General features: G+C 33.2%; 4 pseudogenes across 3 annotated transcripts; 1 reads left to right on the top strand and 3 right to left on the bottom strand.

Annotated features, from left to right (window-relative positions):
* Positions 1-5,624: 5,624 nt before the first annotated feature.
* On the bottom strand, positions 5,625-8,882 carry LOC143626499 (D-galacturonate reductase-like; annotated as a pseudogene). The gene is made up of 4 exons (XR_013152428.1): positions 8,580-8,882; positions 7,692-7,935; positions 7,312-7,495; positions 5,625-5,911 (listed from the first exon to the last, which is right to left on the bottom strand). The product of XR_013152428.1 is annotated as a D-galacturonate reductase-like (transcript).
* A 12,908-nt stretch (positions 8,883-21,790) lies between these two features.
* Positions 21,791-24,167, bottom strand: LOC143626498 (D-galacturonate reductase-like; annotated as a pseudogene). Its single transcript, XR_013152427.1, has 4 exons — positions 23,851-24,167; positions 22,946-23,210; positions 22,689-22,867; positions 21,791-22,102 (listed from the first exon to the last, which is right to left on the bottom strand). The product of XR_013152427.1 is annotated as a D-galacturonate reductase-like (transcript).
* Positions 24,168-30,102: 5,935 nt separating this feature from the next.
* Positions 30,103-32,294, bottom strand: LOC143626460 (D-galacturonate reductase-like; annotated as a pseudogene). Its single transcript, XR_013152422.1, has 4 exons — positions 31,978-32,294; positions 30,799-31,042; positions 30,542-30,721; positions 30,103-30,389 (listed from the first exon to the last, which is right to left on the bottom strand). The product of XR_013152422.1 is annotated as a D-galacturonate reductase-like (transcript).
* A 2,199-nt stretch (positions 32,295-34,493) lies between these two features.
* LOC143626515 (transmembrane 9 superfamily member 3-like) lies at positions 34,494-37,315 on the top strand (annotated as a pseudogene).
* Positions 37,316-72,089: the final 34,774 nt, after the last annotated feature.

Raw genomic sequence — 72,089 nt, 5'->3', positions numbered from 1 at the left:
ATTCAAAAGCTCAAATATGAAATTAAACTATCTGTAATATGAAATTGAACGCTAAAATCACTTCATATAATCTCGTAATTATCAAGAAATCATCAATCGACCATCGATTTAATCATCGATTTCATCATATAAACAAATTTGGAACGTATTTAAAATTCTGCAAATGGTGTATTTCAGCTCAATTCAATTAAAGTGGTGATGGTGAAGGAGGTGTGCTGATGCCCGCGAGTGGGGGTGGAGACGGATTGAGGGAGAGGGATGGGCAGATGAGTGTACTTGTGATTTTGGGTTTCTGAAATCTACGTTTCAAAGTGTTGCGTACGTAATGTACGATAAAGGATTATTATATTGGATTCTTTATATATACATATTACACACACATGGAATTAAAAAAAGAAAAAGTTGGGGACAAATGCATGTCGCCTTCCCCCAATATCGCCCAAAATGCATGTCACCTGTCCTCAATATCGCCCAAAATCGTTTGGGGGGGCGATGTGGAGGGCTACATTGGGGCGATTTTTCCCTTGTTATCGTCCCCCTACGCTTGACTCAAAGTTAATTTGTAATTTTAAATCACTTAACTTTGTTAGAAGTTTATTATTGTGAAGTAAGTTTATAATGTAAAATTTTTAGGCAACTTATTTCTTAAAATAATATATATAAAATGTTTTATAAGGTTAAAACATCTAATGAAAATTGAGTATTTTTAAAATATTGTTTTTAATAATTGGATCGATTTAGTAAAGAAAAGAAATTTAACTTGTTGCGTTGTGTGTATCTAAAAGACGATTTAACACTTTTGTAACACATGTTCAGTTGTTCACATATCATTTTCTTTTTTCAGTTTTTCCTTCTTTTCCTGATATGATCGATTTGTTGTTTTGTTTTGACAACGCAACACTAAACTCTACATATTTTTATGTAAATATATGATTCATGTTTATAGTTATATATAACTTATTGCAACACAATTCACATCCCAAATTTATTAATCAGACAACAAGTAACACACCATACAATAAAAACATTCAACTCAAACTTGACTCTCAAAGACCGGGCACACATGATGCCCGTCTGGCCATGAACTAGTGGCTTTATATAGATCGATCGATCTAACAGTGTTTGACACAGAAACATCTGCGTCTAAGACCACGACACTTTCCTCTAGGAAACCCTTCGATTTTGCACACGCTACCGCAGTTGGTGTCACTCAAGCACAGCCCCTTAAACTTCTGGCTCTTCCACTGGCATGTCCTCGCTTCAGCCATCATCGGACCACCAATTTCTGTATACAAAATAATATTACATGTTACATATTACGCGTATTCAAATTGCAAATAATATTTGTACACAAAATCAGGAGTTTCATAACTAGCTAGCTAAAGTTATACACATATATAAGAGATAGGCCAATAAGAGTTACTACATAAGCATGCATGCATGCATGTTTTAACATTTACCATTGGCCATTAAACACATGACAACAAGCAACAATGCTGCAAAAAGCTTCATGGAAGACTTCATCTTCACCTAAAGGTCTAGAGAGAGAGAGAGAGAAGTGATGACACAGGACATATATATATGAAGGTGTTTATATAGAGTTGGTTTATAGTGTGAAGGGTGTGCTCATTTTTATTTTCTCATTCTTTACTTTTCTAAAAGGCAAAATGATAGGCCTTCCACTAATGCAAAAGAAAAGGACTAGAACATGCTAGTAATATTCTTCAATGATATAATACTTGATATTTCCTTTAATTTTTTACATGTATTTTCAGCCGTGCAGATCTTAAACAAATAATTTGGATGGGTCGGAAGATCTTAAACAAATAATCTGGATGAGCCGGGATCAATACATATAATTTTATTTTATTTTTTAATTTTTCAGAAATTACGCTACTGAACGGAAAAACTGGTAAGACCACGGCCCGTATAAAGATCCACCCCTGCTTTTCAGTACATCAACCGACACACAAAAAAAAAGAAAAAAAAATTCCAAACGATTTGACTCAAAAATCAAAATAGGTTTTTTAGCTTAGTAAACATTTTTAGGAGTTAATTAAGCATTTACACCTATAATAATTTAATAATTTGGTTTGGTCCGGTCACGCCACCTTTGTAGTGTAATTAAGTTTTAACATGTTTGGAATGTATTTTTTCATTTTGTAACTAGTGTAGATTCTAACACTAATTTCCATTGAAAATTAATACTAAATTACCATGAATTGTTGTATTACCCTATTTTTTTTATTTTTTTTTTGGAACGACCAATTAAGTAACGTCAAGTACTCCGTACGTGGCCCCCAATGGCTAAAGGTAGCCCGAGCCGGCCACGAGTACGAACGGAGGAAGCCCCTAGCGGTCCACCTATTGAGGGATGCCCCGGATAAAACCCGACCCCCACGCCCGCCAAACAGCATGACAGCGAGGAGCCGGTAAAACCAAGTGAGATCAGGGCTCGAACCCTGGCAAGCCAGGGTCATCCTTCATATCTCCCATATAAATTGGTGATAGTGAGTTTTGAACCCCCTACCTCTCACTAGTAAAGCGAGTGCTCTACCATTGAGCCACATCCAATTTATCTTGTATTACCCTATTAATTATTAAAAGTAATATTCTTAAATCTCATTAAATTTCGGCAACATCTCCTAATACGGAATCTCTTCTATCCCTCTTTCTAATTCTTATATTAATGAGCCATCAACAATTTTGATTGATGATCGTATCTGAACAACGTCAAACGACGTGTACGTGTGTGGTTTCTTGGGTCGTTGGGAGGCCGGTGTGGTGACGAATGTATGGTTCGTGTATGAATGACCATCTGAAAATGTCTGGAGAAGTGGGTTCGAGCTAGGCGGTCACTATTGATGATGCATCTTGGAAAATGTTAAGAATGCACCGCAAGCCTTGATTAATTTTATTTACACTATAATTTACACCAATAATTCTTAAACTATGTTACCTAAGTTTGAACCTAAGACCTTCTCTCTAAAAGACATATGTCTCTACCAAGTGAGCTAACCTCATATTAGCATGTGGGCTTAGTTTCCCTAACGTTAAGGTTGGTATGTGTCTCAGAGGAGGTTGTTTCGGCTGGCGGATCAAATGGTAACCTAAGAAGAAGACGGGGAGAGAGATTTAAGATTTTTTTTACGTTTACAACAAAAGGGTAAAATAGTCAGTTTGAAAATTGCCAGTCATGAAAGAAAATTAGCGACAACCCCGACTATAAGTAAAAACCAGATAACTCAAACATACCAGTTTTGAAATTTTATGTGAGAATAAAAAACAAAGAAAAACTATTTGTAACTTACTCTATTTTAATATTCAACTTCATAAAGATAACTAAATTATTGATTATAGTAAATTACTACAAAAATAAGAATTTTAGATTTTAAACTAAAACACAAAGTTGAGTTTATTTACTTAAAACATTGTTAAAAATATGTATTAAAGGCTTATGGAAAGATATGAACATGATCACATGAAGATAGTGCAAAAAGTTAAAAGCACTATGTGGTGTGTATGAATGGGTTTTGCCTGCAACTTTTGATTAGACCACGAGTCCATGTTTAATGTTTCTTTTCTTTTTCTTAAACTATAGTTAAAGGTTACAAATTACATAATTAATGATATATTAAAATTTTCCAACAATATTCATGTTTCATTATCGGATTTTCGCTAGCTTCAACACTTTCAATAATATTACTTTACAAATTTTAAAAATTAAAGAATATAATTACAAATTCTAAAATCAACAACTCGTTTTTATCACATCCTTCTCATAACCTACTTGTAAGATCTGCTACAGGTTAGATCAATATGGGTACATTTGTTTGTTTTTGCATTGCTTATGTAATTTACAAGAATCGGATATATTTATGTCGCCATGCCCCTTACCATTTATAACTATTAATAATAATAGATATAAATAACAATTTTCATTTCAATAAATTATATACATATGCATTGCTATGATATAATCATTTGTTATACAAAATACATTTTTAACAAAAAAGAAAAACACTAAATTCATAGTCTATTAGGTTAATCTTTTCCTAAAATGATGTCATCATGCCTTTTGAATTAAAAATGTTATCTTATATTACTATATCTAAAGACTTTCAGAGATTCATAAAGAACGAGAGTATAGTTGTCATATCAAAATGCAATTTTAATGAAAAAAAAACTTTATTAAGAAAAAGAAGAATAAACAAAGAGAATCCAAATCAATCTTACCAACTACAACTACGATAAATTATAAACAAGAGTTCATCATAACTAGAGAAAGCTAGATAAATTATAAAAATTAGTTCATCATAACTAGAGAAAGCTATAGTTTGATAAAAATATATTCAAAACTCTATAAATGGCTATTTTATGTCATATCACATTATAATATCATATGATAACACATTACTTCGTCTCGCATGACATCATGATATCGTAGCATAGCACATCATAACACAACGATACATGTTGCATGTAATAAGAAGGTTGGTGCACAGTTTGAGATAGCGGCTGCAATTTGAACAAAAACTAGGAAATCAAGAACAAGGTTTCGGCCTAACTCAGAACAGGTGCCTCTATCACAATTCTGGCCCACAAAGAGAGGTAGCCCACAGGTTCAAAAATAAAAACGGAATTTCACAGGTCACATGCATTCTAAAGTTTATGTTCTTATTTTCTTAGATAAAAGCGACGGTATCCCGACAATTTTGAAGAAGAAACTTACAAAAGAGAAAATGTTTAGACAATCTCAGGAGATGAGGACATGCCCTCTAGTATAGTCTACTCTCACTAACAACTATCAAAATGGGCACTAAACAAACATGTGTACAAGTTGTACAACCCGAACCATCTAATGTTAACCAGCTAACCACATATCTAACTAAGCCTCAAAGTGGGCTTTAACTGGCCCAATAGAAAATACAATCATCCATACTCACTTTTAGTCTTTTATTACACATCAAATGATCAAACAAACATCAAACATTTAAACTTATAACACTCAAGTTGATGCATCCTTGATTGACCATCCAATCTTCTTTGACTAATGTTGACTCTGCTTCAACCAAACAGTCAACGGTAACGTGTTGAGTAGTTGACCCATCTTCCTCATAACCCGTAGCATCGCATTAATCCAGACGTACCCAAAGTGCTTTAAATCAGCCCACCGGGCTTAGATATAGATCCAATATTAAAGACCAAGAATTATCCAAAACATACCAGCCTAATAATTTGCTAAGTCCAATAGCAAAATGTATTCGGGCACATTTAACCCGTGTAATATTAATCCAATACTATATTTTGGGCATAGACACACCCCAAAAACATCAACAAAACGTAAATTAATTATTATTGGCCCAGTTCAAGTTACATTAATGAAGTATCAGAGCAAAACCTGCTATAACGGGAATCACCCTTTGTGTTATGGTTCGTTTACATCTCCGACCTGAGGCCGGCGTCCAGTTTAACAAAATATGAGAAAATTGATCCCTCAAAGAAGACGCTCTCGGTTTGGTTACACTGTGATTAGGTGCAATGGGTGGATCTTTGTTCTCGGTTTTATCAAAACACATGTTTCATTAAACGATGCATAGTATGATACGATACAATACATTCAAGCTGATACTCTCTTATTGACGTTTTAGTAGATAACATGCATAGTTTATGATTAAACAATTTACTGAAATGCTAGACCAGCATCAATCTCGGCGATTACATCGTTAGCCTCTTTCACCATCATACCTGTTACAAAAATATGTTTTTGTTGAGGAATTTGGCTTATTTTGTTAAACTCTTCTTCGGTCAATGACCAGTCGAATATGTCTAAGTTTTGCTTCATCCTCTCAGTGTTGAAACTCTTTACTACGAAGCTCACACCTTGCTCATACATCCATCTTAAAGAAATCTGCATGTCTACCAATACAAGATAGTACATATATAAGCTATTCATTTGATTTGGAAAATTTTGTTTACTTAATGGTTCATTTGAGTCTACTCAAATTATACGAGAGCATTCACAAATTATACCATTGGTCAATTTGGGTCTATTAAAATTATAAAATTGGTTACTCCGATAACACTTGCCAGCTTAAAAATGATTAAAATGAGCCAACACCACCCACTAACACTATCTAGCACCATCGCCCTGTCCTTGCGATGCCACCACCACCATTGTCGTCCCCAACATCAGCTATCCACGTCACCACTAGTCTACTACCACCTCCTTATGTCGTCTAGCCGCCAAAAAATTTTAGACGGCTAAGCTATTTTTATGGGAAAATTCCCCAAATAATCAATTTTGACTACCCATTTCCAACTTTAGCCATGCTTTTATGCTTTTGAAAAAAAATTTTCAAACTAGCCATTCTAATCCGTCAGATCCGACGTAAACAACATCCCCTCTGACGGATTAGTGCAACCAATAAGAGTTCGCCACACATGCAAATGTTTCCTTAAGATCCAACTGATTAGGAGAATCTCTGATGGATTCGGGAAACATCCGACGAAAAATTAAACCGTTGGATCCGACAGTTTAGAGTTTGGTCGGATTTTTTGAATGTTATTTATTAATCTTTTTAAGATATAATGTTAAGTGTTTTTTACTTTTGTAATATAACAAAAAAGTACAATAGTAATAAATAACCGTCGGGACTCAAATTAATAAAAAAATGAACCTTTTTTCTCTATTGAAACTACCGGGACTATCGACGGAGGATCCGACGTCTGCAACTTCCGGTGAGAGCAAAGGTTCCCAAAGGTTCTCCTAAAACTATCATCACCACCACCATTGCCTGAAACTGCCACTATCATCGCAGCCATCAAACATGGCTTCAAGATCTTTAATTTTTACACCGAACTACTACACAAGTGGGATATAGATGAAGGATTAAACCGTTAGATCCGACGGTGCAGATCCTGTATCCGTCAGATCTGACGGTTTAATTTTTCGTTAAATGTTTCCCGGATCTGTCGGAGACTCTCCTGGATTCAAAGGAAACACTTGCATACATGGCAAACACTTGTTTACGTCGGATCCATTGGATTGGAATGGATATTTTAATAATTTCTTCAAAAGCATGGCTAATATTGAAAATGGGTGGCCAAAATTGACTATTTGAAGAATTTTCTATATTTTTATACCTTTTTTCTTCTAGAAAGGCGCCACCACCATTGTTAGCACCCGTTTTGCCAAAACATTTGATACATCGTTTAAAACGCCATAACTTTAGTCTAATATACTTTAACATGTCACTAGACTCGACCCATAGTTTTTGCAAGACTTAATTAGTTTGGTATGAAGAGTACCTGAGCTATTGTCTTCCCTCTAGACTTGGCAATGTCTTGAAGGACATCACACTCCATGACACGGTTGTGTCCCCATTTAGCACCTGCTGCGCCTAAAGGGGAGTAGCCCGTGATAAGGATATCATTCTTTATGCAAAACTCATTAAGCTTCTTCTGTTGCCAAAGCGGCCGGGTTCATCTCAACCTTCAACAACCACACGAATCAGTGACCAGATAACATTCGCAAGGTGTTTGGGTCTGCTTTTGGTATGAGGGTGATAAGTTAATAAGTTACACTTTTGTAACTTATTAATTTGTTGAAAAGTTATGAGGAGTTTCCATAAGGAATCCCAAACACTCCATACAAATAGTTATGACTTGAGGATAGAGCGGATGATCACCTGGTTGACGGCTGGGGGAATTTTAGCAAAGGAAAGGATTTCTTCAATTAGTTTCGGAGAGAAATTGCTTACGCCGATAGATTTAGCGAGTCCTAGATTTTGACACTTTTCCATTCCTTCCCATACATCTTTAATATTGATTGCAGCTATGCACTCTTTAGGAATTGGGATTTTCAGCTCATCTTGGTTTATCTTTAGTGGCCAGTGTATTAGATACAAATCTACATACTCTAGTCCTAAATTCCTTTTTAACAAAAACTCCCAAATGTCAATATCTATTTTAATTTGGGCGTTTAGTTCAAAGTCATGAGAAAACTAGAAACATGTAGTAGAAAGTAGGGAAGAGCTCGGTACCATACCAGTACCAGTACTGATCCTGATTTATTTAAAAACTTAGTATCGGTACCACAGACAAAAATTCGGTGAATACTAGTACCGAATCAAACCGTACCGTACAGATCCCGAAAGCTCAAATAGTCGGTACTGACTCGGTACCAGCTACCATTTGCTCATCAGTCATCCCTAATAGAAAGTGGATTATACAAGGAAAAAATAATTATGGTGAGACCCGCGAGAATAATTTCCTTGACGGTGTATGTTTATATATATATAACCTTTTTATGGAGACATAAATTGCACAATTGTGTGGTGAACAATATTTTTAGAACCGGACAGAACACCGAACCAGTCTTCTTATTCTTGTTCTTCTTACCCTTATGGTTTTTAAGAATATGTGTTTAGATGAAGAGAATGTTGTTTCAGTAGTACCACACAAATGATTTTGAAAGATGAAAATAATTCCATTTTAGTAACTTTTAATTTAAAATTAGGTCTTAAAATTAAATAAAAAATAATATCTTGTAGAGGAATATTAGTATGTAGTCTTACTCGAGACTCTTGTTGATGGCTGGTAACACAAGGTGGCCTTCAGTGGAGTCAGCCCACAATTTGGTAGTAATAAAAAGTTCGTCCTGTGACTTTATGAGACCGAGACTCAAAGCTTCCTTGATGGCTTCCCCTCCCGTAGAGCGCAGCCGTGTCAAAGTGGCGGTAACCAACCTTGATGGCTTCAATAACCGCAGTTTTCACATCATCACCGCCCTCGACACTGCTTGCGGTACCCAATCCTATTAGCGGAATGGGTCTCCAGCCTTTGGAAGAGCTGATCGTAGTCACTGGAATGGATACCATCTTTTTGAATACCACTGTTGATTTATATAACTTGTAGTATATAGTTCTTTTCTATGCTATATATATAATAATAGGTAGCAAGATGCACTACTTAATTTATGGAGAATCGTACATGCGTGTAAATATATTAATGGTACGTGACGGATTGGCATGCGTAAGTTTACTAATTTTTCACAAATGAAGACTTATAGGATAAGTAGATAACACTTACGTCAAAACTATTTGTGTATTATTATTATTATTATTTGCCTTTTTATTTCTATTTTTTTTTGTTTTTTCTGGGTATATATAGGTTCTTGGCTTCTTGCTACTTTTTAAAAAGTTATTCTCTTTTGTTTTAAAAAAATAAAAAATACTTACGTCCAAATATATATTACTCATGATAAATTAGTATTTTGAATATTATTAAAAGTTAAACAATTAGTTTTTTTTACCGTAAACAATTAGTTGTTATGGTGTTTCTTCTTCTTCTTCTTTTCTTTTTTATACTTTCTACAAATGATTCCGAAAAATTAATGTATTAATCACGTGATTGTGACAATTTAGAAAAATCGAAAGTGTAAAACAAAAAGAGAGAAACGTCACGTTTCTAACTTTCAATGGATTAGATTGGTTTTTAGTTGACGAAAGATAGAGTTGCAACTTCAGTAAATTAAATTAGCAATTTCTAAATGACCAAATTTCCAATTGTTGATGTTAAACTCCTACTTGCTTCAAGATCTTCATCATGCATAGTGTAACCACCAATTTGTTGATAAATTCTTCTTACTTGGATCTTTTTACATATTTAACGTAAAATGATATTGATAGTACTGAAATTAAAATAACAAGATCGAGAATAAACAAAATTATTATATGTCATAAAATTAGAATAAACAACCAAATCGAATTCCAAACAACAACACAAAGTCTAGGCTTCTTATGCAAAATACAACACAAATATATAAACTAGTTACCATCTTGGCATATTTGCAACTTTTAGTCTTTTACCACCTTACATGCACATGCATGGTGGTAACACTTGATTAATATAAAATTATCATGTTGGTTATATACATAAAAATGCATACATTCTTTTCAAGAAAATACATAAATCTATTTTTATTTTGGGGTTTTAAGTAATATATGAAGCAAAACGGCCTTTAGCGAAATTATATATATATATAGGTATTGGTTTATTTCAGAAGTATTTTTATAGCGAAAAGTGTGAGAAGACATTCTAACCAATTAGAATTTTTCCTTATATTTTTTCTTTAAATAATTAGAAAGGATAGATTGGTAAAATCCGTAATTGCTTTATTTGGTAACTATTTAATGTAGGAAGTTACAAACCAATATTTGTTTATAATATAATTCAAAAACTTCCAGATCATTAATCCATCGAACCCTTCCACGATTCCAGGATTTCAAACATCACCATTGGAAAACAGATCAAGCAGGATTTCAAACATCAAAAGCGCTAATTCAGTTCTAATCTTCATCAAAAGCCAGTTTTGCCTAATTCGATGAGCCCTAATTTTTTAGCATGATGATATCTCGAATCCAACACATTAAAATCAGGTTTCATTCTATTTGTCTTAACCTTTAGGCTTCATTCTGTAGGGGGGTTTAGGCTTTTGTATTTTAGTAGGTGAGAAGGTTATTATGTATGTAGGTTAATTTAACAGTTTAGTTTTAATCCCAAACAAACTGATAGTTTATTTTTGTAACTGTTTTTTTATGAGTTTCATTTACCTATAGTTTCTTTTTGTTTAATATATATAACCGGTGTTTGATATTCTAACCCATATAACTTCGTAATCGCCGCTTTGTGTTCTTTTGAACAAAATTGGATTCTTGATAATAGTAGTATATTGCATATGTGTCCCTATAAAAAGGTATGAAAGTAAAATAGTAAGTGTTTTTAGGTTTATTATACAGATGATTCAGGACATTATAATTCAATTATTGTTTCTTTGTATCTGGTAATGAATCTTCTATATGCAAAAATCCCCACTGAAGAAAAAAGAGTTGGCCACATATGTGGCTTTTGGATTAATCGCATATTCTATCTTTGTTGTGATTCATTTTTTATAACTTGATATAGGCTTCAACTGTTTTTAATATGTTATAAGAGTACATTCTATAGGTGTAGTGTTGTAATATGTTTTTAAAATTGTACTAGATTTAATTGTCGTTTATAATCTGATGTATGTGTACAAGAAGGGCTTTATTTTTATTTTTATTTTTTTTGTAATTTTTTCTTTGTATATATTATGTGAATAACTTTATCGTTAATGAATCATATGCATGTGTGCAATGTATGTGCAAGCATATTTATTTCTTTTGCTTATAACCTATAAACCGTCTGTCTCAACACCATCTTATGTGCAAGCATATTTATTTCTGAACCAGAAACCGTCTGTCTCAACACCAAAAGGAATAAGAAATAAAGGTTGCCGGACTAGTTGTCGCTTGATTGGCCCGGGTGAAAAAGTTGTGGAGAAAGATACCAAAAAGGGTGTAACAAGCATGCGAAAAGTATGCGCACGGCCATGATTCTTGCATATTCAAGAAAAAAAACATGAAATCAGCTCACATGCTGATCGATCTCAGCTTTTTTTTTGTTAACTTTTGTATTCTATAGTTTGTAGTGTAAGTAATTGTGCAGTTTAAGAAACTATGTGTGATATTTTGCAAGCACTATATATTGCAGTGTATGAACATTGAAATTATATTAAAACATGGTGTAAGTAGTTATATATAAATCATTTGTTGTGTAACGGTATGGTGCCTATCAAATTGTTTGCTATGTAAAACAAATGTTTGTTGTTTAGGAAGTAGTGTGAAATGCAGGAAATAGTGCGCAATGCAGTAAACTATTCGATGCATATTAAATTGTTCTGTTACACATAGTTATCGTACTAATTTATGCTATACGAGAACAATTCAAGCATTCACTTGTGAATTTATAGACAAAACTAGCACACAATTATTGTTTTTTTGGATAATTTGAACTTATACTATGTACAATATAACAACAAAGCTAGCTGCTATACAAGATCTTATTATACCAATTTTCTTGAGCTATTAACAGATCTTGGTATGAACAAAGAAATTTCCGACAACCAACCACTTGTACAAACTAACCGTAAAATGGCATACACAATAACTTAAACCAGTTGTACAAACTAGAAACAAATGATATTACACCATAAAGAAGTTCAAACTTTTTCAAATCACATAAACATATCAACACCTGTTAACAATAAAATATGAATAGCATAAAATTAAAATGTGGGGTTATTACTAGTGCATTTAAGTGTTTCATGGTCTTCAGTTTCCATAGGTCTAAACTAACCGTAAAATGGCATACACAATAACTTAACCACTTGGTATAAAATATAAATAGCATAAAATTAAAATGTGGGGTTATTACTTGTGCATTTAAGTGTTTCATGGTCTTCAGTTTCTATAGGTCTAAACTAACCGTAAAATGGCATACACAATAACTTAACCACTTGTACAAGCTAGAAACAAATGATATTACACCATAAATGTTCAAGTTCAAACTTAAATTACTTATAGTGAAACTTAAACAGAACACTATGTCCTAAACGTGAATCAACGCCAATAAACAAACTAGTCATTTTCTGCATATTCCTTCATCAAGCAAAACAATCATCCTGAACTAAGAAGCTCCAAAATATATGACTCTTTAGTGTTTATGTCTGAACTGAGCCTCCATTTTTGTCGGGTCACCTTTGAAAGAAAAATCTGTCATTCATTTCCACAATAAAACGAAAAACAAAGTTTAAAAATAGATTAAACATTAGTACGTGTAACCAATTTTCATATTAAATATATTATTATCAAACAGTATAAACAAATATAGACAACACCTACACGTATCATCATACAACTACACTTTCTATACTTGTTTATAATACCGCTTACATAGAGCATCATATTATTTATAATGTACGGTGTAAGAAATTTTGATATATTTTTTAATGGCCGTGTAGGATATTCCTACATATATACGCGTACAAACCATTACACTAACCAGACAGCTACATATATGCAGCCAATAAATCCCTACAAAATCATTAACTACATATATGAATAGTAACTCCTAAGCAGCCTAAACAAAATATAATTTTGGCTCAAATTAATACCTACACATAATACACAATTTGCAGATAGACCTTACACAACTTACACATACAGAATGTATACTCAAATTAGCACCTACACACTACAATTTGTAGACAAATTCTACACAGCTTACACATAACAGAATGCCAAACTAACACCTACACATCCTGTACAATTTGCAGGCAAACCCTACAAAGCCTACACATAACATAATGTATACTCAAACTGACACCTACACATCCTTACAATTTGCAGATAAACCCTACATAGCCTACACATAATTAATGTATACTCAAGCAAGCACCTTCACACCTTCAAAACCTACACAATTTGTAAATAAACGCTACACAGCGTACGCATAACTGAATCTATAATCGAATTAACATCGACACAATTTGCAGATAAACCCTACACAACCTACACATAACAGAATGTATACTCTAGTTAACACCGACACAACCTACACTAGCATAAAGTATACTCAAATTACACACCTACACATCCTACACATAATGTCATTAAAGCATGTATGATGCCTAAAACCATTCAATATCTGTAAACATCGATACACAAATATAACCACCAACATACCAGTTTTGATTAGTGTTGCATCAGATTTTACATCTACGCACATCTTACCTGTTACACAACATTAACACAATCAAACATCCTCATTTTTCATAGTTTTTTGCCAGGATAATTTTTATATTTATTTATACAACATTCGCAACTTATACCCAAGCTTTAGTTATAGATGAATATAATGTATTAAAAAATAAGCCTTTTTTTTTGTATTATTGTCTTCTGCATCAATATAAACTGGGTTCGACGTGTCATTTTTAAACCTGGAGAAAATTTTCTTCTTCACGATCCTTTTACATTTTCTCTTTATCCAACACAAATAAAAAAGTGATTAGTAATTATAGAAACTAACCGGTTATGTACACTACACTATACTCAACAAACACTAACAATTGGTATAATATTCCACTTACTACATTGTGATGGACCACATTTGCAAGTTTGACCTACAAATTTAAATCACAATCAATTATTAAATTCTTGGTGTCACCGTCATAAAATACACAATAATATGACATTTTTTAGTATTTACACCTAATACTTATCCTATCTGCATATTAAAACACAGATAACACTTCAAAATCTTTTATTAACACTAAACAAGCACAATAAAAAACAATTTGTAAAATGCAATAGAACATGACATCCATAGCAGACATATTTATGTAACTCAAGTTCGATTCATACACCATAATAAAGGTTTAATGTAGCATCAACTAGTTACGCTACAACACATATATTAGTAGCTACACATAACAGACGACACCACCATTAAAGATGCACTAACACATGCATCCCAAGCATAGTCTTCACTACTTTACGCATCTACACAGCCTACACAAAAGTAACTACTCTATATAAACCTGATGATCATCCAACAATACTAACATGCTGCACACATTTACTAATATCTAGACAATCTAAGAAACTGTGTATCCCGTGTCTGAAAACGACTTAATTCTAACTACACAAACGACCAGATGTACTATGACGCAACACAACATTCATAACTACACCATACAACCAGCTGTGCAGCCGATGCATCACAACAAACAACAATTTGGCCTCTAAATAATAGTGCATCGCAATATAACTACATTACTCCACATAATAAATACACAAACATAATCCACATAAACACTAAACAAATGGTGCAAATCCTCACAACAACCAAGTTAACCAGACGATTAGTTTTTCCATAAATTGACTACCCCAACACACGAAACAAAATAATTTGACAAGGAGATGTTGATGTATTCAACTATGAAAACCTAAATCATAATTATTTAAACGAGCTTCCATTAGTAACTTCATAAGCTACATCTAATCATACAAAAAACCAACAACCCATTAACACAACATCAACACCACCTAAAATTACTAAATAAACCTTCAAACCTTGTGTATGGTTCGATCCCACTAGCATATGAGAAACCCACATCGTCTTCAAAACCAAGGCCGTACAATTGATAGAACAACGATTGCTTCTTATACTAAAAGGATTGGAATCACTCGAGTTTAATTGATTCGATTGTGCGTATCAGTTGGATATGAGAAGAGGATTCCACGCCTCAAGTTGTGTGTAGGAGTTAAATTGATTCGATTGTATGTATTAGTTGGACATGGGAAGAAAACTTCGTGCCTCGAGTTGTGCGTAGGAGTTACAGAGTGAAATTAGGGATACATAAGCCGTTCCTTTTTGATAGCTACACAACAATTACAAGTATGTCCTTTCGAGTAATTAGAATCTGGTTAAAACTTCTTAATATTACTAAAATGCCATCTTGTAATATACACCATTGATCTTTGTAATCAATGGCTGAGATTTACTTCTCACACTTCTCGTTATAAGATTACTTCTCGCAAGATCCATCCCCTATATATATATATATGGGATGGATCTTGCGAGAAGTCAAGTTATAACGAGAAGTGCGAGAAATCAATCTGATCCATTGATTAGCATTGTCTATGTGTATCGATGAATTAGATTGGTTAAGGTAAACTAGTAATTATGAAGATATCAATTTACCAAGAATTTAATGAATAAGGGTAATTAGGTCATTGATTTGTGAAGTGTTTAAAGTGAAACTTATGTCATTAATATCATTTATTTGTTATTATTACTAATTAAATGACAGTTACATGTAAATTTTTAATTGTTATTTTTTAATTAATATTATTAATCAAACTAATGTTAAACAAATATAATTTTAATCAAATACCATAATGTCTTCAAATATAATTATTCAAATGCATAAAATATCATGCATTGCCTACATAGATCCATATATTGTGTAGGTGAAGTCACGAATGTTTACGTGAAAATTTTACAATTGTAAGCTATTAATAAGATACGTTATTTATTATATGTACTTTAATGTGAAAAATAAAAAAAATAGTTCATTTTATACTGTGTAGGGTTTATATATGTATTGTGTAGGTGGTACCACGAATGTGTATGTGAAAATTTTATAAGTGTAGGTTATCAGTATTACCCGTTATTTATTTTATGCAGTTTAATATAATTAAGAAATGATTATTTTGTATTGTGTATGTTCATATATATACTGTGTAAGTGATATTTCGAATTTTGTATGTGTAACTTATATCGTGTGTAGGTTCATTTATGTACTATGTAAAGTTCATTTATGTACTGTATAGGTGGTATTTTGAAATGCTTGTGTAATTTTTATCGTATGTAGGTTCATCTATGTACTATGTAGGTTCATAAATGTATCGTGTATGTGGTATTCTAAATTATGAATGTGTAATTTTTATCGTGTGTAGGTTCATTTGTGTACTGTGTATGAGGTATTTCGAATTGTGTATGCATAATTTTTTATCGTGTGTAGGTTCATTTATATACTGTGTAGGTGGTATTTCGAAATGTGTATGCATACTTTAGATAAAAATATTGAAATTAAAAATAAAATGAAATAGATGTATATTTGTTTGTTGATAATTTATAAATAGAACAATATCGATTATGGAAATTTGAATTATGAATATATTATAATAAAACATGGTTAAATTTGAAATTAAAAAAATGGTTGTTTGTTTGTTTGTTTGTTATAAAAAGAAAAAAATAATAAAAACGTAGATTTGTTTGTTGATTTGTGTTGATCTGTTTTTTATCTAATGTAAGAGATGTTAGAACACTATGAGGTTGGATCAAATGCAAATGTGTTAAATGATTTTGGAGAAAAAGAAAAATAAGAATTTTAAAAATTTGTATTATGTTACATTTCATGAGCGCATAAGTTTGATATGTGTTATACTTATTATAAAATGTTGGTTTTCATGTATAGCATACATAAATAATTTCATGTTTTAATTGAGTAACCTATTGCAAATATTTAACAAAAAAAATAAAAATAAATAGTTATTTGAAACACCTACAACATTTCTAGTGTCTAGTTATCATATACACAAATATTTGGAGATTACAACTATACCATTCTATATATATAAAAGATAAAATTAAAAGAAAAATTATAATTGGTTATAATGACTTCTCGCACTTCTCTCCCTAAAAACACTTCTGAAATGAACCAAACCAGATATATATATAGGGGAGATTTCAAATGAGAACCCCTTTGAGTTTTAAGAAATCGAAAGAACTCAGTGTAACTGTAGGTCCCGAAACCGGATCCGACAACGAACGGCTTTGTTCTTGATAAACGCTCGAGACGGGTGCGGTGAAACAAACGACCGAACATAAATAATATAACGATAAAATAAAGGAACGATCTCGTAACCGGTACAAAAGATTCAGAATATTATAACGAACCGATCCCACCCAAGGTGAGCTCCCCTTGGGTGGTTGTTTACACCAACAAAAACACACATACATATGACAACATGTTACATATATATAGCCAAATAAAAACATAATCTAGAAGTTTTCCCCCGTTGAAGCTAAACGCGTGCCCGAAGCTCTCGTCTCATGTCTAGATTTCTCGCCGACATTAATTATTATCTTGACCATGAATATATAACGGGTTTTGAACTTTGATATCACAAGTCACATTTTTAGCCTTACAGTAACGATTTTTTTTACAAATTTTTTTACACATGCGTAATATATGTAAGTTACATACACGTAAAAAAATTACAGAATTTTTTACTCGCCGAGTCAACTTATTACACATGTGTAACGGATATAAAAATTAGTGTAATCACTTACAACTTTATTTTTTTTCCTACTTTGACTTTTTAATCAGATTTAATCTCAACCACACAATCCAATCCATTTAATAAAATGTGTGGCTAAGAATTTAGTTCTTAAGTTCTTAAAACTCAACATGGTTCTCAAAATATCTCTCCCCTATATATATATATATTAAAAACTAACTTTTAACACACTCACTACAAGAAAACGGCGCTAATGCAATCCTAGCAAAAGGTTGCATTAGGCTTTGAAAAAGTTGCATTACGCCTGATGCAACCTTTTATCAAGGGCTGCGTTAGGTGAAGTTGCATTAGAAATAATGCAACTTTTTTTGTTAGATAACGCAACCTTTTCAAAAAGGGTTACATTTACTATTTAAATGCAACCTTTAGGATGCAACTTTATTTACATGCTAATGCAACTTTTGTTACTTTTAAATGCAACTTTTCAAATTACAAAGGCAACCTTTGTTACCTTAAAAATGCAACCCTTTTCATATCAAATGCAACATTTTTTAAAGGAAAATGCAACTTTGTAGCTTATTGTTTGAAGCAATAAAATTTTCATTACACCAACAAAATAATAACATAAATATAATAGATAATCGTATATTTTAATTTAACATATGTCCAATCTCAAAATAGCAACCTAATCAAAATAAGGTTGTCAACAACAATTATAAAAAGTAACGAAAACCTCCTACTTATCTCTAAGATCTTGAAGTACTAGTAAGCAACTTTTCCATAATATTTCGTATCGTAGCCTCAAAGTTTGCTCATTAGTTGTCAAAATCTTTTCACATAGCTTCTAACTCAACTTTTTTTCCCTTTAATGGTCCTCTTCAAGTTCTTTTCGCATTTCTAAGCAATTGTGTTTTTTAAACTTCAACATTCGTTTTAATGATTTCATAAGTTGACCCTAAAGCTCCTTAATGTGCAATACTTCCTCTATGTTACCTACAAAAAAGAATCACTGTGTTAACGCATGATGCTGACAAAATCCATATTAAACATGATTATTGCTTAGTATTTTACACAAGAGAATTACACAAGCAGATTATGAATGAACTCTTTTGCAAGCTGCATAGTTCCATCCATTAATTTGACTCTCAGATGAATAAAACAAAAATAAAAGCATGAAAATGTGAATAGCGTGTGACATCAGGTGTTGTTAATTTGGTAACCCATGACAAAACAAAGTTAGTACGAAAACTTGTGAATAAACAAAATATCATGAAGATGACTTACATGAATTTGAGTCTGGACCATGTCAACTAAAAGTAAAAACTCTTGATATGCATCTGTTAAAACACAAACTTCACAAATATTAATATGAGCATATCAAACAATTAATCATGATCAAGAGCATAAAATAATAATTAACCACAGAAAAATCAATATTCTAGGTGTAAAAACAAAAGGATGTATCACTAACAACGAACAACATCAAACTGGCTAGAGAAGTTTCTTTTGCGTGAGTTATCGGATATAAGAATCAAGTAAGATACAAATAAGTGTTCCCTAATTTACTAATTACATACAATAAATAGTGAAACGTAAGCCAAAAACATAAACTACCAAACAATAAATCCTACAAGTATAACCTTATGTGAAAATAAAATTTAACCAATGTGTTATAGCAAAAAAGACTAAGAAAAACGAAATACAAATCATACCTGTGTGAGCTACAACCAACAGTCAAAATCAAAACAATATGTAGTTCATGAGTGTTGGGGCGACAATGGAAGTGGACCGATTCAAATGTCGGGTAAAACAGGCCGGATAGGCTGGGGAGGGCAGTGACTCAAAACAAGTTCGGGTCTAAACAAATTGCTATCCGCCAACCATTGCATAACTTCTGCATAATTGAGATACATATGGTTATCATCTCTAACAAGCATCACCAAAAACTGGTTATAATATAGTAATATAACCAATGAGTCACCACAGTAGTGATCATAAAGCTAAAAGTTCAATTGTACATACCATTAATTCAATCATATTGTCAAAAACTAAAACTTGTTGCACCTTGAATAAAAAATTTACCAATATCTTTATTGTATGATTTTAAAATTAAGAATTCATCAACACAAATAATATGAACCGGGACATTCATTTGTCTCTCTCAAACAACAATTTAAATTTTAATTCTTCAATGAAGCAAACTTTATAATAGTTGATAAAAAAATCATGATATCATACAAATCAACATAATTAAGGATAACTAGGGTTGTAAAGAAAGAAGAGAAATACAAAAAATCATACAAATTGTACTACTTGTTTACCCATGTACTAGCGATTTAGCAAATAGACTCCACTTCAATTGATTGGAACATAGCCCTTGATGCCTGGGAGGATGGAAAGCGATAAGCAATAGAGAATCAATATAGTTTAAGGTTGAAACAAATATAAATTTGGGGGAGGGAATAGCGGATTTGGAGCGGGAACAGTGGGGGATTATGATTTGGAAAAATTTTCACTTTTACCTTGGAAACTAAAAATATTAATTATTAATGAATAAAAAAAATTAAAGTAATAAAAAATCAAGTATCTATTCAGATAAAATTTGATTATCTATAATAATAGTTATAATAATAATATCTATTTAAGGTTACGTATAGATATTCTATTTTAGTATGGCAATTTAGTTAACTTTTAATTTAATTTATTTTTTTTAATTTAGTTTAACTATTTTTTTATTTTTAACTTTATCTTGTTAAAAAAAAGGTTATCGATGCAAGTGCATATATAGAAATTAATAGTGTGTTCTATTGTCATTTAACTGATTATATAAATTAATAAATTCAAAAGTTAGTAATATGTAATGTATATATTAAAAAGTTTAACATTATGTTATGCAACCTTTTAAATTGAAAGTTGCCTTATGCTTTAAAAATTGTAACCATTCCAACAAAAAGTTGTAATTTTAGTTGAAATTCGCAAACTTTTTAAGAAAAATGTTGCTTTACATAATCTAACGCAACCTTTGTGCTGAATGAAGCTATTTCACAATCAAATGCAACACTTGCAAAAAGGTTGCTACTATAAGGTTGCAATAGCTTCATTTTCTAGTAGTAACTCACATAACTTATTATTCATCAAAACATTGCATATAAACCATGCATTTTTTTACATTTGATAACTACACAGCTGATCACGTCGACTTGTCGTACCAACGTCTGGGACCGACAACTTTCGGGCTTTACTAACGACCGGGCTTTACCTACCTTTTTGTTTAGTTTCGGTACCGTCACAATTATAATCGAAACCGACCGAATTCATATATACTCACCGCGTTTTGTTTTAGTTCCGATACCGCAACAAAAACCGACCGGATGCCGATTCTTTTCTAGTTCCTATTAAATTACAATTTCACAAAGGCTAGTTCATGTGTGTTGTTCGTTTACACACATAAGAAACCGTGTTGGGTTTGGTATAGACTTTTTGGCCCAAGTATTGCAGTTTGTGGATATATGTATCTATAACAAACCACATTAAATTTTAGTGTTCATTTTATTTGCTTTAGGGTGTTTCAGTTTCGTGCGTGTGACAGATCCTAATAAGTGGATATCAGAGCTACGACTCCAATATACACGAGAAACAATCGAGTGCTACGATTGTAATTAGCCTATATATGTGGCAATATTATTGTGAACACGATTTCAACAACTCATGATACCAAAATCTCCTTTTGTCATCACATATCTATGATCACATTCTTCAGAAACCACATTACAGCCATATTGTTTCTTGGTCAACAAAGGTAGGTTGACTGTTGATGGTTTTGTAAACAAGATTCATGTCTAGTTTTCATCTGTACATGTGTTTCATTTGGCAACATACAAATTAAACCAGTTATAGGAATCATTATATGTCAATGAGTGGATCTTGATCTCGGTTTTATCAAAACACATGTTTCTTTAAGCGACACATCATTCATTTACATGCATATTAAATTCTTGATATTAAATTCTTATAAGTTATAATAGTGCGGTTTACACAATAAATGATAACGATATTATGATACAATACAATACATTCAAGCTGATACTCTCTTATTGAAGATTTAAGTAGATAACATGCATAGTTTATGATGAAACAATTTACTGAGATGCCAGACCAGCATCAATCTCGGTGATTACATCGTTAGCCTCTTTCACCATCATACCTGTTAAAACAATATGTTTTTGTTGAGGAATTTGGCTTATTTTGTTCAACTCTTCCGCGGTCAATGACCAGTCAAATATGTCTAAGTTTTGCTTCATCCTCTCGGTGTTGAAACTCTTTACTACGAAGCTCACACCTTGCTCATACATCCATCTTAACGAAATCTGCATGCCAACAAATAAAAGATCAATACATATATAAACTATTTATTCGATTTGGGAAATTTTTCTTTCTTAAAGGCTCATTTGAGTGTACACACATTATAGGAGTCTATTTAGCATGCTCAAATTATACCACTAGTCAATTTGGGTCTATTTAAATTATACAGTTGGTTACTTTTATAAAACTTGCTAACTTAACAAGGATTAACTTGGGCCAATACCTCCAACCAACACTATCTGTCATCATCAAGTGAGCCCTCGTGAAGTTACTACCACCATTGTTGTGAACACCACCCATGTCCAACCATCAGCTATCCCTGCCAATACCGTCGTCAGCGTTGCCACCTTCTTATGTTATATCACTAGCCGTCATATAAAAAAAATAAAACGGACTAACCTATTTTGATACTTCTTTTCCTAGAAACACCCATCAGTTTAAGCCTTTTTTTTTTTTTGCTAGAATACGTTTAGCCAGAACACTTAATACATTTTTTAAAACAACATATTTTCACCCTAGCTAATCTACTTTAACCGTTACCCCACCCAACCCACCGGTTTTGCAAGACTTCGTCTTTGGTATGAAGATTACCTGAGCTATTGTCTTTCCTCTGGACTTGGCAATGTCTTGAAGGACATCACACTCCATGACGCGGTTGTGTCCCCATTTAGAACCAAATGCGCCTAAAGGGGAGTAACCCGTGATAAGGATATCATTCTTTTGCAAAACTCGTTAAGCTTCTTCTGTTGCCAAAGCGGGTTCATCTCCACCTTTAACAAACCACCCGGAAATCAGTGATGATATAATATTAGAAACGTTTATGACTCGAGGAGAGATCGAATGATCACCTGGTTGACGGCCGGGGGAATTTTAGCAAAGGAAAGGATGTCTTCTATTAGTTTCGGATAGAAATTGCTTACACCAATAGATTTGGTGAGTCCAAGACTTTGACATTTCTCCATTTCTTCCCAAACATTTTTGATATTGATTGTAGCTGTGCACTCTTTTGGAATCGGGATGTTCAGTTCATCTTGGTTTATCTTTAGTGGCCAGTGGTTTATCTTTAGTGGCCAGTGTATTAGATACAAATCTACATACTCTAGTCCTAAATTCCTTTTTAACACAAACTCCCAAATGTCAATATCTATTTTAATTTGTGCGTTTATTTTGAAGTCTTGAGAAAACTAGAAACATATAGTCGAAAGCATGGAAGAGCTCGGTACCATACCAGCACCGATCCTGATTTTTTTAAAAACTTGGTACCGGTACCGTAGGCAAAAATTTGGTAATACCAGTGTGCCGAATCAAACCATACAGTTAGTGATACCGTATCGATCCCGAAGCCACAAAAAGTCGGTACTGATTCGGTACCAGTACCATTTGCTTGATGGAAAAATTAATTATGGTGAGACCCGCGAGAATAATTTCCTTGATGATATATGTTTATATAACCTTTTTATGGAGACATAAAATTGCACAATTGTGTGGTGAACAATATTTTTAGAACCGAACCGGTCTTCTTGTTCATGTTACCCCTATGGTTTTTAAGAATACATGTTTAGATGAAGAGAATATTGTTTCAGTAGTACCACACAAATGATTTTGAAAGATGAAAGTAATTCTATTTTAATAACTTTAATTTAAAATTAGGTCTTTTATCAACCCTCATGATCAACTTCCCTGTGACTTGTCCACCACATAAAATTAAATAAAAAAGAAAATCTTGTAGAGGAATATTAGTATGTAGTCTTACTGGAGACTCTTGTGGATGGCTGGTAACACAAGGTGGCCTTCAGTGGAGTCAGCCCACAATTTGGTAGTAATAAAAAGTTCGTCCCGTGACTTTATGAGACCGAGACTCAAAGCTTCCTCGATGGCTTCCCCTAGAGGTTTCTCGGTTCCATAGAGCGCAGCCGTGTCAAAGTGGCGGTAACCAACCTTGATGGCTTCAATAACCGCAGTTTTCACATCATCACCGCCTTCAGTGCTGCCTACGGTACCCAATCCTATTAGCGGAATGGGTCTTCGGCCTTCGGAAGAGCTGATCGTAGTCACTGGAATGGATACCATCTTTTTGAATACTAGTTTATTACTGTTAATGATATAACTTTGTAGTGTATATATATAGTTCTTTTCTCTGTTATATATAACAGATAGGAAGATGCACTGCTTAATATATATTGGTACGTGACGGATTGGCATGCGTAAGGATGTTTACTATCACTTCACAAATGAAGACCAAGATAAGCAGATAGCACTTACGTCAAGACTAGAGGAGTACAAAAAAAAAAAAAAAAAACCCGGTACCGGTTTTTTTATACCCGGGCCCGGGTTTTATATACCCAAACCCGTACCCGACCGACCCTACCCGTAGGGTACAGATAGGGAAGTACCAAAACACGTACTCGAACCAGACCCGATTTGTACCAGGTAATACCCGAAAACCGGAACCGGTTTCATACCCGGAACCGGGTTTTTCCAATACCCGAAACCGGGTTTTTTAGATACCCCATCTATTCCTGAAATTACCTGAAAAATACTCCTAAAAAGTGCAACCCCTTAAAAAAAATCCAAATACCCAAAAAACTCAAAAATAGGGTTTTTTCAATACCCGAAAATAAGGTATTCAAATACCCAGTTTTAGAATGCCCGGTTCTATGTCCGACCCGAACCCGATACATAGGGTATGGTTTTTAGTGGCATTCCCGGACCTGAACCCAATCCGGGTATTTCCAATACCCGGTCATACCCGAACCCGGTTCCATACCCGGAACCGGGTATTTGAAAAACCCGATTTATGCACCTCTAGCCAAAACTATTTGTGTATTTTTTATTTTATTTGTTTATTTATTTATTTTTGCTTTTGGTGTTTTATTTTGTCTTTTTATTTTTATTATTTTTTTGTTTTTTCCTGGGTATATATAGGTTCTTCTACTTTTTCTAAAAAGTTATTCCTTTTGTTAAAAAAAAAGAAAGAAAAAAAACTACATCCAAAGATATATTGCGCATGATAAAGTATATTTTGAATATTACTAAAAGTTAACAATTAGTTGTTTTTTTAACGGTAAACAATTAGTTTTTAGGCTGGCGGCCGGTATACACCCCTTACACTAGAGACGTGAAAGCCTTGTCAGCGCATGAGACCTTCAAACACCGCTCCGGATTCCCTCAAGTCACGCGTGATGGGGTCTGCTTGAGGAGTTAAGTGTGCGTAGACGGGTCACACGAGCTTTTCTTATAATCTCAATCTCTCTCTCTCTCTCTCTCTTTATTTTGTTTTTGTTTATAGTTGGAAGAAGTGGGCACGTGACGGTTGGGTTTGATTTTAAGAGGAAGAAGCTGGTGGAATTTTCTGACAAGTTTTCCGGCGATGAAGAATGTGGGTATGTTGAAAGGGTAGGTTGACGAAGATAGGGTGCGGGTTCAATATAATACATATTTTTTTGTTTTATGTTTTTTTAATTGAATATAATTTATGTTAAAAAATAAATGATTAAAAAGTAAAAAGTATAAATATAAATAATATAAATTTTAAGGGTTGAGTTATTCTATAAAGGTCGACAAAAATGAGAAATGTGAGAAGTTATAATTAATGGACATGCGTCAATTGAGAACCTAAGAGAAATGATATAAAAGTAATGGTTTATATTTTCTCTTTTCACATGTAATTCACATGCCAATTCCTCCATCTTTTTTAAACTTCTATATTTTTTTCATATGATATATTTTTTTACAAAGAAATCAACATAATAACAAGCGTTTTTTTATCTTTAATATGAATATGAATTTGTTATACAGAAATTAAAATATATATATATATTACGTTATTGTGTCTTTTTGTTTGTTATTGTGTTTTTTTTCGTCATTGTGTTTTATTTTTTTTGTTCTTTTTTTGTCATTGTGTCTTTCAAATCATCATTGTGTTTTCTTTTTTAAATAGTAATAACATCGTTGTGTAATGATATGTAAACATGATGATAAAATACAACAAATTATTCAATACATAAAACAAAATGATGAATACATATTAACAATAACCTAAAACATAAAACACAATGGTGCTGAAACGTAAACACAGTAGTGAATACATAAAACACAATGACCTGAAACGTAAAACAAAATGAAAACTACATAATACACAATGACATAAACGTAATGCTCTTTTTCTCATATTAAGTGAATGCCACATGTCAATCACAAATAAAAGACAATGAACGTATTACACAATTACTAAAACAAAATGATAAGTAGAAAGACAAATGATGAGTACAAAGACACAATGACGAACAAACAGACATAGTGACGCAATCTTTGTTTTAATTGTTATAAATATGAAAACCAATTAGAAAACACAACAACCAAAATCTATAGCACAATGCATAGAAAAACCTAATTAAAAAGCATAATGAACAACCAATAACACAATATATAAAAACCCACTATTATTTTTAGTTTTATATAATAATATGATACTCATATTAAAGATAAAAAACGCTTGTTATTGTGGTGATTTTTTTCAATGTTGTATGAAAAAGTTATAAACGTTTTAAAATGATAGAAGATTTGACATGTGCCTTGCATATGGAGTGAGAAATTCAACAAAAAATGTGTTATTACATTTATGCCATTCACATCAATTTTTTCCTTTTAAATTAATCTATGTCTTTCAAATATAAGATCAATTGATTAAATTCTTTCTCACCGTTCTCATTTTTGTTATTATTTATATTTTAATCTTATCCTAAGTTTAAATTCATGCGTTTTTTGAGTTTTATAAATAGTATTAGCTTTATTTGTTTATAAAAATTATAAATGTAAGTTGTATTAAATAAAAAAGAAAAATTAAAAATAGAGAATGAGGAGAATGGTGTATACCACTAGTTGAATGGTGATATTGAATGATAGAGGAAAAACTGACATGGTGCAGAAGTGGCGAATGAGGAGAATGATGTTGACGATGTAAAACCGTTACCCTTAGACCGTCTGTAGTCAGCATTTCCGGCGCCGTTTTGAAGCCAAAACGCCGGGGCACACCGCCCCCAGGCGTTTTGGGCATTTGCGTTATGTACGTAACGTTGGAGATGGAGCGTTTTGTCTCTGTCATGGCTGTTTCTTAAAAAAATCAACTTTTCTAACATCTCTTTCAGATCTGCTGCTAAGCATCCAACCATAAGCCTCTTCTCTTGAAGACTTCACCCAAAGGTTCTTTCGCTTGAAACCACCCCACCGTCGGCACCCAGCCACCGTGGTTCTCCAGTTCGGCGAGGTATGATGGCTTGTGTGTGTGAGGGTGTGAAAAGGAAACAAGGTATGCTGTTTTTATGTGCGTGGGGATGTGAAATGGAAGCAAGTATAACGAGGTATTTAAACTTAGGGTTTTGAGGTTGTTTAGGTAAATAAATGGGTTTTGTATATCCGAACCCACTTAAACGTTTAACGTCTCACTCCCGAGCCGATATTTCTGATAAATTTCTTTCGTAAAAACATTTATAACATTAATTTTAATATAATTGTATATACTTAAATAAATATGATATGTTTGTTTTAATTAAAAAAATAGAAATGTAGAAAAAATGATTGAGTGGTGATTGCTGCAGAGTTATGAGGATGGTTATAACTATATCTTTTTTTTTTGTAAAATGTTGAAATGCTGACTGGAGATCACATGACTTGAAATACCTGAAGGTAGGATATTATGACTACGCATGGTTTTATGGTGTTTCTTTTTCGTTTTTATGTAATTCTACAAATGGTTCCTAAAAATCAATGTATTAATCATGTGATTTTGACAAATTTGAAAAATCAAAAGTATAAAACAAAAGGAGAGAAACAACGTCACGTTTCTAACTTTCAATGGATTAGATTGGTTTTTAGTTGACGAAAGAAAGAGTTGCAAGTCCAATAAATTAAATTAGCAATTTCTAAATAACCAAATTTCCAATTGTTGATGTTAAACTCCTACTTGCTATCTTCATCTTACATCATGTAACCACCAATTTGTTGATAAATTCTTCTTGGTATCTTTCTTGGGTATTGCTATATATTTTAAGTAAAAAAAATATTTATACTACTAAAATTAAATAACAAGATATAGACATAATAAAATTATTATATGCCATAAAGAATAACAACTAAATCGAAGTCCAAACACACCACAAGGCACTACTAGAAAAAATGCTTTTAATGGCACGCATTGCTTGTCATTAAAGGGTGCAGATGACACGCAAATGCGTGTAGTGGATAGCCCAGCAATAAAATGAAAATGACATGCATATGCGTGTCATGTATTATGACAAGCATGTATGACACGTTTTCATTACTCACATTTACGACACCAACATATGACTAGCATTTATACATGTCATCGTATAGTTTTTATAAAAAAATATTTTATTTTTTTACGTAATTAATAATTTTTGCATTAATCACACAAATATAGCAGCAAAATTATCCATTCCATGTCATAATTAGTCAAAATATTGCGTGCCTGCAAAATCAAGGAGGATGATCGACTCATGAATTCATACTTCATCAAATTACGTGCCTGCAAAATCAATTCGCAATCGATTTAGGGTTCGTCTGATTCAGAAATTGACTTCGGTGGGTTGTTTTAGGCATCGCGGTATGAGAGCGTGAGGGATCGATTAAGATGCATACAGATGAAACAAGAGGGGAAGGAAATCAATTTAGGATTGCAGATAAAGCAGCAAACATAACAAAAAGGAAACGAATGCCGGATGAAGATGGAGATAGAGATGGAGCCCTAATTTTATTAACACTCTGGTGTTTAAGAACATATATCTCAAAGATGACACGCAAATAATTTAAGTTTATAATCTCTTATTTATTTTCTTCTTTTATGACACTAAAAGATGACACAAAAAATGCAAGTCGTCGTTTCTTTAATTTTTGAAAAAGATGACATTTTTTATGACACACGCTTTTGCACGTTATAAATCACTACGTGTCATAGTGCGCATGTCATTAAAGCCATTTTTGTAGTAGTGAGGTCTAGGCTTTGTATGCAAAATACAACACAAATATATAAACTAGCATCTTGACAAATTTGGAACTTTTACCACCTTGCATGCACAGGCATGGTGATAACACTTGATTAATATAAAAATTATCAAGTTGCTTATAAAATAAAAATACATACATTCTTGTCAAGAAAATGCATAGATCTATTTTTATTTTGGGCTTTTAAGTAATATGAAGCAAACCTTTAGCGAAATTCCTATTAAATTACAATTTCACAAAGGCTATAGTTCATGTGTGTTCTTCGTTTACACACATAAGAAACCCAAGTGTTGGGTTTGGAGGAGGCTTTTTTGGTCCATTCCTGGCCAGGTTTCTTTCTTTAGTTGAATACCACTGTTGGTTTGGGGGGGGGGGGGGGGGTAGTTTTCATAAATAGAAGCATGCTTTATGTTTCATGTCAACCCGGATGTAACCTCTATATATTCATGCTATTGTAGTTGTAATTTCTCATAAGTGAGGCAGAGTAATAATAAGATTACTCTGGTTGCAGCTTGTGGATGCATGCAAAGTCTAGACCTAATCACGTTACATTCTCGTGTTTGTTTATTTGCTTTCGTGTGTGTGCTGGATCCTAACAAGTGGGTATCAGAGCTACAAGTCCAATATATACGGGAAACAATCGAGAGCTATGATTGTAATTAGCCTATACATGTGGCAACATTACTGTGAACACGATTTCAACAACTCATGATACCATAATCACCTTTTGTCATCACATATATATGATCACATTCATAAGAAACCACATTGCCATTTTGTTTTCTGGTCAACAAAGGTGGTTGACTGTTGATATTTATGTAGAGAAGATTCATGTCCGGTTTTCATCTGTACATGTGTTTCATTTAGCAACATATATGCAAATTAAACTAGTTATAGGAATCATTATATGTCAAGAAAGAAACATTAATCGAAAACAGTTATACAACAAAATAATATGAAACGTACGACACATTCAAATAACCAATGATCTCTTATTGAGTTCTAAGTAGATAGCACGCATAGTTTATAATGAAACGAAACAACCTATTGAAATGCCAAACCAGCATCAATCTCAGCAAGCACATCGTGAGGCTCGTTAAGCATCGTACCAGTTAAATAAACATGTTTCTGCTGAGGAATTTGGCTTATTTTGATCAACTCTTCCTCGGTCAATGACCAGTCGAAGATGTCTAAGTTTTGTTTCATCCTCTCGGTGTTGAAACTCTTTACCACAAAGCTGACACCTTGTTCATACATCCATCTCAGACAAATCTACATGTCAACAATATAAGATCAGTACGTAAACTTATACAATAAAAAGCAAGATCATTGACTTTTAAAATGATTGGTTTCAACTCAAGTCTATTTTGGTCAAAACTGTTGACATGAACCGCACTGGCAACTTAAACTAGAAAGAAGAGAACCTGAGCAACAGTCTTCCCTTTGGACTTTGCAATATCTTGAAGTACATCACATTCCATGACGCGGTTGTGTCCCCACTAAGTGCCAAATGCACCTAAAGGTGAATAAGCCGTAAGAAGGATATCGCTATTTTTGCTGAATTCGTTAAGTTTCTTCTGTTGCCAAAGTGGGTTCATCTCGACCTTCAACCAACACACAGAAATCAGTGACAGTATAATCTTAGGATTGGTTATGACTTGAAAATAGGTGTGATAGTTACCTGGTTGACTACCGGGGGAATTTTAGCAAAGGAAATGATTTCTTCGATTAGTTTCGGATAGAAATTGCTAACGCCGATAGATTTGGTGAGTCCAAGCTTTTGACACTTCTCCATTGCTTCCCAAACTTCTTTGATATTGATAGCAGCTATGCACTCTTTTGTAAGTGGGCTTTTGGGATCATCTTGGTTTAGCTTTAGTGGCCAGTGTATTAGATACAGATCTACATACTCTAGTCCTAATTCCCTATGTTAAATCACACATTTTCAAATGTCAATATCTAGTTTAATTTGTGTATTTGAAGTTCTGAGGAAACTAGAGACATGCCATAAAAATGAATTATATAAAACAACTAATTGAGAATAAACCCATTTATAATCTATAGTATATTTATATAGTTTATAATTTGTTTACCATAAACAACGACGGGCCTAGGAATTTTTTGCATGAGGCGATAGGGGGGGGGGGCTAAACCGTAGTTTTAGGGGGATCGGGATTTTCACATACAAATAACAGTAAAAAATAAAAGTTAAGGTGGGCAGGCGCCCCCTCTCTAAATGCTAAGTCCACCACTGACTATAAATTCACACAATCAAATGGTTTTGTTAAGGTTTGTAACTAATAAACATGTTTAGCAAATCTGTAGGTTTTGTTTATGGACTGACCCAATTATTTATAGAACTTTTAAAAAAAAGTAATTAATGTTATAATTTAAAAGTTAAATAAAAATGCTAGATAGACTATTTCAAACTTGCTTACATCTTTGCTATTGGGTTTATGGCGCTCTCATGCCCAAATTTATTAGTAGAGAGTCGATAAAATTTTTAGCCCAAAAGTGTTTATTCGGCCAAATCTTTTTAAAGGCTAAACATTTTGCGCGCAAACCTAACATGGACCTATAATCGAACCAAACCATGGAACTATAACCGAACCAAACCCATACAAAAAACCGAAATACCAAACTTTGATTTAAATTAGGTTTGAGCCTTAAGCCAATCTAAATCGACCCGTGCACTGCCATAGACTATTTATTATAAACATAAAAGAACACTCCTATTTTTTTATGTCAACCATGTATTGTATCTATGATACCAGTCAAGTTCCCAATAACTTGTCTGCCACAATAATATTAGATAAATTAAATAACATATCTTGTGTAGAGGAATAATATGTAGTCTTACTGGAGACTCTTGTTGATGGCTGGTAACACAAGGTGGCCTTCGGTGGAGTCACACCACAGTTTGGTGGTAATGAAAAGCTCGGCCCGCGACTTAATGAGACCGAGACTCAACACTTCCTTGATGCCTTCTCCAAGAGCTTTCTCGGTTCCATAGAGCGCAGCTGTGTCAAAGTGGCGATAACCAAGCTTGATGGCTTCGATAACCGCAGCCTTCACCTCATCACTGCTTTCGGTGCGAGTTGCCATACCCATTCCTAGTAATGGAATGGGACGTCGGCCATCCGAAGAGGCGATCATTGTCTCTGGAATGGATACCATCTTCAGTTTTAGTCTTTCACTTTTCTTTGAGTAATGCAAAAGAAGTTTTATAAGAAAACTAGATAGAGATGCACTATTTATAGAGAAACATTTGAAGTGACGAAATGGCACGCTTACTTTTTTTAGTCAATAAATCAACGTTAAAGACAACACTAAAGCCAAAACAAATATTGCTCCTAATAAAGTAATATTAAAATTAAACAATTAATTGTACCGGTGTGTATACGATCTGGTCGGATGGGTAATTAACTGACATATACCTGAATGACATTAGGTCGAGTATGAGGCACTATTTGACAACCATGTATTGTATTAACAATACCCGACCAGTTATCATCTCTATTAGTGAAAACTTGAATGATCAATATGCATCACTATTTTTTTAATTTGAAAAAAAAAAGTATGGAAAAAAAAGGTGTAATAGTAATCAGTTAGATATTTTCCTCTCTTATTACTTAATTAGAGGTTGTGAGACTTGAAATTGTCACGTTTAGAAATTTGACAAGTCAATAACAAATCTAAAAGTTGAATTTGAATTCCTCTAAATAAATGTTTAAACTTCGTCTATTGAATTCTTTAACAAAATTTGACTACGTTTTGTTGGGTTATATGATATTATCTCCTCATGTGAAATCAGATTTTAATATACTTTATTACTTGTTCAAATACAAGTTTTCTATTTCTTTGTTTTTCTTGCTTACTAATAATTTATTTTCCAATTCCTCATTTTCTTATATTTCACCAATTACCCAACTGAGACACGTTTCATAGTTTTGGTTGTCTATTTTACCTTTGGCTACGATCATATCCATCCCACAAACTTCAATCCAAATCTAAACCATGTCTCTTTATAGGCTATTAGTCTACTCAAAGTGCTTACTATCTCTTTGATCCTAACACCAATAAAGTATACGTCTCCCGACATATGCACTTTGTTGAAACTCATTTTACTGTCCGCATTCATCCCTCATCTACCCCTACTCCAACACCACCATGGACTCTACCTACTACATTCATGCATGAACAACCCAACATGCCTTCTATCCATTATCCGCACACCAACTCCTCAACTCGACACACTACCTGTAACGATACAGATCTTTAGAGAAGATTAACATGGACCAATTGTACACCATAGGCAAATCCCACATCGGCCCGTGAACAAGAGAGATCATCAATTCATCGGTGAAGCCTTTGAACAACTATAAGCCCAAATCTCAGGAGAAGCCCAATATGCAAAGACAAAACGAATAATTATAATCACAAATAATAAGGATTATAAAAATGACAAGAGAATATATAATTTTAACACATTATGGTCTTTATCAGGGAGCATGGTAGTTTTCAATCAGGATTGCAAAAGTAACAACCTTTACTGTTGACTAAGCATATAACAAAGAACATAAATCCTTGTTTGTTTCTTTCCATATTTATAATATTAAAAGCTAGCAGAACTCAAGTAGTGAAAAAGTGAAATCAAGATTTGCCAGTTGGATGATATTCTAGTGGTTTGGTTTAATAAATGAGAGTCAACTATATTATTATATTTAACTTCTGGTGCACATGCCTTTCTTCCTCAGATTGATCGATCTGCTTGTTCTCCATCAAGGTATATTCACTAATCTTCTTGCATTTCCTTTACAATCATAGTTTTGTGTTTGATTTAGTGACTTCATTAATGTTGGATAAATTAGAACATCATTTAAATACTCCCATGTATGAGTTTTGGAGTTTGGTGGTAAAGTTAGCCACAAAATTTAAAAGGCATCTCATATCTTGTAAGTGAAATAATCATAACCTAATTTCTTTTAATTCATTGTTACTTGGATTAATTTTGATGATAGTTAGGTGTTTAAACTTTAAAGCACAATTACTTCAAGCTCCTGCAATGTTTGTGGTTAGTTTTAATTTTTTTATTTTTTCACCGGCCTTCCGGCTTAGTGGTGGTAGCCGGGTTGCTTCTCCTAGGAGAGGTTACCGGTTCGAGCCTCGATGCCTGCATCCCTCGGAGGGGGTGGTTCAAATAAGTGGGGACGGTTGAATCCCATCACAGGTAGACTCGAAAAAAATGCTGTTAATTTTTTTTTTTTGGTAATAATATTAACTTCGGTTTGTGCCTATATGTAACTTAATTGGTGTTAAAAGTTTGAACCATCCACCAATATTGCTATCACTGTCATTTGAATCTCAAACTATTACATGGAGTGTGTCAACTGTCAAGAACTCATTCTATAAAATATTATCGTTGAATTTTAATCTATGTACATTCTTTTTGCGAATGCTCAGATCTTCATATTCTTTGTTGCCTCGACTAGCAGGGATGGTAGGATTATCAAAAATCCATTTTGTCACTCTTCTGTTAATCTTTCTTGGAAGCAATGTAACTTCATATACATATGATCATCGTTACGGTATTGGAGAGATTGTCCCCATCTACGCCAACAAAGTTGGCCCGTACTCTCCACATTGGTTAGCAACGTTCTCTCGTTAATTCATTAAGTTAACATAGTTGCAATCATATCTGTACAGTTTCTTTAATAAAGATTTTATGTCATTTTCTCCAGGGAAAGATATAATTATTATGATTTCCCCTTTTGTTCTCTGGGTATAGCTTCTTCATAAGTAATGCGCTCGTTGTAACATATTTGTTCTAATATTATTTTCTAATACCAATGTGTTGTATATCTAATAACAGATTCTATAGAAGAGAAGGATAATCTAGGAAAGATGTTGACAGGGGAGAGCCTTGTTTCAACTCCATTCGTGGTCGGCTTCCGTGTGGATAAAGAGCTTGAGTTATTATGCAGGAAAACACTTAACAAATCAGATGTGTCTCTGTTTAGAAGTATGATCAAGAACAATTACCAAATGAAACTGTATTATGACGACTTACCAATTCGTGGTCTCGTTGGAAGGGTTGCAAGGAATTTCACAGATGAAAACAAGAACAAATATTTCCTATACAAGCATTCCAACTTCGAAATTTCATATAACAAAGACCGCGTTATTCGGGCTGTTCTTAAATATGATTCAAATTCAGAGGTAGTAGACGTAACACATGACATGGAACTTGATGTTGATTTCACATACTCCATTAAATGGTGGGAGACAGAACATACATTTGATGAGAGATTGAATAGTTATATAACTTCTTTCATTTTACCATATCACACGCATGCTCATATTCGCTCAATTGCAAATTCATGCTTCACAATATTCGTAGTGATCATTTGCCTAGTCATCTTTTACACGCAATTCCTCCGTAAAGACATATCCAGGTATGCATTCTACTAACATAAACTTCATTGAACTTACATTACATTCATCTAATATCAAACCTCTCTTTAATCGATGAACGTTAAAGATACGCATGTGATGTCGAAGAGGCTGAAGTTAATAATAATCAAGAACATAAGGGATGCAAGAGAATCCGTGGTGACGTGTTTAGATTTCCAAAACATAAGTCTTTGTTTTCTGCAGCTCTTGGTTCTGGCACTTAGCTACTAATACTTTTAGTATTACCCAAAAAATTGATTTTTATGTTATATTTTATGAACACACATCCTATAATATTTATGCAACATTCATTTTGTTCACTTGCAGCATGGTGATCATTCTTATTATGGGTGTCATGGGTGTTTTTAAATCAAATTTGAAGTAGTATCCTTCAAAGCACTTGTCATTGTGTATGCAGTTACACCTCTTATCTCAGGATACACATCAGCTTCTTTCTATCATCAACTAAACGACATCATGGGTATGTGCGGATATTATTCGACACTTGATTTATCAAACTTTGATTCTTATATACCGGTATTTTCTTGGCAGATAAAAAACATATTGCTAACAGGAGGACTATATTTTGGTCCTTTCTTCCTTACATTTAGTCTCAGTATTACTCTTGGCATTTATAACGGAGAAACTGCGACGTTTCCATTAGATACGATTATCACATTATCTCTCGTGTGGATATTTCTAGTATTTCCATTGCTTACTTTAGGAGGGATTATGGGAAAAAACAGTGCATCTGATTATCAAGCTCCATGTAGAACAACCGCGAAATGTCCTAAAAATGTTTCTCAACTGGTTTGGTATAGAGGTATCCTCTCTCAGATGATTGTGGCTGGATTTTTGCCATTTAGTGTCATCAAAATTCAGATATATGACAATCTTTTCACTGTTTTGGGACGCGGAATCTACACGTTTTACAATTCTATGGCCATAATGTTTGTTCTTGCTTTGATCATGACCTCTTTAGTTTCTGTGATGCTGACAAGCTTCCATCTTGCTGTTGAAGATCATGAATGGTTGTGGAGGTGATATAATAATCTTCTATTTATATCTTTCTCTTTTTGTTTTACTATTTGAAGATTTAGTTACACGGTCTATGTGGTATGTTCATATTATGGTTTTGGTCCCAACTTTTCGAAAGCGAGGTCAAACGGTCGTTTTATATAAATATTTTATTTTTGTTTTTTATACAAGGGTATATCAGTCATTTTATAAATTTAACTCAAAATACAAAAAGAGAGTTCTTTTTTTTTTACTATTCTTGGTTTTCTTAGTACGCGGGTAAATAGGTCATTTGATAATATTTAACTCAGAAGCCAAATGGGCATTCATTATAAGGACCAAACGCGTTACTTGTGAGCAAAAGAAGGACCAAACCAATAATTTTTGAAAAGTTGGGATCAAAACTGTAATATGTAAATATCATAGGGACCTTATGTGTAATTAACTATCATTTGGATGTTATTTAGTGATCAAGTTTTATTGTATTAAGATGTTCTGTTTGACACAGGTCGTTTTTCAATGGCGGGTCTACTGGATTGTATGTGTATGGTTACGGTATCTATTACTATTTTTATGAATCGGATATGGATACTTTTGTGCAAGCTTTCTGTTTTTTTGGTTACGTGGCTTGCGTGGGGTATGCAATGTTTCTTGCATTTGGAACTGTGGGCTTCCATGCCTCGGCGCTCTTCGTCCGATATTTGTACACGACTATAAAGTGTGACTAGTGTTCGGCTTAATAAGACTGAGTTATGACTAAGTGAGTTTTAAATTAGTAGTTGTGAATTCAGTTATGAAAATGAAAACAGTGCACATTTATTCATAATGTTTAGTTTACTAATTAGTTGTTACAAGGGAAAACTAGCTTATTTAGAAGGAAAATAAATTATTTTCAGATGAAGGTTGGGTTTGGAACCTTAGTTGGATCAAAATGGGTCAAAGAACATGGATGAGTATTTGGTACCGGGTAACGGTACCCATACTGTACTGATAAATTCGGTATAGTATTTGGTTCCATTTTTTTTAATTCGGTATCTATACCAGATAGAGATGAGCAATTGGTAACAAGTACCGGTACTGTATCGATAGATTCGATACGGTGTTGGTTACCCACTTTTTTTAAATTTCGATACCAATACGGTTTTATATACTTTTGTTTATTCCATAAGGTTTAAAAGGGTTTTGTAGAAGAAACTTAACTTTTTAAGTGATTTAATTTATTTAACCCCTGAAGTTTTATGTTTAATAACTTTAAACACTATAAGTACTAGTTTATTTATTAGTGAATTGATTTTATTGAAGAGCATGAAAATATGATGTTTATGGCTTTATGCATTATTATTGAATATATGTATTTTATAGCAACACAAGGAGATTATTTGATATAATATTTAATGTTAACATTTTTTATAATTAAAAAGAAAGTAGTGTTGACATATTTACTTGATAATTAATAAATCACTAAACGTTTAAAAAAACATGTGATGGGAAGGACATGCGTAATGGATAAAAGTCATTATTTTCTTTACTTTACAATTAATTATTTCTTTAATTTATTAATTAATTAAGTTTTAATATTAATATACGGGGCTCCAAGCCTCCAACCACACAAAAATGATAAAAGCCCCTACTTCTACACATAAAATTGGAAAAAGCCTCTGCGTGACATAAAAATGAACGTTATTGTTGTTTAGCTAATAATTATTTTGATAAAATACAATAATGAAAACCCTATGACGTTTTAGTTATTTTCGAATGCGAAGATTTGATAGTACCAAGAGGTAGAAACTAGACATCCAATATATATATATAGAGGAGAGATATTTTGAGAACCATGTTGAGTTATAAGAACTTAAAATTCAAATTTTTTGCCACACATTTAATTAAATGGATTGTAATATGTAGTTAAGATTAAATCTGACTAAAAAGTTAAAATATGAGAGAGAATAAAGATGTAAGTTATTACACTAACTTTTACGTCCGTTACACATATATAAAAAGTCGACTCGGTGCGTAAAAAATTCTGTAACTTTTTTACGTATATGTAACCTACATATATTACACATGTGTAAAAAAAATTGGAAAAAAAATCGTTACGTTGAGTTCTTTCGAGTTCTTAAAACTCAAAGGGGTTCTTATTTGAAATCTCCCCTAGGGAGAGAATCAAGAGAGAACTCCTTCTTAAAGAGAGAACTAGAGAACTAATAAAGAAATATTTTTAATTTAATTAAAAAAATATTTTTAAATTTTTGTTTTTGCCATTATTCTTATATTTTGTTACCATTCGCTAGAAAAAAATAAAAAATAATAATAAAAAAACTCTTTGTAGTGCACATATGCAATACATCGACTTTTTTTTATTGCATATGTGCACTAGTTGTATTTTTGATATGTGCAATAGTGTTGAATAACATATATGTAATTTTTTGTATTGTATTAGTGCAATAATGTTATATTATATCCATAAATACAAAAAAGTCAATATAGTGCATATGCGCATTAGTGTTATATTACGTATATACGATAGTGTGTTTTGAGTACAATTATTAGTGTTGTATTTGCATATATTCAATAGTGTGTATTGTATAATGCAATTGTGTTGTATTATATGCAATAAAACACTATTGTATATATGTAATACACATTAGTGCACATATGCATTACATCAACGGGTTTTTTTTAAGGAACAATATCATCTTATTAGAAGGAGGAAAGAAAAAAAATCGTAAAAATATTTTTTTTAAAAAGTTAAAATAATTTGTATTAGTTCTCTAGTTCTCTTTTTAAGAGGAGTTCTTTCTAGATCTCACCCCTATATATATACATATATATATATATATAGGATTTGGTTCATTTCAAAAGTGTTTCTTATAGCGAGAAGTGCGAGAAAAGATTATAACCAATCACATGATTTCTTTATTAATTTCTTATTATTTAAATAAAAGGGTATGTTAGTAAAATATAAAATGTTTTGTTTTGTAACTTATACTCATTAATGGTTTAATTAATGTTAAGTTACTAACAAATGATAAGTTATTATTATTATTATTATTATTTATTCCATCTAAAATTTGAACAATTAAAATCCATTTGATTTAAAATCATTTTATTCTAACACATGGCTAATTAATTTTTTTTATTTGACATCTAATGTGATGTGTTTTTTTTTCTTTTTTTTTATTTTAATCAACTAATGTAGTGTAGGCTTATCTTATGTAATGTAGATAAAGTTACGTAATCTAGTGTATGCACACTTTCAAATTTTGTATAGTCATAACTAATGTAGTGTAGACATATCATATATAGTCTTGGAATAACTAATGTAATGTAGGCTTACTTTCAAATGTTGTGTAGTCATAACTAATATTGTGTAGATATATCAAATGTAGTGTAGGCACACTTTCAAGTGTTATATAGTCATAACTAATGTGGTGTAGAAATATCATATGTAGTGTAGGCAAAACTGATGTAGCGTAGGCTCACTTTCAAATGTAGTGTAGCCACATTTTCAAGTGTCGTATAGTCATAACTAATGTAGTGTAAATATATATAGTGTTGTGTAGGCAAAACTAATGTAGTACAGTGTAGGCACACTTTCAAATGTTATGTAGTCATAACTAATGTATTTTGGACATATTTAATGTAGTGTAGGGACACTTTTAAATGCTGTGTTGTCACAACTAATGTCGTGTAGAAATATCTAATGTAGTGTAGGTAAAAATAATGTCGTGTAGTCACTTGAGATAAGTTGGAGTATGTTTTTATGTATCATGTACATGTATTAAACTAGTATTAACCATTTTATGAGCATTAATTATGCTAGAAAAAATAACCGACGAATTCATTAATGTCTAGTTTAATTAGGCCAGCACCATAAAGACATGCATGCCCTTTTTAATTAAAAATATGTCATAAATATGTGTCTTTACTTACGATCATATCATTAATATTGTTGACCATTGATTAAACACAATCAATGGTCTAGATTCATTTCTCGTACTTCTTGCTATAATATCACTTATCGCATGATCCATCCCCTATATATATATATAGCAAGGTTATAATAAAAAGTAGAATTATCCTAAGAAGTGTTTTAAACCATTAGATCAAAATATCCACTCAAGGGCAAGATTGTAAGAATTTACAAAGATTTTGGACTTTGACTACATGTTAAATAATCCCACGTTAATTGCCTCCCAAAAAAAGATACGCGGTGTCCTTTTCGATTTTTGTTTTTCTTAGCTATAGGATTCTGTCAAATCTTTATGACTAATAAATTATTTAATATTACTTCATAAAATATTTTTGTTATGATTTAGTGTGTGATTTTATTCTTAAATTTGTCAATTTATAAATTATTTATTGTTTGTTTGAATATATTTTCAAGCATTCCGGCTTGATCTCTCACATATATGATGCAAACAATTTGGTTTTATTGTTTAAATCTAAATGCAAACATTCTTTGATTATTTTTTTCACTAATAGTTGTTTATAAATTGAAATCTAATGCAAACCGAATCTAATGCAAACCGAAAAAGAGTGGTGCAGGAACACGACGGTGTGCGCCCGGAATATGGCGGAATACGGTGGTGTGGTGTACGGAGGTGGCGGAGCACGCCTGGTATGGCGGAACATAGCGTTTTACCGACGACGGAGGTGGATGGAGGTGACGGTGGAGTGAGGGTGTTCGTCGGCGGAGGCGTGGGTGGTGACGGCGGAGGTGAATGGTGGTGACGGTGGAGTGGGGGTGGTACGACAGCGGTGGTAACGACGGAGGTGAATGAAACGTTGCCAGATTAATATGATATGCTTTAATATATATTTTTTGTAGCTATAACTAATACTAATTATGTTTTAATTATTGGTGTGTTTTTGTTAAGTGTGTTTTTGTTCTTGGTGTTCTTGATGTTGTGTTTTAAATATGGATTAATATTTGATGTTATGTTTTAAAACACACTGTAATACAGATTACGATGTGTTGTTGGTGTAGTAATTTAATTTTGTTTCCATATATAATACAACACACTAGACAATTATGCCTTTTGAGTGTTATAAAACAAATATTAAAATAAAACACACCGTCTAAAAAAACATACTTTCCATCTAGACCATCAAATCTAACGCACCAGATTACTTCTTACACTTTTTAGAAACACTCCATTTCTTATTATAACTCCACCCTATATATATATATATATAGGCTAAGTATAAAATAAAAACTCACTTGAGTTGTGAAAACTCTAGAATCCCATTCTCAACCATTCTCATCTTATTAGGAGGAAAAAAAATCGCAAAATTTTTTTTTTTTTGTGTTTTGATGTTTTGTATTAAATGTTACAACATATATTACATGTAACAAAAAAAAACGATGTTACATAGAGTTTTCGCGGGTTTTCATAACTCAAATGGGTTTTCATTTTAACCTTACCCAGGGTTAGGTTAGAATAAAAACCCACTTAAGTTGTGAAAACTCTAGAAACTCATTCTCAACAACATGTTTTTAATTAAATATTAAATCTTGTGGTCCACAATTAAAGTTAATAAAAAATGTTAAAGTTTTCTTACACTTTCTCTCATCTAAAAACATATATATAAATTACTAAAAAAATGTAAAAAAAAAAAAAGCAAAACATTTTTTTTTAGGTTTTCGATGTTTTGTATTAAATGTAACAACATATATTATGTGTTACAAAAAAAACGATGTTACATAGGGTTTTCACGGGTTTTCTCAACTCAAGAGGGTTTTCAAACTATACTTCTCATATATATATATATAGGAGATAAATCAGATACAAATAAAAAATTTGTACTAAACATACAAACTGAACAAAACCACCACACCACATCTCCATCTTCTTCCTCATTCAACCACCAGACCCCATCTCCATCTTCTTCCTCATCCACCACAAAATTACCGGACTCCAATCACTCCACCGTTAACCTCTGCCACCTTTCCTTCAACCAAGGCTCTGTTGCCTCGCAATTCCCCACGGCAGCACCGGCCTTCTCAATTCCCCACCACGCAACCGCCTCCGCCTAATTCAATTGATCCTTTGGCCACCATGTCTCCGCCACAAACTTCCAACCGTCAAGCGCTTATCAATTTCGTCACCGTCCGCATCCGTCAGATTCTGGCCACTGGACCTCGTCGATAGTCGTTTCTTATTGTCGTCGTTCATTCCTGGGTTACAATTTTGTGAATCAAATTGAATCTTTTACGAGTATTGATAGCTTAATTGAAACCTGCAAATCGAAGTAATACATCAATTGAAGCTAATTGATATTTCCAATTGAAGAAAATTGTCGTGGATATTTGAGGAAGATGAAGAAGCATATTCAATAATTACTCTACCTACAATATAATTATTCTATTTGAAACACGTAGTGTAATTTGAGGAGGAAGAAGCAGATACTACAATTACTCTACTTACGAAATAATTTCTAGTTGAAACTAGTATATTTTGAGGAGGAAGAAGCATATACTACAATTACTCTACTTACAAAATAATTACTCTAGTTGAAATAAGTAGTATAATTTGGTGTAATAGTATAGAGTAATTATCTGTGTTAGTAGTGTAATTACGTTTATGAATAATGTAATTATTAGTACACTATTTTATTTTTTGTCGCATAATTATTCTACTTGAGAACTGTAATTACACTATGTTATTTGTATGTTTAGTATGTTAATTTAATTTATACAATAACCTTCCCATATATATATATATATATATATATATATATATAGGGTTTGGATCAAATACAAACTAAAATACTGTACAAAACATGCGAACTGAAGGTTTCCCAAATTTATGGCGATGGCATTTTTTATAATTAAATAGTTTCATCTCTTTCATCCTCCTGCTTCAAACATATCAAACAATTAAAGCTTTCAAAGCAATCAATCAACTATAGAACACTTAATTGATCATTTGAAATACCAAATCAATCGATCAATTGTAAATACGTAATCAATCAATCAATTAAAGAAATCAATTTTATGAACAAAAGTTCACAACATAGACGAATTGATGCTTGCAAATTGTACTAATCCATCAATTTGAAGTTTGTGAATTGAACTAATTGAACAAATAAAGCTTTTTGCAAATGGAATTGATTGATGATTTAAAACTTTTAACGGAGATATTTTAAAAGAACCAAAAATTCAAAAAACAGAGTATGATATTTTGTTGGGTATTACACTTTAAAGGTTTTCATATGATAACTAGAGTAATTATTTTCCTAAGTAGAGTAATTATATTATTGGATGTTATGATCTAAACATGTAAATAGAGTAATTTTTGTCATAAGTAGAGTAATTATGTAAATGGTATTGTGAGTAAACATAAAATTAGAGTAATTTTCAATTTCGAGTAGTGTAATTTATATTATAAGTAGAGTAATTTTCAATTACAAGTAGAGTAATTTTATTACAAATAGAGTCATTTTCATTTTCAAGTAGCGTAATTATATATTACAAGTAGAATAATAACATCTATAAGTAGAGTAATTTGTGAAACAAGGGGGTTCATAATTTGTTTGATTTCATAATTACTCTAGTTATATAAATAGAGTAATTATCATATCGTCTTCTACATCTGAACATTCTTTAAAAACCCTAAAAGCTTCAATATCTTTAATCGACTGGTTATTGCATTACGTGGGCTCAATTAAACGATCCCAAAACTCAAATTGAAGTGTACGGTAAATGTTTCTAATTCTAAAATCAAAATAATTTGATGAAGATAACGAGCGATTTTGATGGAATTTGGGAAACAATTTGATGAAGCAATTAAATTTGATGAAGACGTCGAACGATGTTTATCTGTGGATCACTGGAGCGTGAAGAATCAAGGTCCTGTTATTTACGATTATGCCATCGCCAAAATTTCAATTTTGTTCAGTTCGCACGTTTAGTACCATTTTTTACTTTGTATGATAACTCCCCCCATATATATATATATAGGGGTTGGATCAAATACAAATGAAATTAACTTGCTAAACGTGAGAATCAAGTAGAGTAATTATTTATACAAGTAGAGTAATTATGTAATTACATCATAGAGTAATTACATAATTGCTCTACTTGTATATATAATTACTCTACTTGATTCTCATGTTTAGCACGCTAATTTCATTTGTACATTAACCCTCCCATATATATATATATATATATATAAAGGTTGATTGGGATATAATTAAGTTAAAAGAGGCCCCTTCCTAAGTGTAAAAGATTGACCATGTGTACAAAAGAAGATATTAAGACGTGTTGTATCAAATTGCAATTCTTACAAGTTTGAGATGTAAAATATCGTCGTATACATGCTTGTTATATTGCCTTATATATAAGTCAAAGTAAATTTTGCTTATGTGAAAGAGTTGTTCTATTAATCCACTAAGCATGCAAGAGAACAAGCGAATGGACTCACATAGCGCGTCATAGTATGCACAAAAGCATGACAAAAATAGAACCGACTCGTACATTGTAATAGATAACACATGAAAGTGGTCCAGTGAAAGGAAAGGCGATGTTAATGTGACCTAAAGAAAAAAAGTGTTAGAATGCAATTCAATTGGCACGGTTAATTATTATGAATGAATGGTTTATATAAGCTAAACTTTAGACCTGCCAACTTTGACCCATTTTAACATGTACTTTCAATATAGTAGCAACAGCAATAATATTGGGAGTTTAGAGCATCAATAGACTATCTTAAAAATACGATTTATAACATTTCCTTTTTAGTTGAAATCTTATTCATACATTGAAAGTTTTAATAATGTGTAACAATTTCTTTTTATTGTATATAATTTTGCACTCCATGTTGTTAAAGCATGCATTCTCCTATAATATTGTGTAAATAAATCGTCACGCCTTTAAAAACTAGAGAGTGATATAACAAACACATGAATCAATTAACTTAAAACATGCAAAACTGTTTATATAAAACCGACAACTAAAATCACAAAATGCCTCAACGAGACATGTAAGAAAACAACTCTAGTTGTTTAACCGAAACTCCATTCTCGTAACGAGGTCATATATCTATAAACTCTTAAAAAAATTCTCAGTGTTTGTTAGTTTACCGGTTTCATAAAAATCATGTAAAATAAATACTCGGTCTATCATTGATCTCAAATTTTCACACAATAGATTCCATCAAAATCATTAAAAATTAGAGAGGGATATAACAAGCGCATAGATTAACTAACTTAAAACATGCATATCTGTTTATATAAAACCGACAACTAAAATCACAAAATGCCTCAACGAGACATGTAAGAAAACAACTCTAGTTGTTTAACCGAAACTCCATTCTCGTAACGAGTTCAAATACCGATAAACTCTTAAAAATTTTTCTCAATGTATGTTATTTTACCGATTTCATAAAAAACCATGTAAAATAAGTATTCGGTCTATCATTAATCTCAAATTTTCACACAATAGATATATTTCATCAAAATCATTACTAAGCAAATTAAGCACATCACAATTCACAAAAGTACCTTGTAAAAACCATCATCGTACCAATCAAGGAAAATTGTACCAACATTAACCAAAACAAGGTCGCACTTGATCGTACCTCTTAATCTCTCATACAAGACCAATTCAAACATAATAAAAGAAACCGAAATCCAATGTTTAATAAACCGTACACACGGCTCACACGCTATATCTTAATTCTTACACGTTAAGACACACACACGCCTACTACACGCACTTCACATCTAATACTATATTAACCCCCACTGTCGGCACTCGCCACCCTCACATTCCTCGTCACTTCTTCTCTTCCACGTGCTGCCACCACCACCGTCACCGTCCTCCACCTCACCATACACAAAAATAATATATATACACTCTTGTGTACTTTACTATGGCTACTCAGCTACCCTTAACACCACCTTGTCGTTGTCCTGCACCCCCACGGTTGATTCCGCAAAGGGGGCGGGTGCTTCGGAACGTGCTCAAAGCGGTTTTTTCGTGCTTCGGTTGTACCGGAAAGCGACAAAGAGCTTCGATGGTGTCTCCGGTTTATAGTTGATTGTGAATTGATGCGGGCGGTTGAGAGATGGTGGTCGGATTATGCCTCTTTAACAGTCATTAAAAGGTTGCCTCTTAATAGCTCTTTAACATCTGAATGGTTAAGAGGTAGCCTTAAGTCTCTTCAGACATTCAGACTTAAGACTGCCTCTTAACCATTCAGATCTTGCGAGCCATTAAGAGGTAACTTTTAATGACTGCTAAGAGGCTACCCTTAGTATTTTTGGTAATTTGGTTCAATATTTCATTGATTGGTTTATTAAATTGTGTTGTATTTGTTGTATTATTGTTTTGTTAGGCTTTTTTTTTTTTGGTGTAATTTTGAACTGTTGTTGACGACGCTAATGTAATATCTAATTCGGGTGTATTATTTTATTTTAATGTAAGCTATTTACAAACAGAATTCAAAAGATTATTTCGAAATTGAATGATATGTTTTTTTTGCTGTTGAGTTGACTTGGTGATACCCGACCAGAAACAGAGGACAATAAGGAAATTAGTTTCCACGTTGAAACTTTCCGTCTAACGGAAAAACGAGTGATGAGCTACTACTTGAGTTCAGCTCATTAAAAGGTTAAATCGAGCTGAGCTTAAATGAGGGCGAGCTCGAACCTCAAATAATTGTTGTTTGATTAACGAGCCTGAGCCTGAGCCAATCCCAACTTCCATTTATCGAGCTCTATGAGACTCCAACTGGCTTATGAGTCTAAGCAGGATATAATTTAATAATTTATATAAGATTTATTGATATTTAGGGTTGAGATATCTACCCACGGGCCGAGTTTAAGTTGTAGTTAAAAAGCTTGAAATAAGCTGAGCTCGAGCTTAACTTAGTTAAATTCGAGCTCAACTTAGTCAAATTTGAGCTCGGCTTAGCTTATTTACACCGCTAGATTTGGTTTTGCTCGACTGCGAGTCTGCGACTACCGGCTTTAACAATATACAAACAGATTATTATGAAATCAGTTGGGTTTGGAAAATAGGCAAGACTATTTTGAGTCAAACGTTCTAGTCAAAGCCCTGATTCTCTTCACACTTGGCATATTTTAAAGAAATCAACTCTTTTTACAGTTGGCATATATTAAAGAAGACAAGTACTAAAATAACTTAATCTTATAACTAAATTTATCATCTGATATTCGATATTGTCTCACGTGTGTAGTGATTTAATATAAGTGTGTAATGTGTAATATTATGTCAATACAACCTTAAAATACATTTGGCATCATGATAAGATTAATTTATAAGTTAAGACTTAAGAGAGATGTTCTCAGTTCACAATAGTTAAAAGTTGTTTTCGAGTTTATTGTTTTCTTTGATTTGGTCATTTTTCCGACCAAAGAATTGGGATCCCTCAAATGTTGTCCGTACAACCCAACAATGCATGTAAAACAAAATGTCGCTAGAACAACTATAGATGGTTTAGACGGCTCCGGATGTTGACTGCGTGATCGGTTCCTACAAAGACGAACAACCGCTAGCTCACCTACAAAGAAAAACAACCGCTAGCTCACCGAAGGAAAGGGGGGGGGGGCTTGATCGGTTCCTACAAAGACGAACAACCGCTAGCTCATCGAAGGAGGGGGGTCTCCTCTGATCAACCTCTGACGTGAGAATAATAATATGTTCTTGGTGGATAATATTTGAGAGAGAATAAGTGTAAAGAGAGTATTAGAGTGCTCAAATCAAGAATGAATAATGCATGGCTGAAGTCATGTAAAATTAGGAATGAATAACACAAGCTCCAGCCTTAAATAATATAGTATAATAAAATGACTTGGGCCGCTGGAGCCCAAGCTTTATTTACTTTTGAGCTTTATTTACTGGAGCTTTTAGATACGTTTTATTTATTTGAGCTATAGCCGGCACGCGAACCCGTAATATCTTTTATTTATATAATTTTCATTCAATATGTTATAAAAATTGTTATTATATATAGAATAAGAATAATAATAATAAACAACAAAGTAATTACCTAACACACAAAAAAGTCGTCGTTCTGAAAAAAAAGTAATATATATTATTGTATATATAAAAACTATAATTAAAATAATAAACTATGAACGAGTTGCACTCAGTTTGAGATAACTACTCACGAGAGTTTTAGTATAAGAGCTCGAAACAATCCGAGCTTGAAGCCTTGAACTTTCGCTTAATCAAGCTTGGACTCGAAAACAAGCCGAAAAATAAGCCGAACTTGAACTTATATATACAATAATACAATATTGTATTATTTTATATATACAATAATATATATTATTTTATTGAAAAAAAAGTAATATATATTATTGTATTATTTTATATATACAATAATACAATATATATTATTGTATATATAAAAACTATAATTAAAATAATAAACTATAAACGAGTTGCACTCGGTTTGAGATTACTCATGAGAGTTTTAGTATAAGAGCTCGAAACAATCCGAGCTTGAAGCCTTGAACTTTCGCTTAATCAAGCTTGGACTCAAAAACAAGCCGAAAAATAAGCCTAACTTGAACTTTCACTTAATCAAGTTTGGACTCGGAAACAAGGCGAGCTAGCTTGAGCTTAATCAATCCTGCATTCGGCCCAGCCTGTTTAGTGTTTACATCAATGGATTTGGTTTTGCCCAACTACCGGTTTGAACAATATACAAACAGATCATAAGATCAATTGAATTTGGAAAATAGACAAGACTTTAGTTATGATTAATTTGTTAACGGCTGAGCTTTCATTTTGAGTCAAATGTTCTAGTCAAAGCCTCTTTTTACCCTTTGGCACGTATTAAAGAAATCAAAGCATAAAGTTGGGTGGTAGGTTAGAAAAGTATAAATTAAATAATATAACTAAAATTATCCATATGATAGTTGATTTTGTCTCACGTGTCTTGTAATAATGTACTGTATCAGATAGTGCATAATATAATTAAATAGAGCGTTCCCTACGCGTTTTGTGCGGACCCACATATTAAAACGCAAATACGTAAACATATCGTAACGAATATCACTTCGGCACAACAAAATAAAAGTTTATCTAACTATCAAAAGAACTTGGTTGGTATTGGTTCGGCTCATTACGGCATTAATGTGGTACCGACACTCGGTATGTGGTTACAATACAAAAAAAATATTCTATTGCGAAAAAACTCCGTTTTCATCAGAACTTACATGACTTGTTGCGTATACAACTTCGTTTTAACGGCATGACATATAAAAATATGAACATGTCGTAACGGCATACTAAAGTTTTTAAAATATCGTATGCCAAAGATTACGAAAGAATCAATAACTTAAATGTATAAGTACTAACAAAAAAACTATATGGGAAAGAAATGACATTTAACGTATATACTAAAACCATGAAAACATTAGGATGCTAAAGTGAAAAATAAAAAAAGTTTAGCAAAAAGAAATGCCATGGATCAAAACAAAAATATTTAAAACTTGAGAGGACTAAATTAAAACAATCTAAAATTCAAGGACTAAGGTGCAAAATTATACTATATATTAAAGGAAACACTGTAGCAGTATGTTTCCTTTAATATATAGTATAATATTATGTTGTTGAGACTAGAAATGAGCAAATTCGGCACTGATACCGGTTGGTATTGATACCAAATCAGTGCCAATTTTTTGAGTTTCGGTATCGGGACCGCGTACCGGTATTTCCCGAATTTTTTACCTTTGGTACTGGTACCGAACTAAAGATTTCAATACCCGTACAAAAAATTTACGTTTTTCAATACCGGGATTTTAAGAACCGGACCGGTTGGTACCAGTGCGATACCGATCTCATCCCTAGTTGAGACAACCCTACAATGCATTTGGGATAATTATAAGGTGTATAAGTTGAGAGATGATCTCAAGTTCATAAGTCACGATGGTTACAACTTGTTTTGGAGTTTTAACTATTGAAAAGATGAGAATCACGATACAATAAGTTACATATTAACTCGTGTGTTTACGAGTAAACTAACACGTTGATGTTGGTGGAAAGACAAAAACATAACTAAAAAAAGATTAGTAACAACAAAATTATTAACTTTTAATTCATATGGAGTTTCATTTGTTTATATAAATGGTCAACACTAATGTTTTCATAACCGGATCCGGACCTTGAACCGGAAGGCCAACCGGTCGAACCGGTCCGACCAGCCGAACAACTTTAGTCAGAACCGGTTCGGACCGGCCGGTTTTCTAAGAGCCGAGCGAACTATATAGAACCGGACCGGTCGGTTGAACGAATCCCGGTCGGACCGGTCGGACCGGCCGGTCCGGTCCAGTCAAAACAACATTGGTCAAGACTCATGATATAGGCATGTGAGCATAGTTTTTTTTATCATTTTAATAAAAACTCCGTTTTTAATATTCTATTGCGAAAAAACTCCGTTTTCATCAGAACTTACATGACTTGTTGCGTATACAACTTCGTTTTAACGGCATGACATATAAAAATATGAACATGTCGTAACGGCATACTAAATTTTTTAAAATATCGTATGCCAAAGATTACGAAAGAATCAATAACTTAAATGTATAAGTACTAACAAAAAAACTATATGGGAAAGAAATGACATTTAACGTATATACTAAAACCATGAAAACATTAGGATGCTAAAGTGAAAAATAAAAAAAGTTTAGCAAAAAGAAATGCCATGGATCAAAACAAAAATATTTAAAACTTGAGAGGACTAAATTAAAACAATCTAAAATTCAAGGACTAAGGTGCAAAATTATACTATATATTAAAGGAAACACTGTAGCAGTATGTTTCCTTTAATATATAGTATAATATTATGTTGTTGAGACTAGAAATGAGCAAATTCGGCACTGATACCGGTTGGTATTGATACCAAATCAGTGCCAATTTTTTGAGTTTCGGTATCGGGACCGCGTACCGGTATTTCCCGAATTTTTTACCTTTGGTACTGGTACCGAACTAAAGATTTCAATACCCGTACAAAAAATTTACGTTTTTCAATACCGGGATTTTAAGAACCGGACCGGTTGGTACCAGTGCGATACCGATCTCATCCCTAGTTGAGACAACCCTACAATGCATTTGGGATAATTATAAGGTGTATAAGTTGAGAGATGATCTCAAGTTCATAAGTCACGATGGTTACAACTTGTTTTGGAGTTTTAACTATTGAAAAGATGAGAATCACGATACAATAAGTTACATATTAACTCGTGTGTTTACGAGTAAACTAACACGTTGATGTTGGTGGAAAGACAAAAACATAACTAAAAAAAGATTAGTAACAACAAAATTATTAACTTTTAATTCATATGGAGTTTCATTTGTTTATATAAATGGTCAACACTAATGTTTTCATAACCGGATCCGGACCTTGAACCGGAAGGCCAACCGGTCGAACCGGTCCGACCAGCCGAACAACTTTAGTCAGAACCGGTTCGGACCGGCCGGTTTTCTAAGAGCCGAGCGAACTATATAGAACCGGACCGGTCGGTTGAACGAATCCCGGTCGGACCGGTCGGACCGGCCGGTCCGGTCCAGTCAAAACAACATTGGTCAAGACTCATGATATAGGCATGTGAGCATAGTTTTTTTTATCATTTTAATAAAAACTCCGTTTTTAATATTCTATTGCGAAAAAACTCCGTTTTCATCAGAACTTACATGACTTGTTGCGTATACAACTTCGTTTTAACGGCATGACATATAAAAATATGAACATGTCGTAACGGCATAGTAAAGTTTTTAAAATATCGTATGCCAAAGATTACGAAAGAATCAATAACTTAAATGTATAAGTACTAACAAAAAAACTATATGGGAAAGAAATGACATTTAACGTATATACTAAAACCATGAAAACATTAGGATGCTAAAGTGAAAAATAAAAAAAGTTTAGCAAAAAGAAATGCCATGGATCAAAACAAAAATATTTAAAACTTGAGAGGACTAAATTAAAACAATCTAAAATTCAAGGACTAAGGTGCAAAATTATACTATATATTAAAGGAAACACTGTAGCAGTATGTTTCCTTTAATATATAGTATAATATTATGTTGTTGAGACTAGAAATGAGCAAATTCGGCACTGATACCGGTTGGTATTGATACCAAATCAGTGCCAATTTTTTGAGTTTCGGTATCGGGACCGCGTACCGGTATTTCCCGAATTTTTTACCTTTGGTACTGGTACCGAACTAAAGATTTCAATACCCGTACAAAAAATTTACGTTTTTCAATACCGGGATTTTAAGAACCGGACCGGTTGGTACCAGTGCGATACCGATCTCATCCCTAGTTGAGACAACCCTACAATGCATTTGGGATAATTATAAGGTGTATAAGTTGAGAGATGATCTCAAGTTCATAAGTCACGATGGTTACAACTTGTTTTGGAGTTTTAACTATTGAAAAGATGAGAATCACGATACAATAAGTTACATATTAACTCGTGTGTTTACGAGTAAACTAACACGTTGATGTTGGTGGAAAGACAAAAACATAACTAAAAAAAGATTAGTAACAACAAAATTATTAACTTTTAATTCATATGGAGTTTCATTTGTTTATATAAATGGTCAACACTAATGTTTTCATAACCGGATCCGGACCTTGAACCGGAAGGCCAACCGGTCGAACCGGTCCGACCAGCCGAACAACTTTAGTCAAAAAACGAAGAGTCAGGTTGAAAAAATGATTTTCCAAAAAAAAAAAAATTTTAATAGAAAACCGGTTCGACGGGCCGGTTTTCCGGTCCGACCGGCCGAACCGGTTCGGACCGGCCGGTTTTCTAAGAGCCGAGCGAACTATATAGAACCGGACCGGTCGGTTGAACGAATCCCGGTCGGACCGGTCGGACCGGCCGGTCCGGTCCAGTCACAACAACATTGGTCAAGACTCATGATATAGGCATGTGAGCATAGTTTTTTTTATCATTTTAATAAAAAAAAGTGCATTGCCTATTTCAACAAATTAAAAAAAAAATTGCCAGCAAACTTCCAAAGTCTAACCACGTTTTTCGGATCCTCCGTACAATTGATCGACCCATTCAAATATATTTCTTCTTTGGACTAATTAACTATTACAATGGCTTGATATCGTATTATATATAATGGGAAAATTATAGTTGCACCTATGTTTATGTGTGGTAGAATATACATTTTTTACTTATTTCAAAATGTTACAATAAAAGTTTGAAGTGTATTTATGCTTATCTATAATGAATCTAACAATAAATAATAAACTAAGTTGTTTCAAATATATTTTAATCTAAAGGAAGAATCTTTAATATCAATTCAAACAACTAAAGATCTTACAATCATTACGAGGGTGATCTTTTGACTGGGATTAATAGGACAGACTGATATATGAGCTTTTATTCCAAGACATACAAACCTAGCATCCCACGGTTTCGTACTCGAAGAATGGAGATGATCAAGTGAGCCAATTACCCACCTATTCCTCTGTATCTCATATGGGTTTTATACTTATAGTAATTGCTTTGATAACCAATACGGGACTAAATGAAGCTATTTTACAAATAATCTCTCATGGCTTTATTGGTGCTACACTTTCTTTCTTGGCAGGAACGAGTTATGATAGAATACGTCTTGCTTATCTCGGCGAAGTGGGCGGAGTAGCTATCCACATACCAAAAATATTTAAGTTGTTCAGTAGCTTTTTAGGAATAATTACCAGTCAAAATATATTTTAATGCCCAAATTGCCATCACTTTTGTAATGGCAACTGAAATAATATCAACTCATATTTATTTATTATCTACGTCACGTCGGATGTTCTATGAATACAAGTTATTTACTACTAATCCAAATTGTCATTAATAAAAGTGTACGTATGATGTTAGTAGGCATTAAACTCGCCATAAAAGGAAATTTGAATTTTGGTATCATGTTGTCTAGCTAGTTAAAATTCTAGGAGGGCAGTATCTTTCTCTTAAAAAAATGCTACTAGTTTAATTTAGGGGAAAAAATAAAAACTTAGGCCTCTTGAGACTAGGGCTCTGAATTCTGGTTCTTTATATAAGTCATAACACTAGAGATTGAGACGTGTAAACTTCTTCAAAATCTTATAATACCAACCCAAAATGTGCATAATCCTACAATCTATAACAAGAACAATAAGTGCAATTTACAAACCTAAACAATATATAGACGAAAATACCTAAATCTCGTTAACACAATAAGATAACTAGAACAACAATAGACTTTCTAAATTGACATGAACTCTGATAGTTTAAATCTCGCAGCTTTAAATAGAAGTTTACAGTTGTGACAAAAATCAATTTTGCTTGAGACGACAATCAATCATTTCATTCATGAGAATAGTCATCACGTTGATGGGTTCTCTAACTAATCATAAGAATGATAACTAAAGTCTTTAAGGGTTAAAATAAATGAAGTTTCCAAATCTTGTGTTCTATATTTATTCATAACTATCTAACATGTTATTATTATATATGTCATGAAACTAAAAAAAACGAAGGAACACGTGGGGTTATATGCATACAATCAATCAATCATACCTAGTGAAAAATCCCACCAATAGCAGAGTTATAAGTAGGGTTTGGGGAGGGTGGGATGTATGCACACCGTACCTCTATCCAATAGTATAGATATGTGGCTTCCAGAGAGACTCTCAGCTCTAAAAATCATATGTATGTGAGGATATATAGGCAATCAAAGTTCAACAGTGATATAATTAATGATAACACTTAGTAATTATAATGATAGTAGTATATAGATATATTGGAATAATAATAATAATAATAATAAGCATAGCATACAAAAAGAAAACTACATAGTGACGTGTGACCAAAATAAGATAAAGAGAAGCCCCTACGGTATTACTTTCTCCCTAGAAGTCATTAACCTTAATTCTACGTCTCCAAGAATTCCTATCATCAACCATGTCCTCAGAGAGGTTTAGTTCTAGCAAATCATGCCTAATCCTCTCATCCCAAGTCAATTTAGGTCGGCCTCTACCCCTTCTCCCCTCTATAGTAATGTTTTCTACGGATCTAACAGGATTCGTGTCTGTCTTCTCTTCGCATGTCCAAACCATCTCAATCTCCACTCTCTTATTTTGTCTGATATGTTAGTTACCCCTAATCTTGCCCGAAACACACCGTTTCTTATTCGGTCTAACCTTGTGTGCCACACCGTTTCTTATTCGGTCTAACCCTGTGGGGTTGTATGCATACCCAAAATAAAATTCCTTTTAAGATTGAACTCTTAGACATATATCAAATCATTCTACGTGCTTCCATTTTTTATATTTATTATTGCTATGAATCCGTTTTTAGTGCTTCTTCGAACTTATAGCAATATTGAACTCATAGCAATATTTAATTTGTTTATAGGTAATATAAATGTAAATTTGAGATTATAGACTTCTTATTGTTTGTATTATATATTTAATTTCTTTTTTATATTTAATTTTGTGTCTTTATTTCAAGTAATGAACTTTATTATTATTTTTTTTATTTGACAAATCTCGTGTAATACACGGACTCAAAAGCTAACTATTTATATATGTTATGATACTAAAAAAACGAAAGGGACACGTGGGGTTGTATGCATAGCCAAAAGTACATAAAAATGGATATAAAAGAACAGGTCTATAGTCAATCTCGATGAAGATCGAATCTTCTAATAACGACGTGATCCACTTGCGAAAGGAAACAGTGCACACAGTCAAACTCAAAACCAACACAAAACATGTATTTTCTTTCCTCCAATGAATTGAAATAAAATTGACAACACAACAAATTTCATATTAAATTTATTATTATATTTTATAAGGATAATATATAGATTCATTTCTCAAAGTCTACGAAATAGTTTCATTTAATAAGATAACTATATAACTTAGGAACAACTAATGTTACCACCGTAAATATGTAACCATGTTTTGTTGAACGTACTTTCACAAAGGTTTTTAAGTTAGTGTGAGCTTTCAATTTGAATTTGACTTTAGTTATGGATGAACAAGCTGTACTCCTTGAATCTTTCTCGTACGAAGTTCAAGCTTTGATAGAAGAACGACTTAAGCTATCGATTCGATTCGAGCTTTAGCCTGCCATGGGAAGGCTGACCTTAAACTTCTCTTCACTCTTTCAGTTATGGTTTATATCCAAATTAGTTGATCGGGATGAAAAATTGTGTCTCTTACAATTATATAGCCGCTTCTCTCCACTCTTAGAGCATTTATAGCGGAGTCGCCGTCCCTACCTCATGCCCACATTTTAAGGGATGTATGTAATTTTGTCCGTTTTTACTCGTATATTGGAGTCCACATCCTTATACCTTATATCTCAAATTATATGAGAACCTAAAGTTATATTTGGGTGTTGACTAGTCACCACCAATCTTATATTTTAATATGGCTATAGTGAATGATTATGAATATATATAGAGAGTTAAATGTGAATGATTTAAAAAAAATGAAACAAAACATTTATGTGTGTATTTTAGTCCGGGAAAAAGATCAAAATTTCCTTTTGATCACTCTTATCCCCATTTTGTTCATCAAATTCCGCCCCTGTTGATTTTGTTCATAAGATTATGTGTACTGAGGCTATAAATTTGAGTGATTTTTGACATGTAACACCCAGTTAGTAAATGAGAGATTTTTATTCTATGGGTGTAATGGTTTTATAGCCCATATATATATATATGCTAAGTATAAAATAAAAACCCATTTGAGTTGTGAAAACTCTAGAAACTCATTCTCAACCACATGTTTTTAATTAATGTTTAAATCTTATGGTTTACAATTAAAGTGAATAAAAAATATAATATAAATATAACTTTTTCTCTTTTCTGAAAACATATATAAAAATTAGTAAAAAAATGTTAAAAAATAGCAAACTTTTTTTTTTTGAAAAATTGGAAATAAATAATCCCAACTTTTGTGTATTGGCCGATAATAATCCCAACTTTAAAAATCACTACCAACGGTCCCAACTTTAAACTATTTTTTGTCTCAATGGTCCTCTGTTAAAAAACACTTAACACCGTTGCGTTTTTTCCCGATTTTCAAACCGATGTTGTAAGGCTTTTGATCGAAAGAACGATACGAGTTGACCGATGTAAAACTTACTTCGAAACGGTGATCCAAGCGACGAAACAATGTTTTAATTCGGGTGTTTGAATTTCCAATTTACAAAAATCAAGTCATTTGAATCATCGTTTCGAGATAGGTTTTACATCAGTCGAATCATATCGTTCTTCTGATCAAAATCCCTAAACATCGGTTTGAAACTCGGGAAAAAACGTAACGGCGTTAAGTGTTTTTTAACGGAGGACCATTGAGACAAAAATAGTTGAAAGTTGGGACCGCTGGTAGTGATTTTTAAAGTTGGGATTATTATCGGCTAATACACAAAAGTTGGGATTATTTATTTCCAATTTGTTTTTTTTTTATATTTCGATGTTTTGTATTAAATGTTACAACATATATTATATGTAACAAAAAAAGAAAACGATATTACATAGGGTTTTCGCGGGTTTTCACAACTCAAGTGGGTTTTCATTTTAACCTTACTCTATATATATATATATATTACACATACATACTTAATATAATAATATTAAATCAGAAAACACCAGGGACAAATTCTAGTCACCCTTTGTTTAACCCCTTATCGCCTGGAGGGCGGTGTTCTCGCTAGTAGCCCATGTCGTTCACTAATAAATCGCATTGGGCCACCTGAATTAAAGTCATTAACTGACCAGGAAAGACCACGTGTCCGTATCCAATTAGGCCACCTAGAAATTTTCCAGGGACAACTAGATTTTTGAAAGTACAAAGAAGAATGTGACGCCAACCTAAGTAATTTAATAAACTATATGTTTGATTATGTTTAGCCCTACAAATAGGAGTTTTCTACATCATTTTCAGCTAAACTAAATACGTAATAATATTGTCGCACTTCTTTTGAATATTTCACTAACCCCTAGCGGTGAATCTTAACACCATTGCATGTTCTCTCTTAGACAAAAATTGATACAGTACCTTGCATGATCCATGACAATGAAAGAACGTTAAATGAAGATTAAGGAGATAAATGGTTCACAAGAACATGGCGTCGAAAGAAGTAATGATTATCCAAACAGGTAAAAATCTTTACCTATTGGGGTCGTGTTTATCCCACACCAATCTATTTCGCGTTTTATATAGAGTGTACAGTATTGTAGTTTCAAAGAACCCATATTTTATTGTCAACTAAACCTGTTGGTATTTGAAAAAAAAATGAAGCCATTGCCTATGAAAATTTTGCTAAATAAAGTTTTGGTAAGTAAATAGCTTTTAAACAAAACAAAACTAATAGTTGGATTTCTTGCGCCTTCCTAGCTTCCCTCCTCTACTTCTTGGCACAAAATTCAGAAGCCAAAACATTCGGCGTCAACAATATATGATTGGCCCAAACCTGATCGATTTTTGAAATCCAAGCAACTCGAAAAATTCAATTTCAGAATTAGGATTCCCGAACCCCCTTTTGAATTCTAAATCTAATCTGAGTCAAGACTCTCTCTCTCTCTCTCCCTCTCATGTTCCTTAAGCTTGCTTATGTAAAATAATTAATATATGATGCTCAACGTTATATGTTATGTGAAATTTGTTTGTAATCAATTATGACTATATGGTATAAGTTGTTCAATTATTATATGGTTATGTAAATGATGTGTTTTGACAATCAAACTTGCTAGTTTATATGTGTATGTGTTTAGACTTGCTAGTTGTTATTAATTTATGTAAAATTAAGTTGTTTTTCATATTGCTTAGAAGTATAGGGGAGTTCACTCACATCCAAGGCTACTTAATTCTCCTAATTCTCATAATAGACACCTTATTGAATCTCTAGGATTGAACTCTAGTAGTACTATTCGATATCATTAAACAAAGAAGTCAGTTATGAGCAAGAAGCCACCAAAGCGACTTTAACCAGTTAGAGCTCAACTGACCTCTTCTTAATTCCGCCTTCCCCCCTATTTTAGATAGATGAATCAATGGAACTTTGATCCTCTTTTTTGAAATTTGGAATTTTGGTTAATTGGTTAATTTATGTTACTCAAACCAACTTGTCCAACCCGAAAGGCAAATAGTTAAAAATTCAAATACTGAAAAGTAATGACACCGTAGTAAAAACTTTCTGGCTCCGTCACTGAATTGATATGAGGTGTGTAAAAAAACAAATAAAATATATTTTAATTTTAAAAGAAAAAAAGAAAAAAGTAAGTAAATAAAGTTTAATAATGGGGTTCAACTAAAGTAAGATGGCCCAAAAATGATTAACTGAACCGGGTTATCTAAGGGGTACAATTATAAAGACTCATTCAAACATAAATAAAATAATAAATACTTTAAAAAATGAATTAACTAGTTGCACACGGCTACGCGCATTCAACACATGATCACTTATATAAACACTCGAACTCCATGTCGGTACTCCCACCTTCCTCCTCCCTTCCACCACCACCATCACCACTCACTTCACTTTCACTCGACACCTATATATATACACTCATCCACCTAAACATGTCTACCACCGCAACTCGTTTTCCACAACGTTCCAACCCACCCCAGTTGGTTCCACAACGGGGGCGGGTGCTTAGGAATGTTATTAGAGCGGTTTTCTCGTGTTTGTGTTTTACCACAGAGCGAGAGAGACCGCAAGGACGCGGTTATAAGCGAAATTCGAAGGTGTCTCCGGTTTATACTTGATCATGAATGTTTGATTAGGTAATTAAATGTAATTTCATTTAATATTTGATTCATTTATGTTGTATAATTATTTCATTGTTTTGTTAGTTCTTCAATTTCTTGATTGAGGAACAATTGTTATTATTATTGTTATTTTAGTAATACGAAATTGTGGATTGTTTAAATACAATTTAAGCTAATAACAATCAGAATTTATAATTATTTGTTTGAATTGAAATTGAGTGATCTGTTTGCTCATTGATGTTAAGTTGACTTGGTGTAGAAGAAACAGGATACAAAAAGGAAACAATTTCTTGATGTTATATTGTTATTGACATGCATGTTGGATCGAGTCGTGTCAAGGGTCGTGTCAAGGTGAAGGTGGCGCAATTTGTAAACGAGTTGTGCTTGAGTCTTGTCTAAGTTAAGTCAATCGTTTTAATGCTTATAATAATTGATAACTCAATTCTATTAGGCTATCTGCTATGGTGGGGGCTTCGAAGCCCCTCCACAGTCCACAGTGCCACGTCGTCGCTGCGTCATCGCCTTGTAGAAAACAGGGTTTCGAAGCCCGCCCCGCAATGGTTTAATGCCCCTTGGGCGCCCCAATATATATATATATATATATATATATATATATATATATATGTATGTGTGAGAGAGAGAGAGAGATGGAGAAAGAGAGAGCCCACCCCAACTTCTACCGAGCCGGTCATCCCAACCACGCATCTCCCCTCCGCGCCCCCATCAACTCTGCCCCACAACGGTGTTCCACGTCCTTCACGCCCTCCTCACAGCGCCTATAGCATACAGTTTTATTAAAGAGCCCTACATAATATGGTTAATAGGTCCAATAGAGAACATTATAATATTAGTTTTATTAATTAATTTAAATAAGCTTAGCTAGAACATAAAGTTGATAGAGAAACTTATTTTTTAAATAGAAGATCCCGAATTTAAAAATAGACAAATGAATGAAACTATTGGTGTTAAATGTAATGTAATAGTTGTAACATGGGTAAAGAGGTGATTATTACTAAGCGAATAGTAAGTAAAACCATAGACATACAAATTACTTTTCATTCATGTATAAAAATCGACACACATTGTTATTCTTTCACTTAGCAGTAAGCACCTACTTAAAAATATTATAACTTAAGGTTTAACACTTGAAGAGAACAAATAACAATTAAAGGTAGGACTATTTCAACAAAACAAAAATATCAATTATTGTCACCAACCCTCCAAAGTCAAATACACGTTTTCTGGATCCTCAGTACTTGAATCGGATCAAGTACCCAATTCAAAAGCATTTCTACTTTAGAGTTTGGACTAACTAAATTGTTAAATATAAGTTTTTTTATATTTATATAAGAAATTAAAATAGTTTTTTGATTCAAGAGCTTTTATGATTATTTATTTATACTGACTATGCAACTATATATTAAGAAAAAGCAAGCTGTTAACTTTTAGATACACAAAATAAATGCGTGTTCTAATTTTTCATTTGATATTAATGAATTTTTTTAATAATCAGTCTCAAGAAAGAGTTATTGTAAAATAATGATTAAATAAAATAATGATTAAAAAGTCTAGCTCTTCACTTTCAGCCTTTTAAGGTCATTTAGTTAGAGGTCTATAAATATATTATATATGGGGTTTAACTTTGTAATAAAGTAATAATATCTAATTTGGTTGATTATTTTATATTGCAAGTAGACTATACAATACGTTGTATTGTTTATTTATTTATTTAATATAATAAAAAAAAAAAAAGTAGACACGTAGGCTAACAAAGTACAGAAGTGGGTCACTTTTTTGAAGATGAAGTCAAAGTGTTCCACTTGGCCGACGCAAACCGTGTACTTTATAGTCAAACCAACACAAAACATATATATCCTTTCCGCTCATCAATTGAATTGAAAGAGATTAAAGATAAAGAAAATTCATATTAACTAAATTATGATTATATTTTATACGAAAACATATAGAACTATTTCTCAAAGTCTAAAAAAGTTGATCAAGTGAATAAGTACAAAAACAAATTTTTGATACTTATGAATAAGTACTTCAGAAGATTCATGTTAGTGGTTGATACAAAAACATCTAAATAATATGTAGGCATTTTAAGCTGTAGCCCTGTAACTTGTCTTATGTCTTATGGGAGGTACCCACGACTCCACGAGTCACATTTGAAGCAATTTGTTCCGGGTTGGGCCGGTGAGTTTCTCTAGTTGTAGGTTTTCTTATGGATAGATGGGACGGGTCACTACGTTATGTTTTTCAGGTGGAAGGGTGATCTCGGATATCCGGCTCTTTGCTGCTTAGAAAATAAAATGTAGGCATTTAAATATTAATTAATAGACCAATAATATAACAAACTTAAAAAAAATAAGGGTGAAACAAGCCGAGCTAATCCGGATTAGTTCGTTAAAAGTTCAATCCGAGTCAAGTTAAATGAGCTTGATCAAGCCTTTATGATAGCTTATTTAGTGAACAAGCTCGGGCAGAGCTTTAATTATTTAGCTTGACTATACTCACTAACTTAAATGAGCATGCCACTTGTATATTATTATTTGATATATCAAATCTATTTGATATAATAATTATTATATTATGCATTTACGCAAATATGTTATGTTACATGTATGCATTATGTATGTGAATATATAAATAGAAATTAAAATAAAGTATCTAAAGAAATTAATAAATAATAAACAATAAATGAGTAGGGCCCGTACTTTAGAAATGTGTTTGGAGGCGAGTCAAGTTGTTATTTTGCTCTCTTAAGTTAAAGGAAGTAAAAATTGAAGAGATTTTAGGAGATAATAAGGTCCTTGTTTTTTTTTGTTTAGGAGATAATAAGGTCCTTGTTTTTTTTTGTTTTTTCTAAAATAAGTCAAAATATAGATCGGTAGATTGGGTAAATTAGTGTAACTTTAACTTCATGTAATTTCTTGTTTCGATTTTTGCGCTGCTCTCCGAGCTATGGCGTTAGCATGTCAGTGTGCTTGGTGTTTGTTTTTTATTGGTTGTTTATAAAAGTTAACAGTTCAAAAAAAGAAAGTTAAAGGAGTTCAACCTTAATACTAGAAAGCTCAAACTCATAATTCAACAAATTCATGCTTCTAGCAGCTTGGTGGTTTGATTTTCTTTACAAGCTAATCAGTTATATAACTAAAAGCCACCGACTAAAAAGAATTTAACCGGGGCAAGAACCAAAATTAAATAACAAAGAGCGGGTTTTTCAACCACTCAGTCTAGCTAATTTTAAAATTAACAATTCTACTCAAAACCCATAAAAACACCAAGGTCATAATCGAATCAACCAGCTAGTTCTTTTTTAGGTCATTTTTGTTAAAGACAATATCATTATGTTTCCTCCAAATGAACCATTAAATCGAGAAAATAATTGCTTCAATCAAGCTTGGTAGATTGATTTAATATCTCTCTCCACCGTTAAAAAACACTTACAGTAAATATAAATGAAATTAAAGGAATTAAGCATAATATATCACTAGTAAGAGCATTGATTCACACTCCATCACTCATCTCCAACTTTTTAAATTAACTAAAACACATCATTTTATAATTTATCTCTTATTTTCTAAAAGTCTCCCAAATTCAGTTCCTCACTTTTATTTCTATTCCATTACTATGCTTTTTATTCATTTTTAATTACTTTTTCTCTATTTTCTACTTGCATCAACTTATAAAAAAAATTAGCGTGGGAGATTTTTTTTTTATTTATTTTTTGTCTTTTCATAACAATATGAGGTTTAGGTATGGGGATGGGGAATGAAATGGAGTGAGTTTTTAAGTGTTTTTTTATTAAAATATGAAGATGGGGTTAAGAATGAAGGATAGTGTGTAAATGATCTAACTGGATTAGGACAAAGTAATCAAAGCCCGCTAGTTGTGTTAGAACAAAGTAATTAATCAAAGCCCGCTATGTATATCAGAACCGATTATGTATTGGAGGTGCAGCTGCACAAGGCCCAATTTCGATAGGAGCCCATGATAATGTTATTTCCCATTGGTAATGAAACTAATAAAAAGACATATAAATACTTTATTGGGCTTGACCCAAACGTAAAATGCGTGGAAGAGTGGGGTTTTGAAAACTCTGACGGCTAACCCATTTTATTATATCTACCTTTTCTTTTAAAATAAGTTACAATAACTTGTTCATTGTAAGGTGTATTTTCTACAAAGTAAATATTTTGCTATAACAATTTATTTTTAATGTAAGAGTTAGAGCTTTATAAAATTGATACAGTCATATTAACTTTATAAATTATGTGTTTTAATTTTTAAATAATCAAAATAGTTTTTTATTGCTAAGATCTCCTAAATTATAAAAATGTTGCTTGTTACCGTAAATGAAGAACTCATATTTAATTCTTTCCCAGACCCTACTTATAGCTTTGCTGTCGGTGAGATTTTACTGGGCATGATTGATTGATTGATATTTAATTCTTTCAATTATGCCATTTTAAAAGATAAAAAAATTGTATAAACTATTTTGACTATACGTTTCTAATAAAAATAATTGGTTGCATTGTTTTTTAAACATGGTTTTGAAAGATGATAAACAATATCCATTACATATTTATAAGATGAAATGGTTTATAAAACAGTATCTTAAGTTCAAAATCTTTAATGTGGGCCAGAGTCTCACGATTTGTGTAACTATTTAAAATAAACTATTTTACCATAGTAGTATTGTTTTGTCTGATGTTAATATGTCACAACACAATCGTTCTATTACCGATTACATGTACATACATATGTTTATATTAGGGCCATTTTTCTCTCTCTTGTACAGGGTCTATGAGACGACGACCGTGTGGAGATACTAGTGTTCTGTCAATCTAATATTTATAAAAAGTTGATTTTTTATTTGGAAAATCATTTTTTTAAATTAGCTAATGTGATTTCCATCGATCTAATATTTAGGGTTGAGTTCAAATAAGAAGATTGATTTTCTTAAGAAAGCCAAGAAGGAGTGTAGTTTGGTCAAATCCTGTATAAAAAAAAAACCCACCCACCTCATTCGTCTTACAAGAAAATACTAGATCTCAGAAAACAACCACCGTTGCCGCGTGACGATGGCCTTATCTCGCCGGAGCTCCACTCTCTTCACCTCCCTCTCCACCAACTCCACCTCCTCCCTCCTCCACCGCTACCTCTTTACCACCGACGACAACGCCACCATCACTGTTGAAACCAGCCTCCCCTTCACCATCCAGATTGGTCACCTCGCCTGAAAATACGAGACCTGCAACTTGCCGGAAAAACGTTGTGTTAATTCCAGCGAGGCGATTACGTTCTCAAGCAATTTGGGGACGGTGAACGGTAGTCAGCGACTGATAGAGGTGGTGGCGGCGGCTGACAGTGGTCGTTCGTGGTGGTGGTGGCTGACGGAATCGACTGTAACAGCATATGCTTTTTTTGCCACGGTGGATGTGTTAAAAAAGACAAACACAGTTATCTTGGTATAGTTTTTGGTGATGATGATTCGACAGTTGTTGTTGAGTTCTCTTTGTAATAATGGTTGGTGTATTGTGGTTGTGTGGTCATGATTTTTGAAGGATGAAAGGGTGAAAAAAAAAAGAAAAACACAATATAAAAAATAACATGCTAAAACACAATTAATAAAAGGACTATCTTAAAACGTAAAATACGTAAAACACAATGGAGAAAAAAAAAACATTAAAAGTTATGTTAAATTACACAATATGATAAAACACAATTTAGTAAAACACAATGGTCATACTTATACCTATAACACAGTGTATAAAAAACCCACTAACGTTTTTTAATTTTTATAAAACAATATGATACTCATATTAAAGATAAAAAAACGCTCGTTATTAAAGTGATTATTTTTTAAAATAATGATGTCGTATAAAAAAGTTATTGACGTTTTAAAACGATAGGAGAAATTAACACGTGTCTTGTATGTGAGGAGAGAAAATCAACATCTATGTGTACGTTCTTCCTTTTTTGCCATTCCCCTTGTTTTATATCTAATTTTTCCCTAAACTAATCTCAATCATTCAAATTTAAAATTAATGATCTAGATTACTTCTTAGCCTTTCTACAAATATCATACTTCTTATTTTAACTTGATCCCTAATATTTATATATAAAAAAAAATCTCATATTTTAAACTAGGTCTCACTTCTAATTTCAAACCTCACCTTCATGGGTGGAAATTACAGATCTGTTTTCGATCTAACATGCCAAATGATTCACTGGAACGTTTGTATGACCGTAGCCGGGTTCAGCGAAACACTAACCGGGTTGGCCATCGTCTTTTCGTCTAAAGGCTTACTGCGTGTTTACATGAAAAGTATGCAGTATGTTTATTTTTGTAAAACAAATAGTGAACATTAATATATAATATCAACTTTGAATGTTTAAATGCTCCTTTACACGAGCTTAAATGGAATGAGTTGGACTTCCCACCCACCCTAAACGAGTTTCCTTTTAATGGGTCATGGAAGATTAGAAGCCTCCAGAAGCTTGAAAGAGTCTTATGGGGTCACGCGCTTGCATGCATGCATCTTATTTGGTATTCCAAAAACACTCTTTATCTAAACAGTGCAAATATAAATTATTGTTTGTTTGACCCGTAAAGCTACTTTGGTTTGGGTCCTATGCTTTTTGATGCTACCATAGACGAAAGGTTTCTAAATTCTAAGATTAATTCTATACATTAACAAAACAATTCTGATAGTACTAAATTAAGAGTGGGCCACGTGCTCCAACATGATTGGATCATCATTTTTTTAAATTTAATTGTTTATCCTTTAACTTTAAATTTAATAGTGTTAAGGGAGTGAGGTATGGTCACCTAAAGTCCTTGTAAGGCCCCCGACTCGAGTGCCCTACTTTCACGCTGGTTAGATTTACTCATTCACATAATTCGTAAAATCAGAGTTAATTAAAACATTTCGCGGAATTAAAGGTCATTCATTCATTCATAACATAACCATCTTGTCTTAAAATATCATAACAAAAATCCATAAAACGTAAAACATAAAACATCAAACGACACGGGTGTCTTCTTCATAGCGATGCCAGTCTTCCTCTTATTTGCCACGTGTCCTCATCAAGCCACTTGCCTCATTCTACTTGCCTGCGTGCATACTAAAAGTCAGCTACGCTGAGTGAGTTCTAGTTAATTAACGTACATTACATTCACTTACTTACCAATACCGTCCGAAGATACGTATTGATACTTACATATTCGTCTATCATTCAATCATACATACGTACATACATACATACATTCATACTTTCATACTTCTTACTAGCAACATACCTCGAATACTATAAAGATCCGGTCCTCACTTACCTTGGATATTATAAGGGTCCAGTGCCCTACATACCTCGGAATTATAAGGATCAAGTGTCCTACATACCTTGGATATTATAAGGATCCGGTGTTCTACATACCTCGGAATTTATAAGGATCCGGTGTCCTTCATACCTTGGATATTATAAGGGTCCAGTACCCTACATACCTCGGAATTTATAAGAATCCGGTGTCCTTTATACCTTGGATCTCCTGAGAGTCCGGTCCCTACTTACCTTGGATATTATAAGGGTCCAGTGCCCTACATACCTCGGTTAATATTAGGGCCCGGTGCCCTCTAACATACCATACCATACCATTCTAACTTCGTTACATTTCCTTTCTAATTCCTTCAATCATAACTAATATAACATTACGTGCATACTAGTTAATCAATCCATAACATTCACATTCATACACAAACATATATATAATATACACTTACCATTTAAGTTATGTGTATAAATCTAAACACATCGTAGTATGCACACAGCCCCGAAAACATAACACAAGGGGGCTAGAACTCACCTGGATCCTGTTACGTTCACCATTAATAGTAATTCCCTTCTTGAGCTGTGCACGACTAACCGTTTAAAATATATATTTCGTTAATTAACCGTTTGCCAACTAACACAATTACTTAACTTTGTATTTATTAATCTACCGTACTTGGTAAGTTAGGCTCGTTTGTTTGGGCTAACAAGTCTAACAAAATAACTTCATTTAATGACGGTCTTTATTTTGCGTTCATATCATCCCATTATTTTATATATATGTTTCTATGCTTTAGCGGATTATTTCTCTTAAGAATATATCGGGTTATACGGGGTGACTAGGTTGGTTAGTTCATTGTGTTGGTTCATCTTGGATTAAATAGAGAATAGGCCTATTAACCCTTGGGCTTGGCTAGAACAAGCCCATCAGAGCTATATTAGTAGTTGGGCCAATTCCATTCTCTTTGCAGCCCAACTTCGCATGAGCCATTTCGTATGAACTTTTTCGCTTTTCATGAACTTTTTTTTCGCTTCGCATGAAATTTTTCGCTTCGCATGAACTTTTTCACTTCGCTTGGCCTGTTTCGCTTCGCATGAACTTTTTTTCGCTTCGCATGAACTTTTGTTTCGCTTCGCATGAACTGTTTCGCTTCGCTTGGCCTGTTTCGCTTCGCTTGGCCTGTTTCGCTTCGCTTGGCCTATTTCGCTTCTGGGACTGTTTCTCTTGAAAATAAACGCTCGAGCCGGGTTTCAAACCTGCGACCCTTTTGCCCCTTCCTAAGTGGCTTCTACCAACTTGCCTTCCATGCTATTGTTATTATTATTGTTATCTTAGCTTTCGTTAGGTCTATAAATATGAACGAGCCGAACTTAACGAATGAGTCAAACGAATCCGACTCCTAAAGTTCATCTTTTAATATCAAGTTTATATTTTTATTAACTCTTAGGCCCCGATCTATAGTTCTACCAATTTTCATGGCGAACCGACATCAAATGAACCATCTTTACACTACAAAAGTACCTTAAACGGAATCCGGTTTAGAGTTTGGTCTTGTCACGAGCTAGATCTTTTTCTTCCTTGTCGTTTAGATGCGAGAATCACCAAAACGACTTGGATCTCGTCATGGGGTTTCAAAGTAGGGAGAGTGTGTGTTGGAAAAAATGAAAATGTATGGAATTATGAGATCTAGGGTTTTAGGGAAGGTTTAAGGGGTACTTATACCCTTAACTCATGGACCTTAGGCCCATTAATTCACTAAGTCCATGTTTTATTGTTAAGTCCATATCCATTAAGCCTACAGTCTTTCATTTTAATTATACGATTAAATAACAAACTTTATTTAAATATTTCTTTATTTATTATTCTAAAAGTCGGACGTTACAGTCCTAAACCTAGTCCTCGTTAATCCCTTGATATCATGGTCACCTAAACAAGAGGCAACATACCTTTCTAAGTTTCAACTACCACAATTCTCTCTCTCTCTCTCTCCTCTTCACACAAACATGCTCTCTCCCTCCTCCAACACTAGCCACAACCAACACCAGCCACAACCTGCTCTCATCGGTTACAACCAACAAACTGAACCCGTCACAGCCACCAATAACAACCTGAAAATACCTCCTTCTTGTCGATTTAATGCATAACAAACAAGATCTGAATTTTATCAGTATCGAACTCTTTCGAACACACCCACTGTTCTTCGTATTTTGAAAAAAAAAACACGAAGACGAACCTCAAAAACAACTACAAATCCAGACTTACATACACAAGACGAACTTCGAGCAACTTATTTCCAAACTTTATTTCCAAACTTCAAATTTATTTTCTAAACTTCAACGGGATTAACGTCTCGGTTCGGGTAATCGTGGAAATAGAACCCGAATATCAAGAACAAAGTTGAATCATAAGATTCGACCCGCTTTGATACCAATTGTAGGTCCAGAAATCGGATCCGACAACGAACGGCTTTGTTCTTGATAATTTTGCTCGAGACGGGTGCGGAAAATCAAACGACCGAAAATAAATAATATAAAGATAAAATAAAGGAACGATCTCGTTGTCGGTTAAAGATTTGACATATTCATAAACGAACCGACCCACCCAAGGTGAGCTCCCCTTGGTTGGATGACTTACACCATGGAAAACACACACTAAAACTAACAACATAAGGCTCTATTTATAGCCAAACAACTAACATTCTAGAAGTTTTCCCCATTGAAGTTAAACGCGCGTCCCGAAGCTCTCGTTTCGTGTCCGGACCTCTCATCGACATTATTTTCTTGACCATAAATATATAACGGGTTTCATACTTTGATATCGCAAGTCACATTTTTGGCCTTACAATTTATTATTCTAAAAGTCGGACGTTACAGTCCTAAACCCAGTCCTCGTTAATCCCATGATCTCATGGTCACCTAAACAAGAGGCAACATTCCTTTCTAAGTTTCAACAATCACAACTCTCTCTCTCTCTCTCTCTCTCACTCTCTCCTCTTCATACAAACATGCTCTCTCCCTCCTTTAATCAAGTAAACTAATCACTCTAACTACCCTTAAATAATAAATAACAGACAGTGGTGTGCCCCAATGGGGTTTCCTACTAGAGGTGGTCAAAAAAACCGGTCGGCGAACCGGTTTGCCGGTTTAAACCGGAAACCGGTTTTTAAAAAAACCGGTTTTTTGTAAACCGGTTTGACCGGTTTACAAACCGGCGGTTTGTATATCGGTTACACAATTTGGATCCTAAACCGGTTTTTTAACCGATTTTAAAAAAAACCGGTTTTTTTTAATAACCGGTTTATTAAAAACCGGTTTTTTTAATAACCGATTATTAGAAAAACCGGTTAACCGGTTTTTTTATAAACCGGTTTTTGACCGTTATAAAAAAACCAGTTAACCGGTTTAAAACCGGTTTTTGAACGTTGAGTAACGGCCATATAGCCGTTTTTGGTTATTTTTGACCGTTTTTTTTTTTTCCCATTTTACCCCCACAAACATCTATATATAGCTTAGGTTGGGTATTGGTTAGATCACACTCGATTATACAACTCCAAACGCTCTAAACGTTTATTACATACGCGATTATTTTGTTATCTCACGCTCAATTATACCACATTACCACTCCATACGCTCTTATTTCGTAGTCGATTATCATGGCCTCCCAAAGTGCTGCTTCATCCGTCAACATGGGTGCCTCGAACACGGGAGAAACGGTCGTTCGGGTCATCCCCACGAAACGAAACCAAGATGTTTGGCAACATTTCGACCTATGCGAAATGTCTAACGGTACCCAAAAAGCTCGATGCAAACATTGTTTGAAGTTTTATGGCAAAGATGCAAACTCCACTTTAAGAGCGCATGTACAAAGGCCCTTTTGCAAGGCCTTGAAGGACGAATCGGGAAGTAGTTCGCAGCCGGAGATGACGAATCAAGGAACGGTGTTTACGTACGACCTTGAAGAGGTACGTCACCAGTTTTCAAACTTTGTGATTCAAAATACACTTCCTTTCAACCACTTCGACAACCCTCAATTCACGTCGATGATGCAAAAGTATGTTCAACCACGCTACCAACACGTAAGTCGTTCGACCCTTAGAAGAGATTGTCTTAAAGCTTGGAAAAACGCTAAATCCGAACTAATTTCATACTTTTCAAACTTACAAACTGGTGTAAACTTAACAACGGATGTGTGGTCGGTACCTAATGGTTCGCCCGACTCATACATTTGTGTGACGGCTCATTGGGTTGACCCCGGGTCGTGGCAAATGATGAAACGAACCGTTGCGTTTCAATTGTTTGATTACCCGCACACGGGCAGAAATATTTTTAAACTCTTGGATAAAGTCATTCGACAATACAAGATTGAAGATAAAATCTTTTCAATTTCGTTTGATAACGCGTCCAACAAT

The sequence above is a fragment of the Bidens hawaiensis genome, unplaced genomic scaffold (assembly GCF_021521415.1).
Source record: "Bidens hawaiensis isolate Kalapana, Puna unplaced genomic scaffold, B.hawaiensis_p1.1 tig00004412_1, whole genome shotgun sequence".
In the NCBI taxonomy this organism is placed as follows: Eukaryota; Viridiplantae; Streptophyta; class Magnoliopsida; order Asterales; family Asteraceae; genus Bidens; species Bidens hawaiensis.
This window is presented reverse-complemented; position numbering and strand designations above follow the sequence as displayed.